At 29.8% G+C, this 60,948-nt stretch overlaps 2 protein-coding genes across 3 annotated transcripts in view; both read left to right on the top strand.

Moving 5' to 3' along the window:
• Positions 1-4,450: 4,450 nt before the first annotated feature.
• LOC129989479 (equistatin-like) lies at positions 4,451-27,550 on the top strand. Of its 2 annotated transcripts, none has more exons than XM_056098046.1 (5): positions 4,451-4,497; positions 12,636-12,688; positions 15,498-15,528; positions 19,028-19,072; positions 27,222-27,550. In XM_056098046.1, exons 2-5 carry the CDS (start codon positions 12,659-12,661, stop codon positions 27,368-27,370), a joined length of 255 nt encoding a protein of 84 aa, XP_055954021.1. In that variant the 5' UTR covers positions 4,451-4,497; positions 12,636-12,658; the 3' UTR covers positions 27,371-27,550. The 2 variants fall into 2 exon arrangements, with proteins under 2 accessions (XP_055954021.1, XP_055954020.1); XM_056098045.1 differs by lacking the exon at positions 4,451-4,497 and adding an exon at positions 6,863-6,924 and having other exon boundaries at positions 12,628-12,688.
• Positions 27,551-45,307: 17,757 nt separating this feature from the next.
• Positions 45,308-60,948, top strand: part of LOC129987806 (equistatin-like) — a 17,702-nt gene continuing 2,061 nt past the window's right edge. Inside the window, exons 1-4 of the mRNA XM_056095745.1 lie at positions 45,308-45,529; positions 50,834-50,887; positions 56,808-56,838; positions 60,876-60,914. Coding sequence (XP_055951720.1) covers positions 50,858-50,887; positions 56,808-56,838; positions 60,876-60,914 — 100 coding nt within the window. The 5' untranslated portion in view covers positions 45,308-45,529; positions 50,834-50,857. The remainder of the gene's footprint in view (positions 45,530-50,833; positions 50,888-56,807; positions 56,839-60,875; positions 60,915-60,948) is intronic.

The following is a 60,948-nucleotide window of genomic DNA, read 5'->3' as shown; positions in this document are numbered from 1 at the left end:
GGAAACAGTATTCTGTGATAATTACAAAATGAAAATAATGAATTTTCTTTATTTTGGCACATGATTTTCTTACCGCCGTTCTTCAAATGTCTACTAAATATAAAATCTATCAAATTATTCCTCCCCCCCTTTTTTTGTTTTCGCTATACAAAATCAATTTCCTTAAATCTTTAGGCAATTGTAAATATATTTAGTATTCAACGGTTTTTTTTTATAAAAATAACAATTATCTCCTAAATTTAACAATTTTGATGCATATTTTTTTCATCAAAATTTCGACAGAAGTCAATCGGCATTTTAGTTCAATATATTTACTACTCTCTTCATTTTATAAATTGCAAAACGGAACAAAATTAGGAAACATGTTTCTAAATGTTCCGTGTAATTCACCTAATTCAAATTAAGCACTGACGCGTGAATCTTTAGGATGAAATTAAATCTTTTTAAATTTATTATTTTTATATTTATTAAATAAGCAGTGCGATGATCACTGCTTATTTAACTTTGTCAATAAATACAAGAATACTTCTTTTCTCTCGGAAGACTTTTCTTTGTCTTATTATTGCTTTTTCAACTACAACATGAGTTTATATTACGAAAAAGTTTATATGAAAATATCTGGTATAGCTTAGAGATATTTTCATGAGAATATATTATATTAAATGAGAATATATTATAAGTTATAAAAATACAAATATTGTTCGCATAATTTCAGTCATAAATTATTTCATTCTAAAAGAAATCTGTGATTTTCTGCTTCAGATGAATCAAATATGATATCGTCGCTGATGAATTCAGATGAATCATATCAAATCATCGCTTAATTAAAAGTTAATTGTTTTTCTTATGCATGCATGCTAACCTTTTGTTTGTAAATATTCTCTGAATCTGTAATATTGCTCTTCAGCTCATTATCTCATAAGTAAGGCAGAAATTTTACAGATAATTTGAACAGGTGTAGAATGGAAGTCGAAGCAATTACATTCTGTCGTGGCGACCGAAGCGAAGCTTTTTGATTATGCGAGAATCTTCGCAATATCTGTAATAGGAACCAAGATATAGGATCCTTCTAGAGAATTAGATACCTTGTACCGATGACTATATAAATCCGAGAAACAAAGATGAACTAGTAATTGAGTGAATTCCCTTTTTAACGAGTATTAATTTACAGTAAAGTTTTGATCTCTAACATTCGTGCTGGGTGTTTTGTGCTGTCTTGATTGTCTAATAATGATTTATTGAGTGTGTTTTGGATCGTTTAATAACGGTTTATTGCGTGTATTTTTTGCAAGTGCCGTCTTTCTGTGAATATTTTTTGAGTTATCTTGTAGAATAAAGCGTTCTTATTCGTTACTGAGTCTGAATTTCCACTGGATAAATTAACCTTTGAAATATAATGATTTAATTAAAATTACATTGATTACAGAAAAGTTTCATTAACACTTTGCATATTATATATAGCACCAATAGAATACTGTGAAAAAATATCAAAATTATGACATTAAAAGCCTAAAAATCTATTTATAATACAAAATCTTAGCTAAACGCAATCAAGCATTCGACTGCGTAGACAATTTTAATGTTCAGTTGTTTAAAGATGCTTGTTACAAAATTTATAAAAATGCATTCATAAATCATAATAACTTTGATTTCGATTGTTCAAAGGTATTTGTCACAGAATTAATTTAAAAATGCATTCAAAAATCTTAATAACTTTGATTTGAATTCAAGAATAGACGAATTAAATCTGTTTGAAAAATCATATGCTCCACACTTAACACACACCTCAAACTCACGCCTCTTTTGTGTATTCAACCAGAATTTTCCTTAGCTGTCGTCATCATGATTGCATTCATTTCTATTACTAGTACTTATTTCATTAAGCCTTATTTACATATCTTTCATACCGGATATGTATGCTCAGTGTGTTTCATTTAATTCTTATTATCATCAACATTCTTTTATCAGTTCTCATTTCCAGTTACATACAAAATCACCCCAGACGTGATTAGACAATCTGTGACCAGTATTTGTGAGGCACAAGATATATTTAAATCTAATATCCGGCCGACATAAGTAGACGTTATATAAACATTATTTATATATAACACTTTTAATAATAAAAATGCTTACCATTTATTAATAATAAACTGTGTTTATTATTAATAAAAAAGCTAAAAAAGCATTATGATGTAATGATATCTTTTACTTGATATTCGAAATGTAATCAGTTGGTTTGGCATGAATAAGCTTTTTTGAATAATTACTTCTTTCAATATTTCTTACGTAATAAGCCAATGATAATAAATTTAGATGGCATTATTTTCGCTTGTTTAATTTTTTAAGTGCGTGCTTTGAATTACAGTATGTACAGACCATCTGAATAGTGACGTAATAGATTGAGATATTTTGAAAATATACTAGACAATCACAAATGAAATCTTCTTGTGAATTAGATACATAATTGAAAAATAATTTGAGTGCAACTTTTTCTTTTCAAAAATACACTTACAGTATTTGGATCTGGAAATGGATTGAGTTTAGAAAAGATGTTGATCATAGCAAGAATTGTACAATATTTATAGAATTTAAACATTTAGATACCAATGTTTGTGCTAAGCTTTTATAGTTTAATGGTTAAAAAGATTTTATCACAAAAAAAATTTATCTATCAAAAAATATATGGCATTGCTGGAATTTAACACATTAATTGCTGGAATTTAACACATTAATAAAACGGATACAAAAGTTAGATTAGTCTTTGAACATTTTTTTTATTATTACTTTTTATTAAACATTTATTATTACCTTATTATTATTATTATTTATTTTATTATAGTGTATTTTTGTTATTATTTATTCTTAATTTTAATTTATTATTAATTTATTCATAATTCATTTTTATTACTATTCATTATTTATTATATCAATTTATAATTTCATTATATTTATTATTACGTAATAATTTATTTAAAACGATTAGGAAAATCAAAGAATATTTTCTCCAACTAAAATTACTACTATTACCACTATTGATCAAATCACAACTATTGACCAAAAGCAACAATAGCTTCTATCTTCAAAAATGATGGTGATAGAAATACTAAGGTTTGATGTTTAACAACGTCCAAAACTAAGCTCTCCATATGAGCGCAGTACATATCGTATTATTTCTGGTGAAATAAAGGAAAGTTTCCAAAAGAGAAAATAAATTGGGAATATTTTTTCTCGGAAAGTGATTTCTATTACAAAATATTTTTTTTTTTGATCGGACGGTGGAATGGGAACTCATCATCCTCGAAACGAGGGCCATGGTACTTTTCTCTGCTCATATCTTCTAGCTATGACCTCAAGGTTCAGTTGCCATTTCCGTCCGAAATCTCTGAAAAAATATTTCAAAATGCATTCATTCCTTGCTGGGATACCCCTAAACAAATAAAAGAATTTATCAGTAGCAACCACTAAGCCTATTTCTAAATTTTTATTTCATATTAAAGAATATAAGTCCTAAATAAGTCATCAAAGGTTATCTATCCATTATCCACAGCATTTTTGAAATAAATCTCAAAAATATCACTTTCATGAACATTTCTATGAACAGTCTCTGAACCAATTTCACTCTTTCTTATTTTATATTAAAGTTAATGATGCATAAATACGTCCTCAATGGTTTTCTTCTACTTTTCCGTATCATCCGTCATGTTCGAGAGATATCGAAAAATGAAACATTGCCAGCAACTGAATTGAATTTTCGAAATAATTTTAGGACTCAAAACCATAACAGCTTATTATTAGGAATTCGCTATGTTTATCTCCCAAATATAACAAAAATATTATTTCCGTTTTCTTTCTGATAAAATTTAGGTTATCAAACATGTTTAGAATTATTAAATTTATCTAATGAAGTGATGATCCAGATGCTGGCAGCTGAACACGGCTGGTTTATTTTATAAAAATTATCATTTTCATTTATACAAATGTAGAACATATATTTTTACTTGGAGTGCAGAAATATTCTCTAAATTTCAAAGAGATAAAAATACTAAGTGAGTAGAATACTGCGGGAATGGGATTAGAGGAATGATCGCCTCCTGGCAAAGTCCTGACTGGGGAATTCAAGGATCTTTGGCTCGATGCGGGCTCGTTGATAGATCCGTCACATATACATTTGTCGAAGATTAGATCTCGTAAAGACGTGGAAACTTGGAGAGATTACTGAGTCATATATATTTTCATTCTCTAGACAGGGTTAAAAAGTTGCGAAATCCATCGAAAAATTAACTGCTATGCGAATTAGCCAATAAGTGACATGGCGATATTATTGTGACTATTATCAAGATGTCTTTGTGGAAAACTGTGTTCAAAAATATTTCTTTTGTTCGACATCGTTTCTTATCTAAAAATAGGAAAATTATGTTAACGTGTACCTATATAAAGGCGATGCTACAAACTCTTAGCTATTCAGACTTTATTTAGTAGCTTTATTGCACATAGGAGGTAAGATTACCATTTGATTCTTTTCTTTTATAAATTCTTTCAATTATAAAAATTTAATTTTTTTTTCTCCTTAAAATTCCAGGATTTCCAGTTTAATTCAAATTTTCTTCTTTTACCCCCCTCCCCCTTTATTCTTAAGAATGATTGCAAATACATTACAATGGTTTAGGATATCTTCAAAAATTAATTTTTCTTTACATTTAAAATCTTAGTTTTTAGCTGAGATGATCGGCAAATAAGATTTGTTTGTTTATTGCAATATGAATTTTAGTTGAAGTGCATGTAGCAAAAACAAAATATATATATATATATAAAAAAAACGTTTTGATGTAGTTTTTTTTTTTAAATTGGATATTATTTATTTTAATGACGAAAATTTTTTTTGATTGCATTGCATTTACTGATACTATGTGCACATATAATGCAAACTTAAATCATTAATATATATATGAATTTTATACATATTCATTCTTGTGATAGCATTTTCTTTATTCTTAAAATACAACTTGATATATTGTTATATTTAAAAATCTTTTCGTACGTGTATTAAATGCCTATAATAGGGTTGTAGCTTGTCAGGGTCTAAAGTTTGTTAAAATTTTGCTTCATAAACACAGTTACGATTTGTAAATATCATCAAAATTATTTAGATCAAAAGTAGTAAATTTATCGGCTTTATAAATGCTAAAATTATAGAAGAAATTTATGAAATATCTCATGTGCATGAACTGTTTGAGTAATACTGGGATGCAGAAAATAGCATTGATATCCGAAATATTTTGATTCTATTAAGATTTATTGGACCGATGTTGGGCTTTTGCAAACAGCGGTCATAATAACCTCTGTTCTTGTGGATTTGGTCCTATAAATTGACTGACTGTTTTTTAATTGGATGATTACTGCTTTTCTGCCATTCTTTTATTGCTTTGAAGGTAGAATAGTTTTATTGTGTGTTCTGAATGGTTAAAGGGAATAACAAATTTTCAATTAATAATGACAGGTACCACTGTGTTGTTAGCCATTTCACTGCCCGATGTACTAGCTTGAGTGAGAAACCAGCACTGGAGAATTCGTTTCGTACGACTGATGGATCAAGAACATAAGACACTCGAAATATACTTCGATCATAAAAATAAACAAAAAAAAAATGAAACGAATAGCTGCTTTAAATGTGTTAGAAAGATTTATCTCACGAATATAAACATAGCGACGTTATAGGCATTTAATTTTCCACACAAACGCACTCATTCACCCACGCACACCCGCGCTGAAATATTGGGAGTCTTTCAAAAATTCATTAAAATGAATCTCTTTAGAAAGGATTATACATTTTGTGTTTAAAATTTTATGTTGAAGGGTAATGAGATTGTTGACACCCTGGCTAAAAGGGGAGCTAGTAATGCCTCTAAGTAGTAGTAATACTGAAAGTCTTACCTACATAGAAATTTTCTCGAGAGCTGAAAGCCAAAATAAAAGCATTTGGTTTGTCCCGGCAGTACATTACTGGTATGAGAGTAATTGTCCAGGGGAAAGGGCTTTCTGACTCTTAATTATAGTAGGCAAAATCAGGCTAGTTATTCACTTTCTCAGTGGGCGCCTTAGAACGGTTGTATGACAATTGCGTACAGTACACTTTGCGTACCAGTCATAAAACTGTCAATCAATAGTCTCGTTTACAATGCAGTTGTGTTACTGATACTGGTCAGTGCTAGGAGAGGTTACAACACTTTAAACGTTATCTAAAAGTGTCATATTTGGCAAGAGTTAGCATGATGTTTGACACAATTTCGAATACCTAACGATACGTTCATTAATACAATTTCATGCGTTTTAATACTATATGAATAATTTTCACTTTGCTTTTTATGAAAGATGAATTGCTTTTCAATGTATTTATTCAAAAATGTATGATAAAAATCATTGAGGAATGATATTTATTCTCATATAAATAGTGTATCCACTTCGAAATAATTATCGTTTCTTCTAGATTTTAGATATAAATGCATTACTTTACATAAATATAACGTTTTGCATTAAACGAAAGAGTTTGCATTTAAGTTTTTGCTTAATTTCTTCTTGCTTCGTTTATTTAATTCAATACTTTTGAACATTAAAATATATGTTATTTAAATATAGGCACTTAAAAAAAAGTTGTTTATTAAATTTTAAGTACAAAGAAATGAAGTTAGTGGTATTGGAGTGATTTGATGTGTATTATTAATTAGCTGAAATGCACATTTAAATAATCCACATATCTTAAAACAATTGGAATCGTTTGTGATGGTAAAAGTTAAGTTCAGGTGTCATTTTTTAGAATGGAATATCTATTTCAGATTTTCTTTTAAAGTTTATTGATTTTCATTTCAGAACTATATTTAGTATACTTTGACTGTGAATGATTAATGAAGAGAATTGATATGATTGAAAGTAAAAACTATTTTTTACTGTAAATTTTTAGAAAGTTATCATGAAAAAAAGTCAATATTTAATTTTTGATTAATTAAAATTCTAATTAAAAGTTCAAAAATCACTTTCCTGCCATCCAAAGTATATATCTGCCAAATTTGATAGGCAGACGGCCTGGTAGTGTACAGAGCCAGTATGTACACATAGAGACAAAAGTTTTTTCCTTGTGTTTATCAAAATTTAGTAAAAATACCAACACATTTTCTCGCCAAATACTCTTGCCAACAGATAACATATGTTTTAGCAACCTAGACTAATCTCTCCTTACCCTCTTTTTTTCAAAGAGCTACGCGTGATTTATTGGCTTTTTAAGACCCGTATGCAAATGTTTGTACACATTTGTCCCACTACCCCTTAGTGTTCCTTAGAACGGTTGAATGACTTTTCAGCACCGAATCGCTTCCGTACCGACCATAAAACTGTCAATCATTGGTCTTGTTTACAAGGCGGTTGGTTGTGTTACTGATAAGGATAAGTTCTAGAAGAAGTTACAGCATTTTAAACGTTATCTAAAAGCGTCAGATTTGGCGAAAGTTAACATAATGTTTAACACAATTTCGAATATTTAATGACTTTTGTTTAATACAATTTAATGCGTTTTAATACTATCTGAATATTTTCCACTTTGTTTCTTATGAAACATGAATTACTTTTCAATGAATTTATTCAAAAATGTTTGATAAAAATCAACGGCGAATGATATTTTCTCTCATATAAATACTGTATCCATTTCGAAACAATAATCTAGATCAGAGGTTCCCAAACCTTTTTTCTCTCGTGGACCACTTTCAAAGTTTTACTATTTTCGGTAGACCCCCTGCTGCTACATTTCTACTGTATTCCCAAAACTCCTAAAAAATATCACCCTAAATTGGAGGTGTTAAGATGAAAAAAAAAAAAAAACCCACATTTTCTTGTGTCCTATTTATTAAAATAATACTTGTGGTTATACAAAATAATATTTATATTTTTGAGTACCTACCTAGTGAATGATACTACCTGCCTACGTTGATAGGTAAATCCAAGCCAAAATTTTTGTTCTTTATTATGAAAACCAGAAAATTTTTCGTGGACCCCCACTTATAACTTGTGAACCCCTGTTTTCTTTTCACGTCTACGTGAACCCCCGTGTGGTCTCCTATGGACCCTTGGGGGTCCACCTGGACCACTTTGGGAACCTGTGATCTAGATTTTAGTAAATGCATTATTTTACATGAATTAACGATTTGCATTAAACGAGAGAGTTTTGGTTTCATTAGTTTTTGTTTTGTTAATTTAATAAGTTCGAACACTGAAATATATGTTATTTAAATATAAGCACTTAAAAAGTACGATTTGAAGTACAATTAAAAGAAGCTAGTGGTATTGCAGTGATTTGTAAGGAGGGAATAATTACAAAGTAGTAAGAAAAGCTTTCAACTATGGATATTAATATATATATATATATATATATATATATATATATATATATATAGTAGAATCATCGTTACAAATTTAAACTTTTCTGTTCATCATCGTAGATTTAATTGCATTGCAATGCTATTGCATTTTTTTTAAATCTGTACTCTGATAAAGATAAATTATTTGTTCATTATATAACTTTGCATTTTGTATATGAAATATTGCAAATACACAGTGCATAAAAAGAAACATAGTACTAAAACAGAAATATATTAATATTTTGCTAACTGATCATTTGCATCTGCGAAAATCTGCAGATGTTACATGAATTCAAATTTAATTTTCTTCTATATGCGCTATTTATTAAACCATAACCCAAATCTACAGTTGAAAAATAAAACAGAATAAAATATGATATTTACATTAATATATGTAGTGTAAATTCTTCAGAAATTTTAATTTTTTTAAATATCGTTCTTATATGTAAATTAAATCATTAAAAATAGTGATGAATGAAGTTCTGGCAATACTCTCTTCAACAGTATACATTTACACCTTTATTGAAATGTTTACTGCTTAACTATGCTTTTTTTCCATATTTAAACAATGTAATTATTTCTAATTTCAGAAGAATTCACGGCCTTTAAAATTTTCCAAGGGCCCTGAGGTAATGCAAGTCTCGAAACCCTTTTTCCCCCCCAAATTTTTATCGGTTTTAATTTTTATTTAGCAATTTTAAGTAGCAGATTTTGTAAAACTGCAGTCGCAAGTCCCTTGCTAAAATGTCAATTTCAATATTTTACATATAAAGAAAGTGCACTGCTAGAACTTAAAATTAACTTTAGCCAAAGTATTAAAAACAAAATACAATTTTCTGTAACACTTTCTAAACAATATCGTAAAAGGAGGGAACAATTTTTTTTAAACTGTAAAGCTCCAAATTGTTAAGAATTATAAAATAGCATAACGAATAACTTGTAAATGGTAACTAGTAATATTACTAGAAGGAAGTTCCAAAATTAATTTAATCCTTACTTGATTTTGACTGCCCGTCCTTTTGTCATTAAATAAAAGTATAAAACTAAATAACTTTCTACAACTGCTAAAAATTATTAAGGGCTCCTTGACAATTGCCAACTTTGCCTATTCAATAATCTTGCCCTTCCCCCTCCTTGATTAGAATTATTTAAATAATCACTTTGGACTGTTGACATTGCAGCTCTTGTATTGTTGATTCAAATCTCATGGGAATTTAATTATATTGATTAGAAATGACTTTAAAGGCACGTTTCGATGAGCCCATTGATTCGGACTTTCTTAAGCATTGTTTTTTATAAAAACAATGTACATATTGCAGACTATTTGCTGTGGAAAAGGTCTGGTTTTCTCACAATGAGCCAATAGTTTGCAGAAATCCAGTCGAGATCAGCATAAGATTTCAAAAGCAAAGGAATTCAGAACATTAGTTTCTTTATTAAAAGAAATATAGTTAGACTTCTGTTATTGCATTGCAGGAGAAACTCATGCTGTAACATTAAAGAAATGCTTTATCCCTAATAATGATATTAGTGAACATTCACTTCTGCAATTCACTTTCAATCATAATAGGCTTTAAATTTAACAAGTATCTCCAAATTTTTCATTAAAAATTATTCAAAAATTTAAGTGTAGAATATTCAGACTTTGATCTAAAAATTTTAATTCACAAAATTAGATTATCTTCAAAGAATAAAAGTGAATGTATATATATGCACCTATCAGTCTATTTTACAAGATAGACCATTGTACGTAGAGATACTAAATTTAGCACAAATACATTTGGGAGAAAGAAATATACAATTCGGTGCAACTAAAAATATGAACACAAAAAATGTTAACTCTAATGTAAATTATCTTTAAAAAATTCTTCCATTTTATTGGTTTATCCGTCTTTATGTTGCGTGTTTTTATTCTGTTAAAAAATATATATATGTATTGATTTCAGATAGCATGTATGTTTTATAGTCAAGAATTTCCGTTTATATTTATGTATGAAAAGATAAAGTTTTCATGCAAATGTAAATACTATATTTTTAAATATGAGATATTATATATTTTTATAACTATAATAGGTTTGTTAAGTTATTTATTTCATATGCATATGAATTATTTATTTGATTACCGGAAATTCGAACAGTTTTAATTTCAAATATAAAGGAATTTACCATCTGTTAAATTATCTTATTGACTTATGTGTTATTAATTAGCTGAAATATAAATCTAAATGAAGCATTTATCTCAAAACAGTTGGAATCGTCTGTGATAGTAGTAGTTAAGTTCAGGTGTATTTTTTTAGAACAAAATTTTGCTATTTTAGATTTATTTTTGAAGTTTATTAATTTTCATTATTAATTTCATTTCATTCTATATTTGGCATACTTTGATTGCGAATGAATAATTCAGACAGTTGATATGATTTGCAAACATTTTTGATATACTTAATCATATATTTTAAACTTGCCACCTATGGCGACCACTTAGTCAGCTGTGTTTAATGGTTGATTAAAATTTTAATTGTTTCCACAAAAAAATCCTTTTTAAACGGAAACTTTTGATATATATAGTGTGATTTCAAAAGACTTCACTGTTTTCATCTTCATTTTGCTTTACACTCGTTCAATTTTCGGTTTTTATATCTATATTTTATGCACTTAATATTTATTTTTTCAATTATATCACAAGTAAAAGCAGCAACCTTTAAAAAATATTTTAACTTACCTAATATTAAAACCTACTCATAATGGAAAAATAAACCTAATCTTCATATTCTGATCATAACGACAGAAAAAAAAAATGAAATATTTGTAACAAGAAAATTTGTAAATTGAAATATTCGTATTCAAGCTGAAATATTCGTGTGATCGGTTTTGAGTTTCTTTTCAATAATGAAATATATTGTTTCAAAATACGTTTAAAATATTTTAAAAAATAATTAATTAATAAATTTCTTTAATTAAATAATTAAATTTCTTTTCAATAATGAACAAAATACGTTTAAAATATTTAAAAAAATTATTAAATATAGAAAGAAAAAATATAGGGAAAGTGGATATCAATAATATATATATATATATATATATATATATATATATATATATATATATATATATATATTTAATTTTAAGATATTATAAAAACTATTTTTCTACTGTAAATTTTCAGAAAATTATCACGAAAAATTCTATATTTCTCTTAATTTTTCATTAATTAAAATTCAAAAATTCAAAAAAATCACTCCGAAAATCAGTTTTTTATTCTCCAAAATATACATTTGCCAGATTTGATAGGCATAAGTCAGACGGTCTGACAGAGCCAATACATACATACAGATACCAACACATAGAAGCTTTTTCCTTAAGTTTAAACATCAAAATTTAGTTAAATACTAATACATTTTCTCGCCAAATAATCTTGTCAACAGATAATGTGTTTTTTAGCAAACCTAGAGTAATCACTCCTTTTTTTTTCAAAGAGATACGCATGGTTTACTGGACTTTTATGACCTGTACGGATATGTCCGTACGGATGAGCCCGGTATTCGTTAGAACTATGAAATATTCTGAGGGTTCTGAGCGCTTTGAATTCTGCCCCAAGTGTTTAACGGAAGAGACTTCACCTGATCACAATCTTGTTTGTCAGGGCTCCTTCAGGCAGGTTCTTATTGACAATCCATTGTTAGTATTGGACTTCTTAAGGGTGAACAGTTTCGTAGATCCATCGTTAGTATTGAAATTCTTAAGGGTGCACAGTTTCATAGATCCATTGTTAGCATTGAAATTTTTAAGGGTGCACAGTTTCATAGATCCATTGTTATTATTGGACTTCTTAAGGGTGCACAGTTTCATAGATCCATTCTTAGTACTGAACAGGCTTTAAATAAAAATAAATTGTGTCCTCATAATATCTTTTTAACTCCAATTTGTTTTAAATTTTATTTGAAAGAAAACATTTCCCTATTTTCTAAAAATATGGAAATTACTATTAATGTTTTTGATAATTATGCGGATATAATTCACTTTCCATATTGTTTTTGTTTGTATAGTAAATTTAATCATTTATCTTCAATGTATTAAGAAATTGTAACATATGATCAACCATTATACCATTAAATAATATAATGTTGGTTAGTAAACGTTATAGAATTTTTTAGTTTATCTTGCATTATTTATATTATTTAAATGTAATTTAATGAATCATATCAGTTCATTTATTTCAATATATTAGTTTTTCAGATAATTTAAGAGTCCATTTCAATATGCAGCGTTATATTGCCTTTTTCCTTATGGTAAGTATATAATTAAAATTTTAACCAGCTTATATCCCAATCGCGTCTTTTTTTTATTAATTTTATTTTGTAACTCAGTTTATCATTTGTCACTTAGGAATTAAAAAAAAATCGTCATACTTTTCATAGTAAATACACACATACAAAATTTTTTATTGCTTTCAAAATGCTTTTATCGTCTGCAACTTATTCTTCATTCGAGATAATAAAGTAGATGAATCGAGCGATTTTTAAATTACTTTGCTTCTCATAAGTTAACAAATTTAACCAATTACATTTTTTAAAATCACTCAAGACTGATTTGTCTATAAGCCATTAATAATTTTTTAAAAGATTACACAAAATTGAATCTTACACTTATATATCAATTCGGAAGTAAATAGATAAATAAAAATTGAAATATCAAAGTTGTTTTAATTTGATAGGAATAGCAACATTAAATATATAATTATATTTTTCATACACGGAAGTCCATTTATTAATTTACGACAACTTTATTATTTAAATAGTCATTTCGAAGTCATCACTGGGATTTCCATTTTGCTTTTAGTATTTAAAGTTAAACCTGAAGAGTTGAAATGAATGTATTGATAAGTTTGGAATTCTATAGAATATAAATTGTTTATTTAAGTAAATAATTGTAGTTTAATATAATATAAGAAAATTGGAAAATTATTTGCATAAATAACCTGTTCAGAAGTTCTTTACATAAAATTCAGTTCTATAGAATATTATACAAAGTATTATAAAACCCCTGAATTTTATTAGATATAAGCATAGTGCTACAACTGAAAATAAAAGCTGCATAAAATTAAAATTTTATAATTTATGCAAATTTTTGAGATATTTTGACTTTTAAAATTCATATGAAGTAATTATCCTCTTATCAAGGAATAATTACTTTATTAAATTTCATTTTGCATTTCTCTCTATATTACAGGAATACAATATTTGAATTTTCTTAGACGGAAGTTTAAAAATGATTGAAATTTCATTAACTAAATTAATTTCAAATGAATTTTGATTTTAGATGAGGGGTGCCTTCTATTAATAATGTTTTTTATAGTTATAATAAGTAATTGAAAAAGTTTTCTGACGATTAAATTACAGAAAAATAACAAAAACTCTTTCAACAATGTTTCTATTAGTTCAATGAAAATTGGAATTAAATATATTCAAAGGGTATTTTTAAAAATATATTTTATTGCAAAAAATATTGAGTAAATGTTTTGATATAACAAGCATCGTGATAAATTCTAAATATTTAATAAAAATATATTATAAATATGTTATTATTGCAATTTCCTTACAGAATTTCAACAAGCGTTTAATAGTTTTATGGTTAAGTTTATCACTTAAAAACTTTTATTGAATAAATCCTTATCTCTTAATCAAATAAAGTACAAACCGCTGTTTTAAAAAAACTTTAAAAAATTTCATTTTCTAATTATTCAATGGTGACATTATTCCCTTTTTTGTACTTTTTTCTTGTAAAGTTTAATAATACGGTATGTTTTGGTAACCATCAATTATAATGGGCCAACTGTATATATTGAAAAATTGTAATAAAAACATTACGAATAGTGTTAATTATATTAAATGTCCTCTGGTTTTCCATGGAGGAATGTTCCGGCATGTATTCTTCCATATCACGATTCCACAAGTAGTTGAAATCATTGTTAAGAAATATTTGCTCATGTTATCAAAATAATAGTTTTTAATTCTCTCAGAATGGCAAGTATTGTTCAGAAACTGATAATAGAGCTTTCCATTTTATCCTACGAATTCTCCACGGATAGATGAAGTCTTTAGTTTGATATTTATTGCATTGTAGATTTTCTGTTACAATGCATATTAATCATATGGCTTCTTTTACATTCACAATGAATTCGATATTTATTGGAGTGTAGATTTCCTGTTACAATGCATGTTAATCATATGGCTTCTATTTCACTCACAATTAATTCGATATTTATTGAATTGTAGATTTTCTATAACAATGCATGTTAATCATATGGCTTCTTTTTCATTCACAATTAATTTGATATTTATTGGATTGTAGATTTTCTATAACAATGCATATAAATTATATGGCTTCTTTTTTATTCACACAATTTTTGCTCGCTAATCTGCTTTCCACTTAACTTAACATTTTACAAATAAAACTTTTAACCCTCAAAGATTTTCGGCTGAGCTGAGGGTTTTAAAGATTTGAGCTCCTAAAATATGAGAAAATCTAATGAAATCGGGATTTTGGAGATACCTTGTAATGATTTTTCAGGTGTCCACTGTAATATCGACATTAAAGTTCTTGAAAAATGATATTTTCGCATAAATAGATGAATAACACGGTTTACTAGTGCTCCCGAAAAGTAAAAAGTGTTCATCCGTGAATACTATTTATACTTTCTGTGCAAGTACACCAAGAACCAGTCGAACTTTGAAGCAGTGATGTTTTATATATTTTGCTCATTTGAAATTCATCTTTTAACCCTTTGCACTCGGAAAAGTAATTCAATGCATAATTATTCACCTAATACAAACATTTGTTTATTGCTCTGAAAAATAAATATGCACAGTTGTTTTAAGTCGAATTTCTTTGAAACATTAATCGTCATCTTTTAACCATTCTATATGCGTTTTTAACAATCAAAATTGAAAAATAAATAAATAAAACTTCAAAATGATGGGGAGTGAGAGGCACCATCCGAGTGCAAAGAGTTAACATTCCATCAGAATAAAAAAGAAAGAAAGAATTTATATAGAAATCTATATCTTCAGTATATAATTAATTAAAAATATTTTTTAGGTGCTGCTGGTCAGTTTTGCTTTCGGAAATGGTAAGTAAACTTTAAAATTTTTTGCATCAGAGAAATGTGAAAATTAAAAATATTACATAAATTTGGACATCTAAACGGCTATTTGAAGATTTTAGGATAAGTTTTGTTTATAAAAGTACAGGAAGACTGATATGTGTTTGAAACAACAACAAGACCTTCTATCTTGAAAAAATACTCAGATATACAAGCAATTCATACTTATACAGTATTTAATGGTATTTACGAATGGAAACTCATATCTTACAAACAATGGTCTTTTTCGATTACACACTGAAATTCCTAAATATGTTTCTAAACACAATGGTAAGGGTTTTATGACATGATTATTTCTAACTCGCTTTTCCACATTTTCTTAAATATATATAGAATATGGTGGTTCAGGTGGTTTTGTTTCCATTTCAACTTCTTTACAGAAAACTAACCTAATTTAAGATTGTGTTTGGTTTTGAAACAAATTATTTTTTTGTAATTTTAAATCTACAAAGAAATTCATGATGAAATAACATTTAATGATTATATGGTAATTTATATGCCACTTTTCATAAAAAGCACAATAAGCAAAAATTTTCTTACTCCTATATTTGCGTTAAATTTACAAAAATATTGCCTTTACGAGCAACAAAACAAAAAGTCTTCCTAAAGGGCTGAGTAACTGTTGTTTCAAAAGCATCTAGTTAATTTCTTAGTCTGAATAAGGCTTACGTATGTCGTTGTCATTTCTTGAAGAATGATCTTAAAGCTGGCATTATCCCATATTCTAAATTAGATAATCCATTGGCATGTCAACATAATTTTTGAGATTCCGCAATTCTTAAAAGTCTCGCACAATTCTGCATGCTTGTTTCTTCAGATCATGACAAATGAAATTTACAAGAAATGACATCCGTTGCATAGATGCAAAATACTAGACTGAACTGTGGTAAACACAAATAGAAGATGTTAACATTGTTACACATTGCCTTATTGATACAAAAAAGTTCAGGTTGTAAGTTAGTAATAAATCTTAGTTGCAATAATTAAAAATGATAAATATTCTCTCCATCTAACATAATTCAGAGATAGCAAGTTAGTGATACATTTCAGTTGCAATAATTAAAAACGATGAATATTCTCTCCAGCGATCATAGTGTCAATTTAAGAGTTTTTCTATCCAATCAAATTGAGTCTGCGAGTTTTGATTATGTGTATCCCCTTCATTGATACTGATATTAAAATGGATGTTCAGGTTCATTCATCCTCAATGGTCTTATCGGGGGGGGGACTCATAAATTCATCTTAAATGGGAACCATCTCACCACCCCTCAATTTATGTTAAGATTTAAGATCATTTCATTTGCACTCACATGATTATGAGAGCATTGAAGATACTTTTTAATTTCAAATTACACATTATTCAAGGAAGTAGTGTGACTAAATAAAAATAATAATGCATTTTTAGAGGAGATAGAATAACAGGAGTGGAGTATTAGGAGGACAACTCTTAAGGACAAAAAAGACGTTTCTTGTATTCGATCAAATAAATGAAAATGCTAAATAAGGTTCAAAACTATAAAAGATGAAATTTTCAATAAGTATAGGAATGACTTCCTTTACATAGACTATCATATTATGCATTAAATCAAGGTGAACGTATTACGAAATTGTTGTAAGATTATGCCCACATTTGTGGATAGTTCAACTAAGGATAACCGTTTTAGCACCTTTCTAATTAAAAGATAATTAATTAAGATTTAAAAAATTATGATTTTACTTCCACAACAGATAATTAACCTTCATTTGGGTAAATAATAATAAAAATTGTTCATAAGAACGAGGAGAAAATTAGAATATTAGACATATTAAATGACTCAAGAAGTAAAGGAATCTACTTCAGATGGTGTGACTGCTGTTACCAGACAAATTAGCTGCATCTTTACCTGTTAAAAGTCAACAGAAGATTATCTCAAAATTGAAAGAAAACAAAATAAAAATTTTTATTGTACATTCAATTTCTCCTTTAATAATATCCGTATAGCTAATCAACTATGCTTTTAAAAACTGTAATTACAGTGAGATATATGCTTGTGATTAACCTAAACAATTATAAAGGACGTTCCGAAATTAACTCAAGATTTTAATGCATCCCATTCATATAGTAAAGTGTTGGCAAATCTATTAAAAACCCATTTGACTGCTGATAGTTTAGGGTTAGTAAAAATGGAACGTTACACGACAGAACAACGTGTTTTCATTGTTGAACAATATTTCAAAAAAATGAATGAAATAATATCCACAGTTAAAAAATTTGAGAATTGGCCCCCTAGATCGTGTGATTTAACACCATTGGATTTCTTTTTATGAGGTTATTTGAAATCAAGGATCTGGGCCATCAAGGTCACAAGCACGCAGGCATTGAAAAGGATTAAACCACATTCAACCACTTATATGTAAAATGGTCGTTGAAAATTTCGACAAAAGAGTGCGAATATACCAGCAAAGCCGTGGAGGTCATTTGACCTACGTGCTATTCCATACATAATCCTATTCTGTGTACTTTACGATTCAATAAAAATATAGCAATTTAAAGAAAAAACTGCCTTCTTTATTTAATTCAAATCTTGCGTTGACACGTTGTTCTATCGTGCAACGCTCCTATTTTACCAACTCTAAAATATCAGCTATCAAACAGTTTTTTTAAAGAAGTTTCCAACACTTTACTGCATGAAGGGTGGCAAATTCAAACCTTCCATTAATTTTAGGACACCCGTTATAAAATGGATAGTAATGAATAGAATACTGCAAGCTGAAAAGAGAAATAAATAAATACAATATGCTAAAACTGTTTAGCTACAACATCATACAGGCTCTATTTGGTCATTAGTAAAAAAAAAAAAAAAAAATGTATAAAAAATGAAATTTTAATCCACCATTTTGCCTTAATTATTATGACTGAAAATATTCTTTATTACAGATTAATATATTTAGGCATAGAGTCGAGAATTTTAAGAAAACATGAACAATAGACTTGCTAAATACCTAATTCAAGTATTTAAAATCATGCATTCAATGCCTAATGGATTAGTATTTGATAAAATTGCTTTTGCACTATTCTGCACGAAGAAATGCTTGAAAACAAAAATAGCTTTAATCCTTTTTAATGCAGAAAGTTCAAAATTTGTATTAATCCAATAAAAAAAGGTTAAAGCTTTAATTCAGTTAATCCGTGACCAGAAAGAGTTTTAATAACCTCACCTTAATCTGCAGTTTGAAACATCTATTAAAATGTCCTATCTCCATAAAAGCGAATAGTTACAAATTTTCACATTTGGATTCAAGTGACATTTATAAATCATAATTAAATACTTTTATTTCTCAATGACTTGAATATTTTTTAGTTATACTAAATTTTTGGTAAAAAAAAAGAAGCCATGAAGCTATGACTCACATCATTGCAATTTTCATCCACATAAATTTTATATCTTTTGAGAAATAATATTTTTCTTCCTTTCATGTAAACCAGCGGAAACAAAATGTCAAGAGAACAGACAGAAAGCTCAGCAGTCACGTAAGTTCTTTCCCATTTATAAACTTATTCCGAATATTATTAATAAGATTTATTTAATCTGATGGTCTTGTTTAATCAAGAGGTTAACAATCTAATTATTGTTTTGTTACCGTTTTGATTCTACATTAATAATATAAAAAGTGATAATATGTATCTAATAAAAAGATAAAAGTAAGTAATATGTTTATTTTCTGAATTCAACATCATTTAAATATCTTTTTACTTATTTAGGGAAGAACAAGTAAGTTTTCGATAGTAAACACCGCAGGAAATGGTTTGGGCTACCTGTCCTGTATGGTGAAAGAGGTACGTGTTGGTAAAAACTGCCTCACCTTCTATAATAGTTGCCCAAATGAAAAGTGGACAAGTTGAATAAAAAGAATACCTTTATTAGAAATCAAAAGAAATTGCCATGGGCTTTGTAACACAGGTCCCATCGTTTAGGTAGCAGGTCTACAGGTCTATGCTTTTGCTGTAGAAAGATGGTGGTTGATTCTAGAGGAAGTCCTGCTCATTTTCCTTGACGGCGCAAGTTTACAAATAGAAACGTGTACTCTGTAATTCTCTTTTAATAAGTCCAAAGATATGGAAGTCACAAAAGGGCAAATCCGGATTGTATGATGAATTTTCCAACACTTTCCAACGAAATTTTTAAAGGCCATTTGGGTTTCACGGGAGACTTGTTGGCGAGAATTGCTATGGAGAAGAATCAGTTGTTGTGTGAGAGGGCTTGGCCGTTTGCTTTTGATTACTTTCCGTAGCTTCGTCAAAGTACTGCATTATTGTGTTGAATTCATAGTATTCTCTTGGGACAGGAAATCAATCGAGTGTGATCCACGGCAGGCTATGAATCAATAACTGTACTATCACGCTCTGCTCAGATTTGGATTCTCTTTGGATTCTCAGATTTGGAAAACTATACTTTCGATCAATTTCCTCTAATATGAACAGATTTCACTGTTGAACACCGTATGCAGTATGCAGTTCCTCTTACCACTCTTTATATCCCTATTCGCTGGCGCTACTATAGCTGCTGTCATTTTGGCGCAATTGCGAGTATCCAGTTTTTATTTAGGCAACCCTCATATTTACTCATTTCATTAGAGCACTCTTGGATATTGAAAGAAATTGACGCTTCCCTTGTAATTTCAGACCTCCAGTTTTAAGATAAAGCTCTTTTTCTAAGGAAAAAAAATCCATTGGCAAGTATTGTAAGGCTTAGCTTTCTTTAGTAATATAAGCTATTTCCTGGATCAATTTAGAGAAGTTTAATCGAAACAATATCTGATGAATGAATTTGGAATGATGAATGAACGATTCTGCGCAGCATCACAACTGTGCGCTGTGCTCTCCATATTGTTACAAAATTTTCTTCTTCAATAACTACCGCCAATAAATCGTAATGACGCAGCACATTTAATCACTAGTCATTAGTTCAGCAGCTTTCTTGCTGTCTAATCCTCCAAGACCTCTACGTGTCGGCGGCTCCGACTCTCTCACACACAACTTCCGCCGATACCCACGACACGACTTCTTCCGATATCCACACAACAACAACAACGTAGCTTGATGGTTGGGTTGACGGGGCGCCTAGCCCCGGCAGGGGCTTATCCCCGGTAAGGAGAGACTTCACAGTGCTTTGCTGTCTATACTTTGCCGTGGCCGTCTTCGACGAAATTTGGAGATGACGAGTGTCAGGACTCATTGTGATTGTCTGATATTAGGGTGAGGGGGGGGAGGGGGTACGCTGCCGTTGGGCTTAGTAAGTTTTTACTGCTTGTGAGCTAGAATTGGCTATTGAGATACTGTTTAATTTGAGTTTGAAAAAATAAAAGGAAGAAAAACTAAAGGGCTGAGATAAATTAAAGTAGTATATTACGGGGTCTTCTAGAGTTTGTAGATGGTTTATATTTAGGGATTTTAGCTATTGCTTCATTTTCATTCTTATCCATGTTTTTAAAGAAGTTAGTGGCTAGATTTTGAATGAATTTTTTAAGAGGGGGATAGTCTAGGCATAAGTACATATTTGTATTGGGCATGTAGTATTTCATATTGCAGAAATTTCTAATTAAGTTATTTTGCTGGCGTTCAATAAGTCTAAGATTAGTCTTGGCAGCATATCCCCACACAGGGCAGGCATAAGTTAATACTGGACGCAAGTAGGCAGAGTAAATAAGCATTTTATTTTGTCTACTCATTTTGGAGTTTCGAGAAATTAAGGGATAAAATTTACGAGTTAGGTCTCGAAACTTTTTAGCTGTGTAAATAAAGTGGGGTTTCCAAGTTAATTTACTATCTAGAATAACGCCTAAATATTTGCATTCCTTAGACCACGGGACAGTTTGATTTTTAATTTTAACTGGGGAGAAATTCTTTTTACAGTTATTTTTGTTAAAAACTATAGCTTCAGTTTTACTAGCATTCATTTCAATTTTCCATTCGACGAACCAGTCCTCAAGAGATTTAATATGTCGGTTTAAAGCTATGGTAATGAAATTTTGATTTTTGTTTCTAGCTAGTATTGCAGTGTCATCAGCGTACATGCACAACATAGTGTTAAATTGCTTGGGGATATCATTAATAAACAAGGAAAATAAAATTGGCCCTAGTTTAGATCCTTGAGGTACACCGGCAAGAATAGGTTTTACTTCCGAAAATTCATTGTTTATCTTGATTTTAAAGGATCTGTAACTGAGGTAAGAAATTATAATTTTGATAAGGTGTGAGGGTATGTTGTAATTAATTAGCTTGTATATAAGACCATCTTGCCAAACTCTGTCAAAAGCTTTCTGAATGTCAAGGAAAACCGCTGCAGTTTTTTGTTTATTTTCAAAACCTTCCTCAATGAATTCTACTGCTCTAATTAATTGGTGGGTTGTAGATAGGTTACGGCGAAATCCAAATTGTTCAGGTGTTAGTATATTATGTTCTTCTAGGTAATTATTTAATCTATTGAGAATTATCTGTTCAGCAATTTTGCTGACAGAAGAGAGTAGGGATATGGGTCTATAACTGCAGGGATCAGTTGGATCTTTTCCTGGTTTTAATATGGGGATAACTGCAGCTGTTTTCCATGACATGGGAAAATATCCTAATTTGAGAATGCTATGAATTATATTAATTAAAAATTTTAGGTAATTGTCCGGAAGTGTTTTTAACATTTTGTTGTTAATACTGTCAAGGCCAGGGGCTTTTTTGATATTAAGTTTTTTAATATGACCCTTTAATTCATCAGTTGAGGGAGGGGGAATATCAATAAATTTTTGTGGCAATGAGTCGAGAAAGCCTTTGACTGCATTATTTACATTATGTTCTGTGGTGAAATTGCTCGATTCATTAAGTTGAAATTGTTTCTCAAGGCTAGCCGCCAGGCAGTTTGCTTTTTCTTTATCAGTTATTGCAATACTAGCAGGGCCTTTAAGGGCCGGAATTTTTTGTTTTTTACTTTTAAAAGTTTTGACAAGTTTCCAGATTGATCCGTCTTCTGTGTTAACACTAATTAATTTGTGTATAAATTCATTGCTTTGGATTTTATTGTTAAGTTTTTCAATTTCCTTATTAATTTGGTTCATTAGTCTCTTGAAGACTGGGTCTCTGGTTTTTTGAAACTTTTTCCTGGCAAAGTTCCTGTCCCTGATTAGGTCTCTAATTTTAGGGTCAATAAAATTTTGACTATTTATAATGGGGGTGGAGGCTAGATTTTTTGCATTAATAATTTGCGATTCGAAGATGTTTACAAAATGGTCAAGTTTATCTGGGTTTGTAAATTCATCAATGTTTGGGGTTTCTGATTGACTGAGGGTTAATTTAAAATTATTCCAGTTTGTTTTAAATTTATTAAGATTATTGGGCAGGGAATATTTAAAGAAAAAATTTAATAAGATGGGATTATGGTCAGAGCTAAGTTCAGGTAAGGAGTGAATTTCATATGGGTACAGGAAGTCTTTAATTAAGGTGAGGTCTATTGTATTGGCTGACTGAGGCCCAAATCTAGTGGGGGTGGACGGTGCTATAATGTCTAATCCGGCCTGAAGGGCGAATGATTTTAGGGAATTACCTTTTGGGCAGTTACGCTTACAATCCCAGCTAACGTGGTGAGCGTTAAAGTCTCCACAAATTATTTGATTAGGTCCTGTTTGCATCAGGTTTTCGATGTCGAAAATAAAATTGGAATTATCTGCACTAGGGGGGATATAAATAGAGATTAAGGTTATTGGATCTTGATTTTTAAAATTTAATTTTACCACGCTAGCTTCTACATGTTGTAGTAAAGGTGGGGGGACCTCACTGTGAGGTAAACCATTTTTAATTAAAATTGCAGTACCGCCGACAACAACGTAGCTTCTGAGTGCCCGTCTTTTATAGTTCCGGGAGGCGGGGCTAGAATCTTCTGACCAATCAGGGCGTACCTGGCTGCATCTCGGTTGTTAGTGGATGTATCTTGAAAGTTCTCGAACTTTCCGGTACTATCCATTTAGTCGTCAAACTCGCCAAATTTATCGCCAAGCCGCCAAATGCTCGCCAAGTCTGTCGCCAAGCTCTAAGTTCATTGATCTCAGCACGTACAGGACCGATCGTACAACGGTCTTTCTTACGATGACTCTATTCGTGCCGGGTAGCAATATTATAGGTTCGTAACAATATCAAAAATCTTTCACCAAATAGGTACCTTATTTATTTAATAGATGCTTCGGTATCACGCGGAGAGTACAAATAATCGATATTTGAGCCAGGCTGACATAAAAGATTATATTGACACTTCTTTACAGAGAGGCCAAAAAGTCAAGGAAGGAAAATTTTTGAAAACCCTAAATATTCTTTATACAAGATAGTTTTCAAGTGATCAAAGCCTGTGCATTATGGTGGAAACACAGACTCTGATGGCCAAGAAACTGGATATCTCTTGATGTCGAAGAATTCTTAAAAATTCTAGTCATTAAATCTCTTATTAAGGACTTGTTGTCAAAGCTCTTGTCTTTAGTTCCGTCCTAAAATAAAAATGTAACGTATATTTTATATATTTAATGATTTTTTATGTGTCACAATTTAATATCTAATGTAAAATGTAAAGTTTTTTTCTGTTTTTTTTTTCTGGATCAGTGGGTCCAGAAAAAGAGAGATGCTCCAGAAATGAGAGAGGGTTATCTAGAGATTCCTTTATTGTTTGCGAGTGTCCAATATCATCAAGTGTAGTTTGTTCCTTCGTGCTAAGTGGGGTTGCTTTTCGGCGGCCGAATCAAATAAGTCCTCTGGCTAAGTCGGGATATTTACTTGATGTATAAGATAAATTTAGACAAACAAATCTTCCGTTTAATTAGCTTTAATCTCAGCTTTAGAAGTAAGCTGTTTTTCTCAACTTCCTAAGAACAAGAACTAGCTGAATACCCTAAGAAATTAAATTTTGCCGAACTCTACCAACTTAAACTGTTTTTACAAAAACAGAAAAAAGGACGTGTTTGATTTGGTAGATGTTATTTTTTAAACGTATTCTATATATATTATTAAAAAACACCAAACCAATATGTTAAAAACATATCGATAAATTTAACTAAGAGGAAAGAAAAAACTACTTAAAAAAATTACAAGGAATTTTCGAAAACCACAAAATTAATTGAGTTCTCTCTTTCTCTTTCTCTCTCTCTCTATACATACATACACACACACACACACACACACACACACACACACACACACACACACACACACACACACACACACACACACACACACACACACACACACACACACACACACACACACATATATATATGTATATATATATATATATATATATATATATATATATATATATATATATATATATATATATATATATATATATATAAACAGCGAGGATAAGTGTCGAAAGTTTTATATGTGTATATATATATAAATGTATATATATTCATATAAAATTTTCGATACTTCACCTCGCTATTTTGCTTTCATTCCCATTTTCTTATCTGTGCTTCTTCTGGCGATAACGTCTTACGACCCTGCCCTTTATTGGTACATGGCGGACATTCGCGCCAATTTGTTACTTTTTGTTGTCTATAAGTCACCAAATGTGCCTACCTTCTTTATCATTTCCTAATAACCTTAAAGTCCAAAAATTGAAGCCTGAAAGCGATAAATCACCAATTTTCTGCCAGTGCATTTTGAGGATTCAGGGACTCCAAACCAAAACAAGATTATGTTCTCACCTGATAAATTTCGAAATTCGGTCAGCGAAAAATGATTACTAAATTTACTGTTACAAAGCAGGTGTTCAAAATTCTCTACTCGATCCTGAGTTATAACATTATTTGATTAATAACAATCCAATCAGGTTTAATGTTTTAAGAAGTCAATTTTTGTGATGCCTCAATCACAAGACAAATTATCTTGTTATGTATGTTTTTTGAAATGTCACGGTGTGACGTTCCGTCGTATTATAAAAAGCAAAACTCTTTTATGGATCGTAAGATAAAATAAACTAGCCATCTTTGGTGACCAGATTGTCTCCCAGATAACTGACTTTTTAGGCAGTGAAGCGATTAATAATGAATGCATTTTTTAAAAAGAAATTCAACAGCAGAAAGACTTGGATTAAATTGAATCAATCCACGACCAATTACTGAGATGCAAATTAAGAAATGCACATATTAGAAATAAAAGCGTAAGTAAAAATCTTGCTTGTGAAAGTAAAGTAAAAAAAAAAAGAATATATTTCAATCTTAATTTTAACATTGATTATTTCGAGTTGGAATTTCATCATAACTTTGTTTTCAGATTGAAATAAATGTAAGTTCTAAAAATATTCTTAAAAAATTTTATAGAAATAAAACTGAAATCATTAAAAAGCCAATTTTTTTTTAAATTTTAAGATAATGCAAAAACCATTTTAGTTAGATTATAATTTTGGAACCTATAAGCATCTCTATCTTCCATAAGCAAGTCATAGCGATTATTTTAGTTTAGTTTGAAAGATTTTCCAATTAATTCTCACTTTAATTGCCATTTAGCAATCAGCTGCCCAGCGATTATCCATCTGGCCACAATTAAGCCTATTTCCGTGTTCGATTAAACTTTGTTTGACGCCTGCTTTTATTATTTTGACTTCTTTTACATAATCTTTTTACTGATTGAATAGAGATTTTGGTGACACGGTGACAGAGAAATTCTAATAATATTTTGCTGTTCCCTTAATTATTTAAGCGAAGTGTCTAATACGTAGAAATGTAACAACATTCAATAAAGCAGTTCGAAGTGTTTGTATGATGCTTTGTTTACACTTGACTGCAGCCATTTGTAATTAATAAGAAAAATATCTGTGCAACGTTCGTTAGTGTATATATATATTGCTCAATGAATGTGTTTTTCAGAATCGGAAGTAAAGATATCTATTGCCATTTTTATTTACATAAAGTTTTAATCTTTTCTTAAAATTAAAAAAAAAAACAATGTATTCTATCTTAGATTGAAAGTTTAGAATTCTCCAAAACCTCTTAAATATTAATACTTAATTATATAGGTTTTGTATCGGCTGAGAAAAAGTAAGATTAACTACAACAACCACCACAAAAATCACAAACAGTATTAATTTTGTTAATAACTCTTATTCTAATTAACTTTTAAAATTTGTGAATGAATCCTCGTTAATAATTAAGAGGTTTTTAATTCCAAATATTTTTTTAGTATTTGAAATCTATGTACATTAAGATGGAAACAAATTTAGAATCCATATTTTGTTAGGGTATGCATTTATCTCTTTCTTATCAAAATTTCTTTGTTTATTATTAGTGGTAAAGATATCATATTCTATAAGGCATTCAAAGACAATTCAAAAGGTTCAAAAAGTGAGTGAAAGCAATATTTATCACTGAAATATGAAAAAAGTAAATAAAAGCTATTATTATACAAAGAAATCATTACAAAAATTTCTTGATTTCGGAGTTCTTTTCATCTAAAAACCAAGCAAGAAACCGACAGTTGCGAATAAATGCCGTTGCATTCCCTATGTTTGTCAATAATCCTTCTCAGAAAATTTCAATATCAAATTCCAATAATAGTACTAAATTTCATAGCAGCGTATTCAGATTCATATCATGTTATGAAATTTCCTTTGAGTGTAATTTTTTGAAATTAATTTTCCCAATTTTCCTTGTAGAAAATATTGGAGGGTATGTACCTCAGTGCGATGCGAATGGAAATTATACTAAGCTGCAGTGCGTGGGCTCAGCTGGCCAATGTTTTTGTGTTGATCCATCTACGGGAAAATTCATAAAAAGAGCCACTACGTCTGAAGAGTGCGATTAAATCACAAGCTTAATGACGAAAAATTTATTTTATATTGAAGTAATTTTCAATAAGAAAATAATTAATCAAAACTAAAGAAAAAAAAATTATTTGATTTCCTTTATACTAGAATTGTCTTAAATAATTATGATAATGTACTTTGTAATAGGTTTAATTTAAATAAATATTTTAATTCTTGCATGTATATGGTTTATTTCATTAAGTGACATGAGTTCTTTTAAATAATAAATTAATAACTTTAGTTTGCTGGTAAACAGAAAAGCAAATCCTTCTTAGAATTAGCCATATGGGGAAATGATATGTCATTGCGAAGCAACCCCCTAAGCATAAGACAAAGCTCTAGCAAACTGAGACCCCTATGTGATCATGTTACATCAAAGCCCTCATGAAGCTGTAAGAAGTCTAGTTGTGAAAAAGACCTTCAACAAAAAGATCTAACGCTGTTAACCAGAGCCTTCATGATACTACACAAAGTCTAGATGTGGAAGACTCCTTCAACAAAAATCTGACCCTGTTACACCTTCATGAAACTACAAGAAGTCTATTTGTGAAAGACTCGTTCAGCAAAAAGATCTGACCCCGTAAACCCAAAGCTCTCATGAAACTACAAAAAGTCTAGTTGTGAAAGTCTCTTTCAACAAAAAGATCTGCATTGACTCATCCCTGCCGATATATACAATTCCCTCGGCCTTTTATTAAAAACGATAATTACAATTCAGCAAATGAATTTCTATACAAAATTTAGATATTTTTAGAAAAAAATTAACGATAAAGAGAAACATACAATTATAAAAGTATATAAAGGCAAAAAAATAAGAGAGCGTCATTAAGATAAATAAGTCGGAGAGTAAATAAGTAGACTAAAATAATAAATACACAATAAAGCTAATAACAAATAAAAAAGTAAATAATATTGATAAATAATTAAATATATTTTAATCCTTTTTAATAGGAAGATAATCTATACTTATAATAAAGATGAATATGTCTGTGTGTTGGCACTCTACAGGCTTGATCTACAGCTACCGAATTTGGCACATGTATACCTTGGAGATCAGGATTGTGCATCTCGGAGCGATTTTTTTTTTGAACTTTCGATTAGAATTTTAATTAATTAAAAATTAAGCAAAATGTTGGAGTTTTTTCAGAATAACTTCCGAAACTATTATCGCACAAAAATGATTTTTAGATCAAGTTAAAGTTTAAAGATATTATCTTTATAATCATACCAACGTATTAATCTATAAATGATTTCCTTTTTTTAAATGAATTTTTAAAACAAATATTTTAACCATGTTTTTCAACAGTTGATTTCGCACAAAAAAATGGAATATAACCTGCATGAGCACGTTACGCGTGCGTAGAAAAAAATTAGCTTTCATGAATGAGTTGCCATCACATTGACAAAATCTCCAATTAAAAAATAAGTTAAATACTACACAAACCTAGAAAAGCGTAATTTTCAACATGTGTCTGTATGGAATGAAAAAAATAAGAAATATCACATTTTCTACAAAATAAATGCAAGACAAAGTTTTTTATAATCTTTTACAATATCTACATTATTAATTCAATAAAACAGCTGTATTTAAGGCAAACGTGGTTTAATATAGATCCGTTCAATTCAGTTCCTAACAGTTAATTTGGAAACCTTTAATAAAAGAAATACATGTGTTAAAATGGTCTAAATAGAGTAGATAGTTATATTTTATGTAACATGAGTCAATAAATGTTCTAATAAATAACAGATCTTTAGCTTTTGTCTATATCCTCTGTTTTATAAATCATATAAAACAAAATATTGTTGAGATACTAAAATATCAAATAAAAAGAGTTACAATGTAATCAACTAAATTTGTCCTTAAAACTGATTGATCTATGAAAATTTAAATATCATTATTCAATAAAAACGGGATATTTTAGACAAATCAGGGTTACTCAAGACAGATTGGCCTAAGATTATGAAAATGTTGATTGTTCTAAAACATTCTATTCAAAATTTCAGAAATTTATCAGATTTGATAGCAGAAGATAGAAACGCACATTTACTTATTTAAAAGTTGGAATGTCAAGAATATTTCACAGAATATGATTCCTTAGGACCAAAGAAGTCTATAAAATTTAGACTTAATAATTTTTGAAGTGCAATTATAGACTGACACAAAATAAAATATAGTTATTCCTTAAAATCCTTATGAAATTAAAACTAAAAACTGAATTTTATGATGAATCTGAGAAATTTTTGTTTAATAATTCTGGTGATATTATGTTAATTATGAAAATTATTCAGAGCTGCAAGTAAGATTTAACTGTTGAACGACTTTGTTTTCAGTACTCGAATTTTTAAACAATGCTAGGTTTCAGTAAAAACTGTTTTTTATATTAATTGCAGTTTAATCATTTCCACATTAATTTAAAGTTGAAATTTTACTGGAATTCGCAGAAAATTAGAGAGATACATAGTACATTATGGCTTAAGGCCTTTATAATGGTATGAGTGAATTGTATAATTATGAAAATTTGGACTTTAAAAATATTTTGATACAGAAGCTATTAAAAGATAAGTTGCGTAAAATATTTATTTGAAAATTTTAAAGAGCATTGAGATTGGGGAACTGACAGTTATAAGCGCCTAGTTAATTAATATAAAGGATATGAATTATCCGATTTCATTTTTTCTAGTATTTAACTGTTTTGGTAGTTGATTCGTAAATATGTTTCCGAGGTCAAGTATAGACTTTTAATCTATTCCTTTAAGACTAATTAATCACAGACTTCGATTGCCTTCGAAACATAACTTTCACAACAGCTAGATTAAGAACAAACCACTATAAAGGGGTGGAAATTTATCCGAACTAAACAAGATTATGCATTCATTGTAAAAACAATCCCGAAGTCCAGCTTACATCAAAATAGATCTTTGAGCACCCAGCTTTCCAAATAAATACTAAAACTCGGAATGGAACCATTCATTGACCCACCGCGGTAAGTCCTATACAACCCTAAGACACCGGAATGAGCTGTCACAGTTGTTCGAACCTTTGTGGAAATCTGATGCTGAAATTGTGTTTTTTATTTAAGTTATTAAGTTTGCACTTCGAATGGAATCATTTTCAGCTTCTTTCTCAAAATTCTCCAGACGATGGGCTGAGAAATCTGCACTTTAAGATTCTCCCTCAGCATTGATTTTTTTGGGTTAGTTGAATGACGACTACTTGTGATATAATCAGCCGCCCAGGACTTATAGCTTTGAACAAACAGTCTCATAGTTTTAAATTTTTCATGCCAATGATAGATATATTTTCTAATTGGAACTTCTTTTCCGAATTGTGATCGAAAAGGCCATTGCACAACAGTTGCGGATTCTGTTTTGTTAAACTGAGGACCACAAAAAGCCTTCTCCATTGCATCCGCCATCTTGATTGATTAGTCACATGACGCACATGCTACTGTCTATGTGACTATTGCCAAGGCAGCGACACAAACGTTAAGAGTGCATCTACTTTACGATTCGCCGAAGTTGTTTTTGTCTTTGACTGTTACTGTTTTACAGCATCTGGAAAGTGTATACTTCTTTATGAATCACCTTGTACTGATAAGCCTAATTAATTGGTAAACAGAAAAGTAAAAGCGGACCTATCCTAAGCTGTACGGTCAAACGGTGAGTTTCTCCGAAGCAGCCCCCCTCCCCTCTTCACGCACTAGTACAAGAGAGAAATCCCATCTGCTTTTGACACATCAAGTCGCTCATAAAACCAAACAAAGTCTGGGTGTGAAAAATCTGCACCAACAAGAAGATCTTAGTTAACTAACCTCTACTCAGATATTATGACCCTACAGCCTTTTATTAAAAGTAAATATTCCTTAGTTTATCTTGAAGTAATTCAGTGAAGGAAGTTATAGAATATTTCGATATTAAAAAAAAATAATTTTAAAGATAAGCAAATAATTACAAAAATTTATGCAAACATAAAAAAGGCATGATTAAAGTAAATAAATAAGTGTATAAAATAATGAATGTAGAAATAAGGCAAATAATAAATAAAAGTAAAAATTAATAATAAATAAATAGTAAACTATACTAAAATAAAGAATATAAAATAAAGGAAATAAATAATAAACGATAATTAAATAAAGGATATAAAATAAATGATAAATAAATAAAAGTAAGCAATAAATTAAAAAAAGAAAAGGAATAAATTGGAAGCGCTACAAAGATGAGCAAATTTATAAGTTTTTAGAAACGCGCAGGAGTTTGTGAAAGCGCGATTCATATTATGCTGTCGATTTCATGAGAAACTGTGTTAGAGACGATCTCCTTGATGAAGGAAAGAAAAACTGTGAATGTCAGTAAAACTTTGGGGATTTTTTATGTGTCAAGAATCAAGCCATGATTTTCTTTAGTTTTTTCTCCAAATATTGAAAAGGAGTAAGACATGTATAACTGTGCTCTCAGTTTCCACAAGGTACCATTTTTACTCTTTTCTAAACAAATATTTTTGGTGTATTCCAAGTGCGTAAACGATTCTGTGTAAACTCGATATAATAAAAAAAAAATCTTCTTTCAATCATTTAGTTGAAACTTTTTCAAAGTTCAGATTCCTTTATCGGACTCTTTCTATCTTTGTTACTAAAGACTCAATAAAAGGGCACTTCATAACATTTTTGCAATCTCAAATTTCATAATAGAAGAAATAATTCTCGGAAAAAAATTTGGTTTGAGCAAATATGATCAGAGGAATATTAATTGTTTTTCAAAGTGTAATAAAACATTCCAAAAGTAGCTGAAAAAGACCCTCACATGTCTTATTAAGATGCCTCATCCAAGTCAGATTAGCAATAAAAAAGGCCTGGTGAGAAACGGATTCTTCATTCGAACCTGAAAGTATTCTATCACTATCAGATCGAATGTTGGTGTGTACTTTTAAAGAATAGAAAATTCACAATTTTTGCATTGCGAAGTTTCACATGAACTGATGGATAAAAAGCCCTATTTCATTGAATAAATTACTCAATTTAATATGGGGTTTCTGCGAAATGAAGCCTCTGGGGGATCGTCCAAGAAATAGCAGGCCAATCATGAGTGCGAACTTCATCCATGTTGTAAAAAGTGTCATGGAGGAATACGCCACACCATTGAAGTTGAAAGAAAAACAGGAATTCCGGATTCATCGATTCTATGTATTCTATACCTAATTTTTTTTATCTATTTCCGTACGAGATACGATCACTCTATTATTTATTACCATCAGATGCAGATAAAGGTCTAAACTTTGCTACATGGACCCTGTTACAAATGGAATGTGACTCACAATGCTGAACGTCCTACGGTTGGATGAAGACCACTTTTCTCAGCCCGATGAAATTAACACGCGAAACAGTCGTATTTAGGCGACAATAAACAACTGCATTCTCATTCCCCTGTTTTGTGCGGCTTCATCGCATCTTTTATTACCAACAGATGCAGATGAAAGATATACAGGATTAGCAAGAAATAAATTACCCACTTCAGAAGGCTCTAAAATGCGTTCTATTGGTCCAAATAAGATGAAATGTGAACTACATATTATTCAGATGATGCGCTTTACATTCATTAAATTAAAAAAATAGTACAAAAAGTTACTATTAGATGGCGCTGTAACACAAATGGTATTTATTTGCATATATTGAAAATGTGAAACATAATTTGCGTTACAGCGCATGTCTATTACCATTTTTCTTTGGATAAAAAGAAGGCGGATTCTGCACGAACATTAGTTTCTTCTCTGTTCGTCATGCCTACGTTGCAAGAAAAAGCGCTGCTGGTGAAATTTTTCTACCAGAACCAACAAAACTGCGTTGCAGCTCTAAAGGAATTTCGTCGTATGAAGCAGATACTAAGAGGTCCAATGTCTCCAGGTGCTCTACGCAAGATGATGCAAGAATTGGAAAAACTGGACAACTTGGCATTCCTTCAGGTAAAGGAGAAAAAAAATCAAGTCTTCCAGCGTCGAATATGTTGCGACCACGATCGTTGAAGCCAGCAGTCAGCCGCCGTATAATAGTGTGAGTTTGCCAGTTGTTTCTCGTATTCTGGATATGCCGCATTCAACTGTACGAAAAATCGCGTGGCAGATTTTGCATTTTTATCCATCCAAAATCAAGTCTGTGCATCTGTTGCAGGACGGGGTCTTAGATGTCCGTAAAACTACTGCACTTCATTTCCTTGCTCGAATGGTGGTTGACACAACTTGGCCATGGAACATTCTGTGAAATGATGAGGCCCACTTTTGCCTCAATGGGCAAGTTAACACCCACAACTGTCGGATTTGGGCAGAGGAAATCCCTCACGTTATCCAGGAACAACCCTTGAATCCTGAAAAAGTAACAGTATGGTGTGGTTTTACAGCTACCTTTATCATTGGACGGTATTTCTTTGAAGAGATAACTTCAAATGGAATCCAAACCTATTCCATAACAGGTACCATGATATCCTGAGGGATTTTGTAATCGCAACTCATCTACAGCGTGGATGCCTTCAGGATGTGGTGTGGTCACGAGATGAGTGTAGTCACGAGGTCACGAGATGAGGTGGTGCACCACCTCATATTAATGGTCTTGTAAAACGATTGTTAATACAGCATTTCTCAGAAGCATAGGCATAGCATGGCCTCTTCGCTCGCTGGACATTACCCCTCATGACTTTTGATTGTGGAGATATTTGAAGGAAAATATCTAACGCCAATTTTAAATACAAATGATTGATTTCCAGTCTAGTTCAAAATGGATTTAAAAATTTATTGAAAGAGGAGAAAAGTTGGTATAGATTGAAACAGAAAGATTAACAAGCAATATAAGTAAAATTGACAATATCGAAATTTCGGAAGCATGGAATTCGATTCCAGACACATTTAACTGTTTGAAGAAGCTGGCTCATGCTATTTTAACCATATTTTCATCCACCTATGCCTGCGAGTCATTCTTTTCAAAGATGAATAACATTAAAGACTCGTCTCGCTTAGAAATTGTTTGGCAAATGGCTTACAATTCAGCATGCATTCTGTACCATTCAGCATTAACACCTTACAATCCTAATATAAGATATTTGTCATCTAATTTGCAACAACAGAAGTCGCACTAATGTTGTTTTAATTTGAATTACACATAACTGAAACATTTATTAATATACAGTGCAAAATGTATTTTTTTGAAGTAAAGAAAGAGTTTTGAGTTGTTAGTATTTAATTTTATTATTTTCCCAATAATCACAATTATTTGACGGCATGTCTATACCTCAGTAAACATTCTTTAGAAAAAGTGGCACGTTGATCCATAATGGTTCACTACCCCTGCTCTACTCTATGTTTGAGAGAGTAATTAACATAAACATTTCCTCTGTGTTTGATTTTTTTGTGGAATTTTTTATGTTAATTTAGAATTTTAATTGCATTTCATAAAAGTACAACAATTTTTAGCATGCTGATGTATTTAGGCTGGAGTACTATTTGTAAACTTTGGGAAGTGAAAATTTGCAGTGAACAATTTTCTACATGATATAGGTCTAATATTTGCATTCAATAAACGCACTTTAGAAAGCCACATGTAAACTCGCATATTTTGGGAGAATATAATTATATTATTTTTGATAAATATTGGTTTGTGTAAAATGATGTAGGGTACATAATTCTTTTATTGTCTGTAAAGGGATTCCTTCCACAAACTGCTGAAGATCGTTACGTTTTTGAGAGAAAAAAATACTCGCAAGAAAAAAAAATTGGGTCCAGCAATTAAATTTTATACGTTATATTGACAGAATGACCTAATGGGAGTTGTTATTAACAGGTGTTACACATTTTCTTTTACACCAAAATTGGATGACCTTGATAACGTAGCTCCAGACTGATTTTCCATGACAGCTTGTACAACTTGTATAGAGAAAGAAAAGTTGAAATATATAGTTCCTAATTATTAAAAAGTAATTATTTATTAATTTTCATGAAATATTTGGTCACAACTTTCACATACTTTAATTTGTTCATAAGTAAATCGTTAAGAAAATCAATCCAAAAGTTAGAATTTCTGCAACTCTTAAATTATCAAAACATTGCACTTATACATAGATATATATTAAATTAAAGTATTACTCTTTTTTTTTAGATATATATTAAATTAAAGTATTACACTTTTTTATAGATATATATTAAGTTAAAAACTTCAGATGAAAATCAAACCTACTTCTTTCAGGCAATTTAATCAATATTTGATAAATATGAAGATAGCTAAGTTCTCATTAAATTGAAATCAAATGTAATTGCTACTAACAATTGTTATTATTATTGCGAAATTTTCCGGGGTTCGTTTGGATAGTGGGAGTTATATGGTGTGGAGAACGCTCAATCAGCAGGCGGCAGTAGAAAAAAAACAACGACGTTTATTTACACGAAGACACACAGGACAGCATAAAGACGACAACTATATACAGCACAGAAGACGATTATCTTCAGCCGAGACGTGCAGCAACATAAACAGCAGCATACACAAGTCCCTACTGCAGACAGTAGCGCACAGCTTAGTTCAGCACTAGCTTCACTCCGTCGCTGCTCCGCTTATCTCTGAAAGGCCAGTTCTTTAGCGTCGATCCCGACTACTCTTCGACTCCACTGGTCCACGACTCAATTCACCACTGGTTCACGACTTCTCAATTCACCCCCTGTTCACGACTGCTCTGGCAGCTGCGGCTCCTTTTATAGGTCTCAGGAGGCGTGGCTAGAAGCCTCTCAACCAATCAGGAACGTTCGAGGCGTAACTCGATTCCTACTGGACGGATCGGAAAAATTCTCGATGTTTAGGGTATAATCCATTTTGGCGCCAAAGTCACCAAATTCGTCGCCAAGTTGTCAAATGGTCGCCAAGCTCTGGGACCTCCTATCGAACCGACTGTGCTGGGAAGTCGCATCACAGATTCGTAACATTATTATATATTGTTATTGTTATATAAGATTACTACATTCAACTATCTGCCGATAAAAGAATATATTTTATCTTAAGAAAATAAATAAGATTCAGTATTTTAAATAAAGCTATAATTTTTATGGTATGGTTTGTTTTTATATTTATTATATTTATGTTAAATCAATTTTTGATAATTTAAAAAAAAAATATTTGTAAAAGAAAATTATTAGGAACCTTTTAAAAATCGGAAATTTTAACAATGTCATTTTTACACAATAATTTTATTTTACTTTTACAATATTGCTCAATTTAACTGTTTCTCATTTTAACAGTGTAGTTTTAACCAAGCACCATTTTAACGTAGCAATTTCATAATCCATAAAATAATAAGAACCAAAAAACAATTACAAAAAAAGCTCAAAAATAATAACAATTTTCTTCATTAATTACATTAATTATAGAATTGTTTACTTATTTTTAGAATGATCTCCGGACCATTTAATTAATATTTAAAATCCAAATCATGATTTTTCTTGTTCTATGCTGTGACTTAGGGCACTTTAAGTCCGCTGACAGTTATCTGTCAGCGATTTAAGCCGAGTGAGCGTCTCTTGTTTTTTCAGTAGCGGCTACTAGGCCAAGAGCACGATTTAGCTACTTCATGCGTCACATTTGCTTGCATAACATCTTTTCACATGAGGGCACATTTACACAACTCACAGATAGAACACAGAAGAAGAACAACCACGCGCGAACCGGGACGCCCAGATCACGAGGAAAACGCGCTACCTCTATGCCAGAACGCCGGCATGATGTTTAAAGGTTCGATTTGATAGGACTTCTTCTGTACTAGAAATCTACCCTGTAAGTTTCATGCTAAAGGGTATTTCATATAATTCACGAGGCCATTGATTTCTGTTCTTCTTGTAATTCTTCTAAGGTTTATCAATCGTGGTGGTTCCGCTTGAGCTTAGAAAGAGATTCTTTCAATAGACTAAAGGCATAATTGTCCATAGATGAAACGTCAAGGGACATCGAAGGAATATATTGAAAATATTTTCTGCACAATACTTGTATACTTCACTTCTTTTCAAGAAATTTTCATTCTTTTCAATACTTGTATCCCTCTTCATTTCTTTTCAAGGAATCTTCAATATTTTTAATACCTGTACAAATCTTCATTTCTTTTCAATGAATCTTCACACTTCTTCTGTCTGCATTCTTTCTTTTCGAAAGGAACAAAAATATATCTTTCAATCGACAACTTACATGATAGTTACATGTGATTCAATTGATAGTTTACATGTGACATTTTAAAAGAAAAATAGATTTAAAAGTAGCCAACCACATTTCTCATTTTAAATAATAAATTATTGCTAGACATTTTTATTCAAAGCATTTGCTTTTATTTATTTATTCAAAGCATTTTTTTAAAATAAAAGTAAATGCATTTAAAAGTTGAGTAAAAACGTTTTAAAATTAAGAAATCAATCTTGTGAGTGATGCCTGTGGCATCTCAATGGATTACTGGCAGAAATTGTTTTAATTTAAAAAATATTCTGCAAATTCGTTAATAGTGGAATCAGAAATATAGAATTGGCAGATTCCAATTGGTTGATTGGCGGATTCCAATTAGATGTTGGCAGCTATTTAGGTTACTGAACGAAAAGGGACCACGGGCAATCAAATTATATAAAGGTTATAACCCTAATTGTAAGGTCAATAAATTTAGAAAAAATATAAAATTTTATTAATTATAAGATATTAATTTATAATGTGTGATTTTAATGATTTAGATCAAATTATAAAAATAGCTATTAATTGAATTAAAATATAATTATTTATTTATCATGTCATATAGGAATATTAATTATTATTTTGATTCATTATTAATGATTCATTTTTCCACTTTATAGATTCAGTAAAATTATAATGTTATATTTTTCTGAATTTTATTACTTTTCAGAATTTATTCACAAGACTAACGACTTTTCCTTTTAGTTATGGAAGAATGATTATTGCTTGCCATTTTTTTCCCATGTTGTTAGTTTTAAAAATAAATAAAAACAAATAAACCTTTATGAAATTATTAAAAAAAATCCAGCTATAAATAATCAATGATTCGCTGATTATGTTAAAAACATTTTTTGAAATGTAAAACAAAATTGACCAGTTTAAAAAGATAGATCTCATAATTTATTTTGCCTAAAAAAGCAAAATGAGTAAATGCGATGCTGGAATTTTATTAGCTTCGCCAATTCATTGAAAATAAACACAGTACAAAACAGGAAATGGAAGTGCAACAAAAATATGGAGATATTAAATACCAGGTAAAAGATCCGAACTAAACTGGCGATGCATCGCTTTAGAAAAATTCATTTTGACACACTAAGTGTTGTGTTTACATAAGTAAAGCAGCAATTTATAAAAAAATTAAAATGAAAAGACAAAATCATTTTTATCCGAACACTTAAAAGATTTTTTTTTATTTAACAAATAGTAAGATGAAAATCAATTGAATGATTTATCAGTATGTATTATATTTATTAATATACATTGATCATTTATTTCATCATGAAAAATGATATTTATGAACATGAATTGCTTAATTTATGAACACTCATTGTTTAATTTATGAGTATGCATTGCATATTTATTTCACTTTTAAAACTGATATTTATATGTAATGTGTATTTATTTTACTATGAAAAATGATATTTATGAATATGCATTGCATAATTTATAAGTATAATTACTTATTTATTTCATTACGAAAAATTACATTTATGAATATGCATTTAATAATTAGTATGCATTGCATTTTTATTTCACATCGAAAAATAATATTTAGGAATATGCATTGCATATTTATTTCATTATGAAAATATTATTTACAAATATGCATTGCATATTTATTTCATTATGAAAAATGATATTTATAAATATGCACTGAGTATTTATTTCATGATGAAAAATGATATTTATGAATATGAATTGCATAATTCATAAATATGCAATGTTTATTTATTTCATTATAAAAAATAATATTCATGAATATACATTTCATAATTAGTATGCATTGCATATTTATATCATTATAAAAAAATAATGATTGTGAATATGCATTGCGTAATTTATGAGAATGCATTGCTTATTTATTTCATTATAAAAAGTGATATTTATGAGTATGCACTGCATATTTATTACATTATGAAAAATGATAGTTATGAATATGCATTTTATATTTATTTCCTCATAAAAATGATATTTATAAATATGTATTGCATGTTCAGTTCTTTATGAAAAATGTTATTTATGTTATTTTCTTTTTATTATTTATCAAAATATTTAATCAGATATTTGAGCATGGAACTTCAAACATGCCCTTCAAAGTGCGAACTAAACGGATTCCTCAAATGTCGTGACAATGTGATTACATTCGACGAAAGTCATGATACTTTCGGTAGAAAGTTAAGTTGCGATGTTTGTTTGTTTTCTTGTTTTGTTTGGCATTTCACTTGACGTATTTTATGTCGGAAAAAAAGAAACAGTCATATGTGAAAATACAGCAAACAGGTATTGTCACTGCAGACGATATTTTTTTTAAATTTCACCACAAGTAACAAGTAAGTGAATCTGTTTTTCGACAATAGTTAAGAAGATACCATCTCTAATTAAGATAATATCACTTTTCCTCAATATTTTTTACGTTTCTCGTTCAATTTATTTATAGTTCCAGTACCATCCAGAATTTTTAAATATTTTTTCTTCCCCTTTAAAGATACTTTCAGCATCTTCAAGATAATTACAGGCAGTTGAATTCTTTAACATCTAAACTTATTCGCTTCTCGATTTAGTTTATAACGTTTACTAATAGGTAAACATACTGTAAGATGGTTTTTGCGTGATGTTGGGTAATTTATATGGAAAGTATACCGAGACAAACAAATAAACAACTCTGAATGATGGATTCTGATGGGTTATGGATTAGTGCATTACTATGTTTGTTATTAGACGCTTCAAAATCTTTATCTATAAATAAACGGGAAAAAGAAACTAATACCGGTTGTTTTAAATGCGCTATTAAAAAGTTTGTTACAAATATAGAAATACAGCCTTATGCGTTAATATAACCAAATTTCGAGTACTCATTTTCAAAAATTTGATACTAATCAGTCGTTTGTGTTCGATTAAATTTTTTATCTATCATTTTAAAATGTTACAGCTTTTATAAAATTTCTCAAATATTTTATACAATTTCTCTTATTTTTGGATTTAATTAATCTATTTCTAAAACATCAGTTTTAAAAACTTTCAATAATAGATAACTGAATAAGTTAGTTTTTTTCGATAAGTAACTTTTATTCTGAACTGGCTACTTTCGGTAACCAGCTCGTACGTTTGAAATATTGACTTTCTTCACTAATTACACGCATGTTGGAATGCACTTCTTTAAAGTTTCACTTTTTTTTTGATAAAACTGAAAAAAAAATGCAAATTTAATTGAATCAATCTACTACAAATTATTGATGCTGACAAATTAACCCTCTGACTGCGTAATTTTTAAAAGTCATTATTTAAATGAGATGTTTGCAAATAAGTTCAAATATTTTCCAAGGAAAGTGAACTGATACTATATGTTACACGATAATAATATGGTATAATAAAAATTTGTAGTCGTAAAAATAAACATTCGAAACTGTGAAAAAAGTGGGATGCAATAAAAAAGGATTGATTGCCAACCCGTGGAAATCGCGGGATATACAGCTGGAGGGTTAAATTGTGTGTTATACTATGAAATAAAAACTGACTTTAAAATTCGACTGCGATGTTCAAAGAAAGCAAATTTTTATCTTAATATTAAAAATAGTAAAATCAGTTGTGTGATGGAAAGATGGAATTAGTTGAATTTCAATTTCATCATAACAATAAAAGCATTTTAATAGATTGTGTATCAAATTAATTTTTTTATAATATGGAATTTTGAAAAAAAAAGGAAAAAGAAATGGTAAAGTAATGAACTTTCCAGGTAGCAATGAATGTTGAAAAATATTGTGCGATATTATAAAATTTTATTAAATATTCATGAATATTCTACAATATTACGAATATCGTGCAATAATGTAGAATATTTGTGTGCTACTAGGGTTGATAAAAAAAGTAATTTTTTAAGTTTTTAAGTAGGGCAAAAATCTTCCGTTTTAGATATACCTAAAAATCAGCTGAAATTTGCTCAATATTTTTAATTAATTAAATTAAATTTTAATTAAAATTACAATTAAATTAAATTAAATTTTAATTAATTTTTAATTAAATTATTTTAAGTAACCTTTCAACTTTGAAAAGTTAAAGTGACATTTCGTTTGATTTGAAGATTATATGCTCCAAAATTCCTCGAAATCGGACAAAAACTGTAGAATTGTATAAAAGGATATACAGGCATATATTCATTTTTATGTGTATAGATATGTTTAAAAATTTAGTATTTAATTTATTTTTAACATCAAATATTCGATTCTGTATTGGCAATTTTAATAAATTTGGATATATTTATTATATTTTGGGAAATTTAAATTCTTAATATCCTTCAAATGATAAACAATTCCATATTGATTGATTTTAACTTATTTTTCTTTTGACGGCTTCAGTGAATTAAACATTAAAAGTGGGATTCTTTGAATAGTTATTATGATTTATTACGTTTTGTTAATTTGATAGCGGAAAAGTACGACTTTATCCAATTTCCATTAAGATAGACGGAAATGTTGTCCAATTTTCCATTCAGCTTTTGGAAGTTTTTATTTTAGCCTTTTTCTTTAATCATCTAACAAATGAAATGTATCTTATTCGTCATATAAAGATATTGTCAGAAACATTGTGTAAAAGCTATTTTCATCAAAATATTGCGAAAGATTTCTGCCAGTCTATATGATTAAAATCTCTGAAGTTTTCCCCGTAAACAATAGGTTAAAAAAGGGCAAGAAGCATTGCTATGAAAATTCGGCTAGTAGGTTTTTGTGTTAAAATAGTGGGTATATATATTAAAAATAATTTAAATATCCAATGAGCTACATGGTAACAGTTGACTTATTGATTTTTCACTAGAACTGCAAACATATATAGAAATTTTGATCACATTTTTCAAAGAGTTGATTGGTACACTTGTTAATTGGATTGGATTTCACTTGTTAATTATTTTGATGAATGGTTTGCTTTCATTCTTAGAAAAACCAGAGACAAAAGTTTTTCACTTGTTAATTATGTTAATGAAAGGTTTGCTTTCATTCTTAGAAAACAACAGATAATAATTGTTAATTATTTTGATGAATGGTTTGCTTTCGTTTTTAGAAAGCAAAAATTTTTCACTTGTTAATTATTTTGATGAATGGTTTGCTTTCATTCTTAGAAAACAGCAGACAAAAGTTTTCATTTGTTAATTATTTTTATGAATGGTTTGCTTTCATTCTTAGATAACATCAGAAACGTCTACAACGAAAACGTTTCCAGCAATGAATTTTAAAATAATTTATTTTCTTGTATTCACGTTATTAATCAGTTTTTTTAAAAATAGCTGATAATTTATTGATATTTAAAAAAAAATTAGACTTTTACTATCTGCCATTCAAGCGAATGATTACATCAACTGGTGTTTATGGTTGATAGGGTTATGAAATATAATACTGTATTTATTTGCTAAAGCAATAATTCATAAAACTGTAAAAAATATAATTTAAATTATCAAATTTATTATTTAAATAATTCATCTGTATATTTGAAGAATTTGTTTCAACTACTATTATTTATTTACTTTATTTTTGTTACACGAAAACAAAGAATTGGAAGTATTAAAAAGCATTGGTCCTTCTCTGCACATAGCATATATCTCACAAATAGCTTCTAATTCTGTCGAATCGGACTTTGACATTTAAGAAATACATAAAATCAATTTTATTGCCTTAAGTTGTTGAGCCAACTATTCAAAACAAGCTTCAAAGCTTGTTCCCGGATATTTACCAGATAAAGAGGAGGACAGATAGGAAATCTGAAATATTGTCTTTTTTACATCTAAATAAAAAAAAAACTGCTAAGTGGAGATGTTTAAAAACAAAGTTATAGGTGTTTAAAAGCCTTCTAAAATAAGGTTTCAAATGTTTTATTATGATTGAATTACATTAAGATTAAATTTTTTAAAGTGTAAATTTGAAAAAAATATATATCATATTAATTTGAGAAAATACTTGAAAATTGTACTAAAGTAAGAATTACATAAACTTAAACAACAGCCAAAATTTCGAATATATGCCTGTAGAATTTTTTTGAAAAATACTATTTTGTTGAAAAATGATTGTAAGTACCTTTTTATCAGTGAGAATTTGTGAATCGAAAATACCCTTTTCTTGAAATGAAGTTCCACAATTTTAAGTGATATTATAAAGATTGATTTACAAATAAAAAAAAACAAAATAAAAATAAAAAAATAAAACAGAAATATAAGAATTTTGCCCAAATGAATTGGAATATTCTCGATAACGAACATTGCCGAAATTTCAGTTGTAAATAAAGAGGAATTTTTCACAAGTAAAATTTAATATTTGATGAAATATTTAGGATATATAGATGGAATTACTTATTTTAATGACAAAACATTAGAAAAATATTTGTTTATTTAAGTATTTGTCTTTTAATAGCAAATCAAATATGCGTTGTGTTTTAGAGTTACTGATTTTATAGCTCTCAAGTTCATGACCCCAAACAGGCAAACTCATAAAAAAAAATTCTGAGTAAAAACATTCTAAAATGAGCGTAATATATTTGCATTGATTTAATAATTTTAGTGAACTTACTTTCATTTGATTATGGTAATATTAAAAAATTCAGGAAAATTATGAAGATCGTGTAACTTGAAAATATAAAAATATATTTTTTGAATGATAAATATATAATAATACTATTGAGAAGATTAATATATAGAGAGAAATATATCAATACTATAGGCTCAATAGTATTAATACATTATTTTGTGTATCAATATTACAGAGCAGAAAAATTAAAATATGTTTAACAGATATACAATGTTTGTCAATATTATTGCATAAAATGTCATACGATTGTAATGAATGGAATACGTTCTACATACAGAAACTTAAAAAAAAAACAAAAAAAAAACACATATTTCAAGGAAAAGGGGAAAAAAACCCTTTATCTTTCTTACATAAAATTGTTCGCATTCAATGTTCAAAGATTATTTATAAACTTTTGACTTTTCAAACTTATGCAATTTTACATTTCTGCAATCAGTAAAATGACTCATATTTTATGAGACTATAATGAAAAAAAATTTTTTCAAGATAAAAATGTTCCCAATACCAAATTTTTAAGAATATTTAAAAAAAAAATTCGGATTTGCATTTTTTAAAGTGGTATTTCAATTTTCTCATCGCATTCTTCTGCTATATCCTTATGTGAAGTACACCTGAAAAAGCATATTTTAGATCGCCAACTTAACCAACAAAATGGATTGTTTTTACGCTTTTTAACCACATTTTGAAACTTTTCATGCCAATTTGACTTAGAATCTTATTGCATGCAAATAGTAAGATATAAAAAAAAATGCACAATTTTTACCGTTTGCTATTTCAATCAAATCATTTCAAAACATACAAAATTCAAAATACATTCTTTTGGAAAGTATTAAACTCATTTTTAAAGCATATAAAACATTATAACTACTTATTTTATTTCTGCATACATTTTTTAAAACGAAAAGCCTTCTTGAATAATTTCCCAAAACGACGCAATGAGATAATAGTTTCACTTTTGAAGGTATTGTTTGTTGAAAAGCTCGTTAAACTGATAAGACGAAAGACAGCGGTTGCATCGAAATGTTTATGTAAGATAAGGTAGTAGGATCTTAAATGTAAAAGGTCTCACAAGGACAAAACATTTTAAAATCATTTATTAAAAAAAAGCATAAGAATTAAAAGGATATATATAAAAAAACGGTTCTTTTACATTTCGTAATAAACTACATTATCTATTCAAGACGATTTCAGACACAAGGCCTATCCGGTTGTAAAATTTAGAGTCTTGGAACGAGAATTATACGAGACATCATATCTCTCGTGATACATAAAAATATTTTTATCTAAAACTAGATATATATATTTTGGAAATTCTATATTCAGACAAACAGAAGGCTTTTGATCCAGAATTCTCAGTCAGAAATCGGTGAGTATGCACCTTTTCTTTTTCTTTTCTTAAAATATCGAACATTTGAATATATCGGCAGGGTTGTTTCATTTCTAAGGCATATAATACATATCTTCCGAATGTTGTTTAATATTTTACACACTCTACAATATTTTTAAAAAAACATGGCAATTTTGTTGGATATTTTGCGCTAATAGGAACCCAAACTGATTACTCCGACCGCCGGCAGGTACAAGGAAATACGTGAATTTCCTTACTGCATTTGCTGGAACTAAGGTTGAGTCCCAAGGGCCATCACCAACGCCTATAGGAGGCACGTCTCGTCATCAGTAGGGGATAGCCCCTCCACACCATTTCTGTACCCATAAGGTTCGAGAACCAACCACTATTTCTAACGTTTCTCATGTCCACTTTTGAGGCACACCCGCAGGGGACGTGAAGCGAAATTGAAGTTGATTTTTGCGTGTGTTTTCGATTAACACAAATTCAAAAATTCAAAGGCTTTTAATGAAAAATAATTATCTTTTGTAAAAAATGCCTATTGTTTACTTAGTAGATAATATTTCAAGATTTTAATGTTCTACAGAGATTTCTTTAGATAAATATTATTCAAAGAAGATATATTTAACAAATTAAAAATTTAATTCTACATAATACAGCTTATTGGAAACGGCTAAATATCAAGTGTGTTGAGAATATTCAATAATAAAACACATATTTCGTAGATTTTCAAAATGTAAAAAGAATGATGGAAAAAAGAATTGGGAGATTCATGTCTCATGTGTTAAAAGGGCCATGATGGCTTGGTGGTAAGATCTCGGCCACGGAACCGGAGGGTTTCAGGTTCGAGGCTCGATTCCGCCAAAGAACCGTCGTGCACGCTGGTCTGGTGTACGTTAAACCGTCCGACCCAAGCATCCTCCCGCTGATGTGAAGTGGAGAGGCGGGCTGTCAGCTCAGGTGCCGTCCTCGTCATCTGACCCCGGTTCAAAGCTACGAAGTCCGTCACAAAATAGCCCAAATATTACTTTAAAAATAGGACGTTAATGTAATTAAACTAATCTCATCTATTAAAATGCTTTAAATGGATGCATAAAATATACCTTGGTGCATTTGTAACTCATTCTAACATGACATAAAAGTACATATTAGATAGCACGTTGAAACTAATTCAAAATTAACTTATCGGAGCCATCACCATCTGTTATGAAAAAATGTACTAAAAATTCTGTAAATGCCGCATACTTATAAGACAACATTAGTTTCAAATGGCTTTAAACGTTTGTTTTGCAATTTGAGTATTCTGAAATCTTTTTAACAGAAATATGATATTAAGTCATATATTTTTAAGTAATTATCATTTCATTGATGCTAGTTTAAATGTTGTATTATTTGTTTTTCTCTAATTTGCGTTAAAATTTTAACAACTTCTTTTAGCTACAAGAAATATAATTTTATAAAATACTAGCCGCCTTTGGTGACCAACCGGTTCGCCAATCTTAATGCTTGTTAAAATTTTAATAATTAAATATTTTATGTAAATCCTATTTTAATAGCTTCTTCATCAAAATATTTTAAAGCTTCAAATTTTGGTAGTCATATAATTCACTCATAATATTATAAAGGCCTTCAGCCATAAAGTAATACGCATCTCTCTAATTTTCTTTTAGCTCCCATAGAATTTATGTTTTAAATTAAAGGGGAAATTATTAAACTGCAATTAATATAATAATATTTTTTAATGAAACAAAGCATTTTTTTTAATAATATGATTACTGAAAACAGAGTCACTGAGCATTTAAACTTTATGGGCACCAAAGAATATCTTTCTTAATTTATGTAATATCTCAAGAATTTTTGAACAAAATTTTCTCAGATTCATCTGAGCAGATCGATTAATTAACACTGTTTAATTTTAAATGTATCAAACACTTAGAAAATAAACAGATCCGTTTAAAATAATCGGCCGGAAACAGGTTAAATAAACAACTTAAAAAACGATGTAAAAACTATAACCATATACAAAAAATATATAACTAACATAAATACAGTTTAATTACAAAAGCACACAACTAACCTAAAAATAATTTAAATTAAGTTTGAATCTGTTGAAAATAGTTGTCAACAATCAGAACACAATGCGCATGCGTGAATTTTCAACGCCAGTTATGGTAACGCAAATGCGTGAATTTTCTACGCCAGTTGGGCTAACGCTATGCAGAATTAGAAATCTTTAATTTCCTTTTTTCTGTTTTATTTTAATTCAAAAGTACTTCAGAATGAATCTGAAAGATCGATTCATTAACAGTGTTTAGTTTTAAATGCATCAAATATTAAGAAAATAAACAGAATTGTTTGAAATAATCGGCCGAAAAATTTCAAGCCTAACCTCATTAGGGTGAAAAAAAAAGCCCTGAAGTCTTACTCATTTGGCGGTGGGGAAATGAAATTATTTTCAGTTAGTTTTTAATTAATTTAGGTTAGTTTTTAATTAATAATTAAAATTCTAATTAAAAATTGAAAAAAAGGAGACCCCAGGTGCACATTTCCCAAGGTATGTATGTGCCAAATTTGGTAGCTGTATGTCGAACGGTCTGGTTTGTAGAGCACCTACGCACACACATTGAGATTTATTATGATATAGATTAATGTAATGTAACTACAATAAATAAATACTCACATCTGTTTTAGAGTTCATAACTGAACATATAATAAAAATATTATAAATATGGTTATCTTTTCTTGCATTGCACATTTTACAAGAAAGCAATTAAACGTGTTTTTAGGCGAAATATCTCTCTCCATTGCACTATTTGAACCTAAACTTTAACCATTGATATAAACTTACATTTTACTGTAATGATTGTATTTAGCATTTTATTGATCAGAAATGAGTATGTGTATATTTAATAATATATATATATACCATACGATAATTAATTAAATCTGCTTCCGATTTTTTTTTTGTTATTTTAATAAAAAAATCTTGAAATAATCCTGATTTTTTTTATATATTCATAGTACATTTCCCGAACGATAAAAATATTTATTTCTGAAGCCAATTTGCTTGACTCCATAGTCTTATATAAATCTATCGGCACAAACATTTCATCAATGTGTGTATTAGATTCCAGTCTATATCGCAGTTTATAAATGTGTGTGCTAATAAGTATACAACATACACATTTCGTCACTACTAATGTGAAAAGAATTTAAAAAATTTCTGAACGATATAACAATTCAAAAGATATTATCAAAACCTATACAAAAAGCGCCATTTAATTTGATCAAATGAAACATCTGGAGCTTTTTCTACAAAATTCTATTAGAAATTTTTGTTAACAGAAAAGTAAGTGTTAAAGAGGTAGTACTAAATTGGCTGGAAATTCCCAAGATAAAATTAGAAACGGCGAAATTCCACATCATATATTTCAAATATGATTTTAACAAACTTTTAAATTTCCATGAAATTAAGGTACGTTAAAAAGATGGATATTCGCTGAAAAGGGCATTTAAAAAAATTCCTTTATTGGATAGATCAGTCTTTGAGTTATCCAAAATAGGTTTACTTTTGTCTCTGCGTTAATTAGAAGTCAAGCTATTAATATTCTCGTAATGATCGGTAAACCGGAAGTGGACATTTAAATAACCGGAAAGACCGATTTAAAGGGCCAAAACCATGCTAAAAATTTTTATAAACACAAATTTAGTTTTAAATACAGAAAAGTTTTTGCACAGAAAAGCACAAAATACCAGTGAGAGTTTCAACGATGTTTTGTGGAAATTTGTACCTAAAGATGTCTTTGTTGAGCTTTGAACCCTCAGATTAGGGCATTTATGTCTGTAATACATTTTAACAAAGGTTTCTAGGATTACTGAATATTCTTATCCTTGTTGGAGTGAATCCCAGTTCAAATTCAGTTAAAGGATTTGCTGAGCTCGACAAAGACAGAATAAATGAATCTAGGTAGCATTCACTGCCAAAGGCAAAAATTGCCAGAAAATGGAAAATTATTAAAAGCTGAGGGGGAAGAAGGTATAACCTATAAATGTGGAGAATTTTAAGTATGTACGCCCATAATTTATTATTAAAAAATGTTAGTTACTTTAAATGCATTTTTCTCAAAATTGATTTTTACTCATTTCTTGCTCACAAATATAATTAATACAAATCAAATAATTCAAAATATAATTATCATAGTACTATAAATTTGGACTTTGTCTTTATTCTATTTTCTAGGTAATGAACTAAAAGAATTCAGATCAAGCGAATATTTTTTTTAATTAACAGCCTATTATTTAAATAATAACGTCATAAGTTTGCTAAAAATGTCATGATAAATCTTCGACTGGTTGTAAAGCTTTTATTATTATAACCATACACTTGTAGTTCATTCCCTAAAGAAAACTATGTAGTTAATTTTGGCATACGTTTTGTTCGGATGAGAGTAATAGTTTTTGGTGCAGTCAATTTTAAGATTTTTAAGAGTTTGCTTAAATTTATGCTATTAAATGCTAATTCTCAAAAATTATTAATGTTTATTTCAAATATTGACATTTTATTGCTAATATTTAATAGTCTTAAATCCAGAAATATAGTTAAAGTATGTCTCCACCATGTTTTTCTAAAAAAATGCTCCAAACTTGTTTTTGGAAGAAATTTTGGAGGAAATTTGTTACATCTATACCATTAGGTCTGACAAAAGTGGATTAGCCGTTTTTAGAATATAATAAAGGCTGTTCTACATTTTGCAAAGTTCTACGTGAAGGAATTATCTTAAAGATAAAACTGTGACAAGAGAGAAGACCAGAGGAATTAAATTTTTTAAAAGACATTCTTCCTGTTGAACATGATTATTATCAAAATTTAAGATCATATCGACCTGACGGGACTTTAAATTCTGGCAGACAATTGAAAAAGAATTCATAGTATATTTTTTTGAATAATTACTTTAAACAAACTAATCATCATCATCATCATAAAATTACAAAAATGGAGCTTCTCAGCAGTAAAAAAAATCATTTGAAGATTACATTTGGTGTCATTAATTTTTTTATTTCCCAAATTAATGAACTCTCCCAATTAAGCTAAAATTTCAATAATAATAACAATAATTCCAAAATTTTTTTAAAAATATATTTCATAAAACATGAAATAAAAGTTTCATCTGTACTAATAATTTTACAACGTTAAATTTATATTTTGAATGGAATTTTGAAAATCGAAGTATATAATATCACTTTTCGCCGTCTCATGTTTAACAAGTAAATTGATCTGCAACTTAATGCAAAATTATACATCATTTTGTTTATGTGTTTCAGAATAAACAAAGTATTTGATTGAATATGCAGCGTGGAGTAGTTTTGCTTCTTGTGGTAAGTAGAGATTGAAAATCATATTTAATATGGATAACATTTAAGATTAATGTATAGTTTATCTTCAAGTATGTCAAAATCGTACTAACGGCCCAACGCTTCTCCAAAAGTCTTGGGTGGCAACTAAAAATGTTAATAAACGGCCTTTACTCTAAGATTGTAATGAAGAACTGACAAGATTACATTTGGCGAGAAAGATTTGACAACTTTGGCAACTAACATTAATCTTAAATCTAGCTTCAATATGCTTATTTCTAATTATGTCCCGATTTTTCTCGGTTAACTGATAACCAATGATAGCCAAGTTGAAATGTTAAAGCCGTTTGAGGTTAACATTCATAACTGAAATTATCCATATCTTAGTGAATGTTCTCTCTCAATGCATCGCTAGAGTTTATTATTTTTTTTCTTGTTTTATAAAAAGAAAAATTATCGGTATTTCATAAATTCTCATATTTAATTGGTTTTACATTTTTTTAAAAAGTTTATAGCATGGAATTAACCAGCTTTAAATAACACTACGATATTGACTGTTCCACTTTATGTGTATTTGATGGATTTCTATAATTTTTAGAATAATATTAAATCTTAACTAAAAGGAGAATTGGTTCATAATGTCTTAATTTTGACCTGTTATTGTAGTATGAAAACATTTTTCTTTAAATTTTCTTTCCTATCTGTTTTTTTCCCTAAATTTATACTTATATAAATTACTGTATATAAATTGACAAATCGGTAATTTTTCTTCCGCATTTTTGAAATTAAAAGACAATTTTCTTTGTTTAGTTCCGTCTTAAATTGAAAATTTTAAAGAAAACATATTGGAACAATATAGAAATTTTATTTGAAAAAAAATTTACTATTTTGGTATAAACGTCATTTATCGAAATTTATTCAGTTTTATGTGAAAAGTTAATACTTTTCCGCTAATTCAGCACCAGCCGTCGCCAACATAATAAAATGTTTGCGAGTATTTAGTGTCAATCTATATATATAAAACAAAATCGTAAATCGTGTTAGTTACACCATTTATAACTCAAGAACGGCTATACCGATTTTAATGATATTTTTTGGATTCGTCTCAGCCCCGAGTAGCAGAAAAACCATTAAAATATCGTAAAAGTTCAAGGAAAAAAATTAATCTTGGACTGCTACGGTATGGCGATATGGCGGTTTATGGCATCCAAACCAACGATATCAACGATGAAATTACCAGCTATGAAGTTGGTCGATTTGTGGACTGCAATGAGACGATTTGGCGTATATTCTCATTCCCTATTCACGAACGTCATCCTACTGTTGTAGATTTGGCGGTGCATCTGGAGAATGGACAACGAGTTTATTTCAATGCGTCGATTGTTGCTCAGCAAGCTGAAGCACCTCCAGCGTCAACATTGACGAGTTTCTTTGCGACTTGCCAAAGCGATCCCGAACGTTGCTTTACTCAGAGATGCCACGTTTTTACACTTGGAACGCTTCATCGAAGAAATTTCAACGTCGGAAGCAAGGCGACGCGGTTTCTGATCATCCGGATGTGCGTTCCACTGATGCTTTTGGCCGTATTTATACAGTTCATCAGAAGAATGATGAATGTTTCTATTTACGGTTATTACTGGTGAATTCGAATAACTGTTAATGGTATAGTGTGCGCAACATTTTGTGCTGCATGTTAAGACTCAATTTGATTGACAGCGACAATCATTGGGACACGACAATGGCTGAAGCAACTATTTCTGCATCTCCAAATCAGATAAGCACATTATTTACTATCATCCTTTCGACATGCTTCCCATCCAATCCAAGTGACCTGTGGAACAATTATAAGGATAACATGTCATAAGACATTGACATCGAATTCGCGTAAGTTCAAGAAATCTCGATATTGAATAAATAAGGAGATGTACAACCAGGCTTTGCTGTTGATTGAAGACATGTGTTACCTCATGTGCGGCAGTTATTAGTGAAGTTAGGAATGCCAGCACCAGATCATGGAATGAACGACGCGTTTAATCAAGAATTGGAACATGAACATGAATATGATCAACATGAATTAGACCAATCAGTTCACATAAATATACCCCTGCTGAACCCCAACAGAAAGAAGTGTATGATACATTAATGAAGGCAATTGATCATGGAAACGGTGGCTTAATTTTCCTGGATGCCCCTGGTGGAACTGGAAAGATATTCCTCATATCATTACTTTTGGTCACTGTTCGTGCCAGATCGGACATTGCGGTAGCAATTGCTTCTTCTATCATAGCGGCCACATTGTTGTAAGGATGCCGTACTGCTCATTCAGCGTTAAAGTTGCCGTTAAATCTACAAAATTCTGAACAAGTGACATGTAACATTTCGGAGCAGTCTGCAATGGCCAAAATTTTAGTAGCATATAAAATCATCATATGGGACAAATTCACGATGGCGCACAAACACACATTGTAAGCACTTGACCGGACATTGAAAGATCTGCGTATTGACTCGAGATGCTTTGGAGGCGCGATGATTTTACTGTCTGGCGATTTCCTCCAAACACTGCCAGTCATTCCAAGATCGACTACTGCCGATGAAATAAAAGTTTTCCTCAAATCATCAAATTTGTGGCGCTATGTGTACAAACATGAGAATTGCATTACTAAACGATCGATCTGCTGAAGATTTCTCCAAGCAACTGTTGACTATCGGTAATGGCCGTATTCCTATCGACGAATCGAGTGAGTTGATTTCATTTCCTCGGAATTTTTGCAATTTCGTCTTATCGAAAGATGAGCTCATCAACAAAGTGTTCCCGAACATCATTCATAACCACAAAAATCACAAATAGTTGAGTGAGCGAGCAATTTTGGATGCTAAGAACAAAGATGTGGATGACTTAAACTTCGTAATTCAGAATCAAATCGTTGGTATTCTGCATTCATTCAAATCTATTGACTGTGTAACAAACGAAGACGAAGTCACCAACTATCAATTTGAATTTTTAAACTCCTTGGATGTGCCTGGCTTACCATCGCACAATTTACAGTTGAAGGTTGGCTCGGTGGTCATGATGCTTCGAAACCTAAACCAATCAAAACTATGCCATGGAACGCGTTTGGTGATAAAAAAACTGATGATCAATGAGATTCACGCGACTATATTCAAAGGAAAATTCAAAGATGAAGAAGTTCTCATTCCGAGGATTCCCATGATCCCAAGCGATATGTCCTTTGAGTTTAAACGAATTCAATTTCCAATTCGTGTTGTATTTGCGATGACAATTAACAAAACATAAGGCCCATGGTTGAGGGTTTGTGATCTAAATTTAGAAAACCCATGTTTTTCTCATGGTCAATTATATGTGACATGTTCAAGAGTTGGTAAACCATCTGCTTTATTTCTTCTAAACAAAACAAATCAAAAAATGTTGTATATCAGAAGGACTCAAGAGAATAAACCTGAATGTATATATATATTGAATAAAGAAAATATATCCCTCACAAGCCTTTGTTATACTTATTTTTGCAGTTTTATTGATTTTTTTCCCTTATATTATTATAACAAGTCAAATATGATTAAAATCGGAACAGCCATTCTTGAGTTTTAAATGGTGTAACTAAACTGTTTGTTAGGCGGTACGAAGTTCGCCGGGTCAGCTGGTGTAATATAAATAGTAGCGAATATTGATGGTAAATCTTGCCGGGTTAATGTTAGCTCCATTATAAATTAATCGCACGTTTAGTCATATACTATTCATACATATACGAACAGAGAAAGTTGACTGATAGTGACGTAGTTGTCTGCTTTTATTCAAATGGCGTAGAGCTCTACAGTTTTGGAATAATAATTACAGAAATCAATTAAATTGAAACTTTTTTGGCCAATTTAATTTGTCTAATTCGCTCTTGTTTTGAGTGTGCGTATACCAAAATGTCTGATATATATAATTTTAAATTTTTTGTGGTTACAAAAAAAGAGTAAAACCTAAAGGTACTCTTAATTTTTGATTTTTTTTTGTTTACTGCAATATTTTCATTTTACATACAAGGTGATAAAAATTAAGGCATTCCTACTCTGAGCTCTCTCTATACAGCGAACGACTCAGTGTAAAGGCTCCAAAATTGGTGGACTATTATTCAAGACACGGGGAGACAGATTAATCGAAAAAAAAATTAGTTCCAAAAACACCGATACATGGCGTTGTATAATAATAATAATATAAAAAAAAGGCTTAAAAGACTCAAAATGGATATTTGCAACACATTTTATTCGAACGTATCAAACATTCAATCACAAAGATCTTATCGATGAAGGAAAACTGCTCAAGATGGTTTTCTTCTTCCAAATGTAAAATCTGCATTCTACGGACAGCTTGTTCTACTGTGGATCGTAACTGGTAGATTGAGATGCTTCTCACATGCCGAGTGATACTCTTTTTCAAATATGCCAAGGTTACCAGACGTCCTCGATAAACAAGATTTTTTAAGTACCCCCAAAGCCAAAAATCGTAAGATGCGTAGAACGAGATGATTAGCTTGCCAGCAAAGCGAGACTAATTATTCTAACATTAGCGAAATGTTGCCGAAGAAACTGCTGTACACTGAGTCTACTGTGTGGAGGTGCTTCATCTTGCATAAAAGCAACTGAATCAAGATATTGGCTCTATTGCATTTGAAATAAAACAAAATTTTCGAGCATGTTTCGGTACCTGCTGGTCCTTAGCGTAAATCCTCATGTCGACAAAACTCTCGAAGTGCAGCTGCAGCATTTACTTTGTTTTCATAAAACAATTTCACAAGCAAAGCGTGAGAGCCGTCGTTGATAAGAATGACATTTTTCCAGTTTTATCCGTTTTATGCCTAGAACGATAGCAGCAAACCAAGGATCAAAGAATTTTGAACATTTTTGTGCTTACAGTGCGAAATTGCAGTTACAATGACAGTTTCAGTTCCTTCACTTTTTTTTATCTTCTTTTTTATTTCAGAAATAGAAGCCATAAAGAAAAAAAATTAATTACTGCATTTTTTGTGATTCTATTATTTGTAACTTTTCAGCATGTTTTCTGTTGTACAGTGTCATCTATCGGTGATTCGAAAACTAATATTTTCCGATGCCATGCCTTGAATAGAATATTCACCCATTTTGGAGCCTTTACACTAAGTAGTTCGCTGTATAAAGAGCTCAGGGTAGAGGTGTTTTAATTTTGATCACATTGTACTTAGTATAATAAAAGCCAAAAGAGATTTAACTGACTTGCTTTAAATTTGATAATTATATGATTTATTAGAAATGAGACAAATGTTTAAAGATAAATATTTCGTTTAAAGTTGTGCGTAATATTGTATCATAGAAATCGTTATACAGCTTGTGTCATTAGCTGAAATGAGCAGAACTAAGCAAGAAAATCATTAGTTTTTAACTCAGTCAGAAAGGCGAAATTATTCCTGATATCTTACTCGAATGCAATTAATCATATCATTCCATCTTGATGAAAGTTCTTAGGATAAAATGTGATAAAAGAAAGTTTCCCTTGTGATTAAAAGGAGGGGAGAAAAAAAATGTTTCATAATGTTAATATGTCATGCTTTTAGTTGAAATCCTGTTAATAAAAGTATTCCTCATAAATATAAATTTAAACAATAATAAAATTAAATTAAAAATAATAATAAAAATAAAAACATAAATTTGTAATTTTTAAAGCTAATATCCTATTTGTATTGGTATTCTATGATATTTCTCAAAAGCCTTAATAACCTCATTTTACTAAGTAACACACACACACACACACACACACACACACACACACACACACACACACACACACACACACACACACACACATATATATATATATATATATATATCTTAATATTTCTGCAAAATAAAAAACATCAATATTTAAGCATCAATACTTTTAAAATAATTCATTTAAATTTTTCTGTAGGTGCTGTTGATCAGTTTTGCTTTTGCAAGTGGTAAGTAAATCATAAAATTTATTTTAAAATCACTATTTTTTCATTATGTTTGATGTCAAATTTTATGGTATAAGACCAAAATATTGGCTATCCTGTACCAAACAAGATTTTGTTTCTCTAAAGTAAAATAAATTCTCGTAGAAAAAAATTCTATAGGTTCCCCATTAGAAAGATTTTTGAAGTAATATGATAAAATGTTCTTTTTGATAAAGCGATAAGTAACAGAGCAATAAATAATACGTAAAATAATAAGGCTATGTTATAATTAATGCATGTTTAAAAGAGTGAATAAATTTTTATCGGTTTTAAAAAAAATAAGAAGTGAACGTGTAAAACATGCAGATGTCAATAAATATCAAGGCAATATTAATACTGTCATCACGAAGTTAAATAAGTGTTGAACATTATGAACCCAAGTGTTCAAGTTTATGAACATGTTAAATATCATTATCAGGACATATCACAATGCATTGGGACATGTATACAGCGGAAAATAAAATCCCGCCATTGAAAAGGATTTGTACTAAATAAATTAAATTTGGGATTTTTTTTTTTTGCACATTTTGAAGATGCTATTTAAATGTTATGCTAGGCGAATAAGATAGACATCACTAAGTACACCACTTTTCCTTGAAATCACCTGTGATTTAAATATGCGATGCAATTATAAATTACATATATTAACAGAAAAAGTTTAATTATACTTACTAAAGGAATTTATGCTGTAAAGCCTTTTCATTTGAAAAACTATACTAATTACACCTAGGAGTGAACCCTTACTTATAAATACAAATTTATATAAATTTGTACATTTTTTTTAAAAAAAATTGAAATAAAATCTACATTTTACATTCTATGAATTCACACTATACTAAATTTGTTAAGACAGTTCCAATAAATTTTATTTGTCTATAAATAACCTGATAAAATTTTCAATGTCATCGAATTTTAGACTTCTGATCTTCTAAGCTTGAGACCTAGCATTTTCGAAACCTATATGTTACTATCAAATAAAAAGTGCCTCTAAACGTCATAAATAACCTGATAGAATTTTCAGTGTCATCGAATTTTAGACTTTTGATCTTCTAAGCCTGAGACCTAGCATTTTCGAAACCTATATGCTACTATCAAATAAAAAGTGCCTCTAAACGTCATAAATAACCTGATAGAATTTTCAGTGTCATCGAATTTTAGACTTTTGATCTTCTAAGCCTGAGACCTAGCATTTTCGAAACATATATGCTACTATCAAATAAAAAGTACCTCTAAACGTCATAAATAACCTGATAGAATTTTCAGTGTCATCGAATTTTAGACTTTTGATCTTCTAAGCCTGAGACCTAGCATTTTCGAAACCTATATGCTACTATCAAATAAAAAGTGCCTCTAAACGTCATAAATAACCTGATAGAATTTTCAGTGTCATCGAATTTTAGACTTTTGATCTTCTAAGCCTGAGACCTAGCATTTTCGAAACATATATGCTACTATCAAATAAAAAGTGCCTCTAAACATCATAAATAACCTGATAGAATTTTCAGTGTCATCGAATTTTAGACTTTTGATCTTCTAAGCCTGAGACCTAGCATTTTCGAAACCTATATGCTACTATCAAATAAAAAGTGCCTCTAAACGTCATAAATAACCTGATAGAATTTTCAGTGTCATCGAATTTTAGACTTTTGATCTTCTAAGCCTGAGACCTAGCATTTTCGAAACATATATGCTACTATCAAATAAAAAGTGCCTCTAAACGTCATAAATAACCTGATAGAATTTTCAGTGTCATCGAATTTTAGACTTTTGATCTTCTAAGCCTGAGACCTAGCATTTTCGACACCTATATGCTACTATCAAATAAAAAGTGCCTCTAAACGTCATAAATAACCTGATAGAATTTTCAGTGTCATCGAATTTTAGACTTTTGATCTTCTAAGCCTGAGACCTAGCATTTTCGAAACATATATGCTACTATCAAATAAAAGGTACCTCTAAACGTCATAAATAACCTGATAGAATTTTCAGTGTCATCGAATTTTAGACTTTTGATCTTCTAAGCCTGAGACCTAGCATTTTCGAAACCTATATGCTACTATCAAATAAAAAGTTCCTCTAAACGTCATAAATAACCTGATAGAATTTTCAGTGTCATCGAATTTTAGACTTTTGATCTTCTAAGCCTGAGACCTAGCATTTTCGAAACATATATGCTACTATCAAATAAAAAGTGCCTCTAAACGTCATAAATAACCTGATAGAATTTTCAGTGTCATCGAATTTTAGACTTTTGATCTTCTAAGCCTGAGACCTAGCATTTTCGAAACCTATATGCTACTATCAAATAAAAAGTGCCTCTAAACGTCATGAATAACCTGATAGAATTTTCAGTGTCATCGAATTTTAGACTTTTGATCTTCTAAGCCTGAGACCTAGCATTTTCGAAACCTATATGCTACTATCAAATAAAAAGTGCCTCTAAACGTCATAAATAACCTGATAGAATTTTCAGTGTCATCGAATTTTAGACTTTTGATCATCTAAGCCTGAGACCTAGCATTTTCGAAACCTATATGTTACTATCAAATAAAAAGTGCCTCTAAACGTCATAAATAACCTGATAGAATTTTCAGTTCCATCGAATTTTAGACTTTTGATCTTCTAAGCCTGAGACCTAGCATTTTCGAAACCTATATGTTACTATCAAATAAAAAGTGCCTCTAAACGTCATAAATAACCTGATAGAATTTTCAGTGTCATCGAATTTTAGACTTTTGATCTTCTAAGCCTGAGACCTAGCATTTTCGAAACCTATATGTTACTATCAAATAAAAAGTGCCTCTAAACGTCATAAATAACCTGATAGAATTTTCAGTGCCATCGAATTTTAGACTTTTGATCTTCTAAGCCTGAGACCTAGCATTTTCGAAACCTATATGTTACTATCAAATAAAAAGTGCCTCTAAACGTCATAAATAACCTGATAGAATTTTCAGTGCCATCGAATTTTAGACTTTTGATCTTCTAAGCCTGAGACCTAGCATTTTCGAAACCTATATGTTACTATCAAATAAAAAGTGCCTCTAAACGTCATGGGTTAACTTTAATTTTTTGATAAGTCAGACATTGGGGGCCAATTTTTGATAAGAAATTATAACAAAAAAAGAATATTTAAAAACAAAAATTTTAGTTTCATATCATATCTCACATGTATTCAACATACAGTAGAAGTTGTCCAAAGATAAAAATAATAATAGCTGAAATAAGAGAAGATAGTTAAAATGTAAAAAAATTAAAACAATCTTTCAATCTATAATTTAAAAGAGCAGTTTGCATTTCCAGTATGATAATGTGAGGAGCTGAATGTTTGAGATTTATGTTGTAGAAACAAACTAAACAACTTTCTACAAACATTAACAACAGTTTCACTGCTATGTAGCAAACAATCCCATTAACTGAATCTGAAATTGCTGTCATGTGCGCATGTTGGCTCAACGACCCCTCGATCTTGGTGTTAAACTTGGCGACCATTTGTTGACGTATTTGATGACTTTAATGACAAAACGAAACTTCCGAAAACAGTTAAACTGTTGAAGTGATAAGAAAAATGAAAAAAAGGTCTTATTTCACCTCATTATCATTGCAACTCATTATAATTTTATTTACAACTCATTATCACTTTATTTTGAGACAAACTTTACTCTAACTTCATTTATCAAACTTTCATATTATACAAGTAATAAAACAAAATTATTGAATAAATCACATGAATATACAAATTAGTTACTGATTAATTCTTTCGTTAGTTTATCATTAAGATAATTAAGCTGTAAGAAAATAAATAAAAAGTGAATTTAATTAAATTGGCCGTAATTAAAGGGATTATCATAGTCCATAAATTAAAGTAAAATATTCTTGGTTTATTTTTATGAATTCAGAGAAATTTACTGATATTTCAGAACTAATATCAACTAAAATGTCTATTGAATATCACGTGTCTTCTTAAATAATTTTCCTTTTCTTTTGTTCCTGTAAACTAGCATTATCTGCTTGTGAAGAGGAGAGAAAGAAGGCTGAAGGTATGTTTATTTTTTCATTATACATTTTTTTATT

This window comes from Argiope bruennichi, chromosome 10 (genome assembly GCF_947563725.1).
Source record: "Argiope bruennichi chromosome 10, qqArgBrue1.1, whole genome shotgun sequence".
Classification (NCBI taxonomy): domain Eukaryota; kingdom Metazoa; phylum Arthropoda; class Arachnida; order Araneae; family Araneidae; genus Argiope; species Argiope bruennichi.
The sequence above is the reverse complement of the archived record's forward strand: the minus strand, read 5'-3'. Positions and strand labels throughout refer to the sequence as shown.

What these genes read in the sequence shown, in the direction of transcription:
- LOC129989479 (XM_056098046.1), top strand. Translation starts at nt 12,659, where the DNA reads ATGCAGCGTTATATTGCCTTTTTCCTTATG. An exon ending in ATATTGCCTTTTTCCTTATG is followed by an intron (nt 12,689 to 15,497) that starts GTAAGTATATAA and finishes AATATTTTTTAG; the next exon opens with GTGCTGCTGGTCAGTTTTGC. An exon ending in ACAGAAAGCTCAGCAGTCAC is followed by an intron (nt 19,073 to 27,221) that starts GTAAGTTCTTTC and finishes TTTTCCTTGTAG; the next exon opens with AAAATATTGGAGGGTATGTA.